General features: G+C 36.7%; 2 protein-coding genes and 1 long non-coding RNA gene across 3 annotated transcripts; 1 reads left to right on the forward strand and 2 right to left on the reverse strand.

Moving 5' to 3' along the window:
* Positions 1-13,408: 13,408 nt before the first annotated feature.
* On the reverse strand, positions 13,409-25,120 carry LOC116560877. Its single transcript, XR_004273182.1, has 2 exons — positions 25,080-25,120; positions 13,409-14,932 (listed from the first exon to the last, which is right to left on the reverse strand). It is a non-coding gene; the product is annotated as an uncharacterized LOC116560877 (long non-coding RNA).
* A 1,548-nt stretch (positions 25,121-26,668) lies between these two features.
* Positions 26,669-29,820, reverse strand: LOC116560876. Its single transcript, XM_032292427.1, has 2 exons — positions 29,240-29,820; positions 26,669-27,988 (listed from the first exon to the last, which is right to left on the reverse strand). The coding sequence occupies exons 1-2, from the start codon at positions 29,679-29,681 to the stop codon at positions 27,891-27,893; spliced, it is 540 nt and encodes a 179-aa protein (XP_032148318.1). The 5' UTR covers positions 29,682-29,820; the 3' UTR covers positions 26,669-27,890.
* A 182-nt stretch (positions 29,821-30,002) lies between these two features.
* MAD2L1 (mitotic arrest deficient 2 like 1) lies at positions 30,003-37,175 on the forward strand. Its single transcript, XM_032292426.1, has 5 exons — positions 30,003-30,189; positions 31,024-31,170; positions 34,459-34,579; positions 35,602-35,705; positions 36,299-37,175. Exons 1-5 carry the CDS (start codon positions 30,117-30,119, stop codon positions 36,469-36,471), a joined length of 618 nt encoding a protein of 205 aa, XP_032148317.1. The 5' UTR covers positions 30,003-30,116; the 3' UTR covers positions 36,472-37,175.
* Positions 37,176-72,089: the final 34,914 nt, after the last annotated feature.

Here is a 72,089-nt window from a genome sequence, read left to right on the forward strand (position 1 = left end):
TACAAAATTGATATATTTTCGAATGTTAAACTAACTTTGCATTACTGGGTTAATCCTGGTCATGATGTGTTATCACTTCTATATATTGTTGTATTATTTGACACTAAAATTTCATTAAGAATTTTTGCATCTATGTTTATTTAGATAATTGTCTGTAGATTTCTTTTTTATATAATGTCTTTGACTAGGTATAAAGTAATGCTGACTTCATAGAACAGGTTGGGAAGCATTTCCTCTTCTTCAAATTTTGGAAGAATTTATACAATATTGATATTACTTCCTCAAATGCTTGGTAGAATTCACAAGAGAAGCCTCTGGAAATAATATTTTATTTGTGGGAAGATTTTTAACTATAGATTCAATTCCTTTAATAAATTTAATAGATATAGTGCTATTCAGGTTATTTATTTATTTTTGAAGGAATTTTGATAATTTGTGTCTTTCAAGGAACTTGCTTATATTATTTATCTTATTAGCACAAAATTATACATAGTATTATCTGTATGATCTGTATTGATACGCCCACTCTCATTCCTGATATTGGCATATGTATCTTCTCTTTTTTATATATGATTAGTCTTATTAGAGTTTTATCTATTCCATTGATAATTCTCAATGAATCAGTTTGGGGTTTTATTACTTTTCTGCTGTTTTTTTATTTTCTTATTCCATGGATTTTTTTCTATTATTTTCTTATTTCCATTATGTTCTTTCTTATACTAACTATAGCTTTAATTTCTACTTTAACAGTTTCTTAAAGTTAAAGCTTAAGTCATTGATGACCTTTCTTTGTTCTTAAAATACGTGGTTAGTGTCTGGGCACAGTGGCTAACACCTGTAATTCTAGCACTTTAGGAGGTAGAGGCAGGCAGATCACTTGACCCAGGTATTCAAGACCAAACTGGACAACATGGAAAAATCCTGCCTCTACAAAACATTACAAAATTTAGCCAGGCATAGTGGCATGCACCTGTAGTCCCACCTACTTGGGAAGCTGAGGCAAGAGGATGGCTTGAGCCTAGGAGGTCAAGGCTGCAGTGAGCCTGCATTCCGTGTGTTTAGTGCTATTAATTTCTCTCTACATACTCTCTGGCTACATCCTATAAGTTTTAACTGCTGTGTTTTAATTTCATTCAGTCCAAAATACTAATTGTCCTTTTGATTTCTGTGATCCATGGTTTAGTTAAAAGTATGTCCTTTAGTTTCCAAAGATTAACAGATTTATCCCAATACCTTTCTATTATTGATTTTTTTTTTTTTTTTTTTTTTTGAGACGGAGTTTCGCTCTTGTTACCCAGGCTGGAGTGCAATGGCACGATCTCGGCTCACTGCAACCTCCGCCTCCTGGGTTCAGGCAATTCTCCTGCCTAAGCCTCCTGAGTAGCTGGGATTACAGGCACGCACTACCATGCCCAGCTAATTTTTTGTATTTTTAGTAGAGACGGGGTTTCACCATGTTGACTAGGATGGTCTCGATCTCTTGACCTCGTGATCCACCCGCCTCGGCCTCCCACAGTGCTGGGATTACAGGCTTGAGCCACCGCGCCCGGCCTTCTATTATTGATTTCTAATGTACTTCCTTTGTGGTCAGAGAGCATACTTCATTTAATTTTAATCTTTATAAATTTTACTGTTCAGCATATAATCTCTCTTAAAGACTCCTTGTGCTCTAAAAAAAAACTATGAATTTCACCATTGTATTTTAGTAATGGATAATTTGTCTGATTTCACAGGTTCACAGCTAGAGAAAAATTCTGCTTCAGAATGAATCATACCTAGAGCCTCACTCATATCTGATTTAAATAATATTTAGATTAAGACTTTGGACATCAGAGTTGATGGTGGAACGAATTAAGCATCAACTTATTGGGGGATGCAATGAATATATTTTGCATGCAAGAAGAACATACATTTTGGGGTGCCAGGATGGAATGTTATGGACTTGTGTTCTCCCCTCAAGTGTATACATTAAGACCCTAATCTCCAATGTGATGGTATTAGGAGGTGACATCTTTAGGAGGTAATTAGGTTTAAATGAGGTCAAAAGTGTGGTGCCCCCAAAGTGGAATGAATATTCTTCTAAGAAGAGGAAGAGACACCAGAGAGTTTTATTTGCCGTGGGAAAACACAGCAAGAAGATGTCCCATCTTCAGGCAGAAAGAGGGCCGTCACCAGGAATTGAATTATATGGCACCTTGATCTTGGACTACCAAACCTCCAGAACTGTAAGAAATATGTTTGTATTGTTTAAGCCTCCCAGTATATAGTATTTTATTGGCAGCATGAGCAGTCTAATTCACCCAGTAAGATGTATAGTATCTTCTGTAACTTAGGAAATACAGAGGTTGGAGCTTATTACAAAAAAAAAAAGAAAATACTCTTCCATAGCACCTTTCAAAGTCCCTGAGCTGACTCTAAATAAACCTGTTATATCAAAAAATGTGGATGAAGAATTCTCACAGGAAGGTAGGGTAAGAAAATGTTAAGTGGATAAGAAGAGGTCTGTGTTAGGAGAAGGTTATTTTGTACTGAAATAAGCAAGGGGGATATAAATAGCTGTCCTGGGTCTTATAGAATTTTGATAAGTAGAAATAATTAAGAAAGGGTAATCCAGGAAAAGGCAATTTTTAAGAAAAATAATGGAAAATGGAAAGCACAAGGTGCATGAGAATAGTGTATAAATAACTTGCTTACAAGAGTAAGTCCATGTAGAGTACTGTAAAAAATAATACAATATAGATCCATTTGATTAATACTGCATAGGGACTTGCATAGCAGGCCACTATATTAGAGCATTATCATAAAAAACACTGGAGAGTTTTCAAGAGGAGACAGACACTATATGAAACATCTGCTATACCCTGCTTCATTTTCCATGCTTCTTTTCCTAAGTTCAATCAACTACTGCAGATTCAGCCCCATAGCAGTTTAAAGCCTCACTGCCACTAACAGATTGGCCACTCCAGGTCTGATGATCCAGCACTGACAGTTGGATTACCCCAAGCCTACAGCCTCTTTCATCACCAACATACCTAGGGTCCAGTGAACTAAGTATTAGCTTGGGGTGATCATATAGCCATACCCTGTTGTCCTAAACCATCAGACTGAGCTTCTGGTTCTAGTCTCTCTCTTTACTTTCTGCCATGTTACCTGACCTAAAATTGCAGCCTCCACATTCAGTTTATTCCACTCTATCCCATACACAAATTTTAGAACAGAAATCCTGCCCTGAACCTCCATAAGTAACTAGGGGTTCCTAGTCCTCTTTCTCTATCATGATAAACCCTTTCCTTTAGCTGATTGTTCTTCACTCAATTTGTACCCTAGTGGCAAGGGGTCTGCTAAATGGGAAAATTTTGTGACATGCACTGTGACCCCACCCTCTGACTTCCATGATTGCTATATATTTTTATTGCTGTTCCCCAGTAGAAAGAATGATTCTTGCTACTATAGTTGCCTACTTGCTACCTGAGCTTATGAGCTTCTCATGGACCATATTATACATATGGGCCAGCATTTCAAGGCTCAGTTTTATCTCTTGAATTTTCCTCCCTTTTCTCACTTGCTATCACTATTGTCCCAGGATGTTATATACCTCTGCCCATCCAAATTTAACAAGGCCATCATCCATGCCATTTTTAAAAGTCCTTCAGTAACTTAAAATACATACTAAGTAAAGTCCAAATGACTTGATCCAAATTTAAGTTCCTCAACAATCTGGTCACAAGCTTCCTTTTCAACTATCTATTACTATCCAACAAAATTAAGCTGTCCCCAGAATATTCCTAATACTCTCTCTATACTTGGGCTTCCACTAACAATTATTTCTTAACTAGAAATAATCAACTAATTCCTCTCCTCATACTAAAATCATATTCCCATTACAAGACACAATTTAAATTCTCTCTTCCCTCCAAAGTGATTGATTTTAGGGTACTCTCTCTGGGCTGAAGTAGGACTGAATGATGGATAATAGAAGCTAAACTTGAAGAAGTTCCACAAAGGAAGGCACTCACAGCAGACTCTAAGGCTTCTCGAGAGCTAAGCAGTAAAGAGCATATCCTTAGCCTTTTTCCACACACCTTTTCCCTTCATTATCAGACCAAAAAAAAATAGCTTCTAGTATAGCCAAAGAGTATTGTTTATATTATCCTAAATTCCCTTTATAATTAGAAATGGCAAGATAAGAAGCAGTGCAATGAAAATGTCATCAAAACACAGCCCATCACTTTTAGAAGTGTAAATGAATGCTCCGTGGATTTTTTTTTTTTTCCAGTTTCATGAGAGGAGACAAGGAAATGTTTCCACAAAACTTTCACTTCTCAGGAAAACATGTTAATGCTAGGTAAATTACAATTTGAAAGTCTACTTAACTGAAATCAGCAACACCAAGAGTTGTGTGTACGGAAAAGCGCAATTCATCAGCCTGAGAATGAATTCATCCAACCTACTGATAGACAGCCATATCTCTAGCCATTTTAGGGAAAGCACTACTCACTTTATGTTACAACGTAAGCAAGGAGTTCTAATTGACTTCAAAGAGATTTTCTCTGGTTGGGAACTGGGAGGGTTGAGAAGGAGGAAACAAACATAATTTCTCTCCCTGAGAAAATTTAATAAAATCTAAAGGATTCTTATGAAATAGAAGTTAACTGCACATGGATGCCCTGAAGAAATGTTTGGTCCAGTGTGATTCATAAATTACTCTGTAAGATAAATATAATTTTTATTTATTTATTTATTTTTAATTTTTGTCTTTTTTATTTATTTATTTATTTTTTCCCATTTATTTATTTTATTGCATTTTAGGTTTTGGGGTACATGTGAAGAACATGCAAAATTGCATAGGAACACACGTGACAGTGTGATTTGCTGCCTTCCTCCCCATCACCTACATCTGGCATTGATAAATATAATTTTTAAAAAGTATGAAATGAACTTTTAAAACGTGGCTATAAATATTAAAATATAAATTAAGTGGCATAGCTATTCTTTTTAATTATGTAAATGTTTTAAAAATTCTATTTCCATTTTTTCCCATCGTTTCTTAACAGCTTCAGGCAAACTCTAACTATGTTACTCTCCAGTAACACCGTTAAAAGAAATCATTAGTCACAGTGTGTATAATCTTTATAAATTTTAGCTTTGTAGTAGCTAAGAAAAGCCTGAGGCATTCTAACTCAGAAAAGAAATATGACTCTGTTAAAAGTTAATAAACAATACATTGACTTGCTAATGAATGTATAACTTGTTTAGATGACCAGCTACAACAACTGAAGAGAATTTAAGAGTGCTTTATATGAAGAAATGCCAAATCAATAATTTAAGCTAAAAAAACTCCACAATTTTTTGTTTACTGGAGTAACATTTGCTGTACAGAGTGATTCGTCATTTTCAGAAATACACAACACAGCTTTATGTATTCATTTATTTATGTGTGTAAGGAGCCGTGCAACTTGCTGGAAAAACAAAGACACAAAACTTGACCTCAAGGAGCACTGTCCTCCAAGAAAGACCAACAATCTAAAAATTAGTAACAGTACAAAATGGCAAAGGCTATAATAAAAGCTATTTACCAAATACAATGAGGGAGGGAGAAAGCAAACATTTGGAATGCTTCAGTGGTGAATGAAATGGGTGTTTGAAAAAATTTCATAGAGAAAATGACCTTTGAGTTAGATAGGTCTTGAAAGATGAGGATGATTTCATTAAGCAGAGAAATGAGGAAAAGACATTCCATACACTGAGATCAGATTAATTAGAAGAGTAAAAGTTACAGGGACACAAAATAACCTTACAGGAACTCTAAGTACTTAGTGCTACACTTCTTCTCTAAGTGTGGTCCAGAGAGCAGAAACATCTATAGAAGCTTGTTAGAAATGCACAACCTCAGCCTTCAGCCAGATCTTTTGAATCAGAGTCTGCATTTTAACAAGATGTCCTGGTGAGCTGCAGGCTCATTAAAGTTTAAGAAACACTACTCCAGTATGTATAGTTTATGGGAGAAGAATGATGTGAGAAGTGAAGATGCAAAGACAGATGGACATCGTTGCTATATGCCATGAAGTTTATACTGATCAGAAGAAATTAAGTGGTTTCTTAAGCAAAGAAGTGATATAATCAGTGACTTATAAAGATAGTTCTGGTGGCAATGCAGCAATATTGTGTGGTTAGAGAGAGAATTGGACCATGCCGAGATCAGTTTGGGGCTACAACAACAAGAATGATAGCTACCATTTACTGAGTGCTTTATACATGCCACACATCATGGAGCAAACCTTATATTTTACATGTGTTATTTTAATCTTTCATAATCCCCATTCTGCAAATGAAAACCAAGGTAGGAAAGGTTTTAAAAAATGTCCAGTCATATAAGTAGTTTGCAGATGAATGCTACCCTAAATATGATTTCAAAATTTGAGTTCTACTTCCAAAATATACTCCAATCTATTTCACTTACGGGTGTGACTGAGATAGAGAGTGGGTGTTTTTAGGCATCGTTGGTTGGAACGTTTGCAGCTTTCATTGTGTCTCTGAGCCAAGACTTCAGGTCTGTACTACGAATTCCAAAGGCAGAATTGTGGTAGGACCTTAAGATGTGGCTACTAGCTGAACATTGTCCACTTTGGGATGTAATGTCACCTGCTCTATCTAGAATACTCAGGTATATAGTTGCTGTTTGGAGGGTAAGCCCTACACAGTTGCAGAATGAGTTGGTGGGGAGGGGACCTTAATAGAGGAGAAAACTGTCTTTTCATAAGGTCCACTCAAGTCAAAGAGATTTTTAGTAGCAGATACCAATGTATCCCAGAAGAGTTCTGTTGTCTACACAGAAAAAAAGTGATAAAGAAGGTGAGTTAAACAGAGGAAGTTATGAAGTGTTTTTGATGATGATTGTGACCACCTAAAGCATCTGAAAGAACCATCTGGGCCTTCAGTGCTTATTTTCCAAAACATATCAGCATACACAGGGAAAGAGATGAAAAAGAAGAAATTTTGTAATTCCAGGCCCTGAAATTAATTTGCCTTAATCAATGTTTATGTCAGAGTTTGATGAAGATATTAGATAGTTAATGGATTATGGATGAGAAAAAAAATGGAAAGCAGAGAACAACGACTGACTTTCAAAGCCTATTTTATAGATGAAGATTATCTGTCTGCCTGGGAAAATCTCACAGAGTCATAGAAAGTCACTTTTTTAAGGAAGAGGGAATGTGTTGTCATTTCATAGAGTATCACTTCCTCAGTCCTAAAAAGAAATGAGCAGCTGACCCTACAAAAATAGAAGTTTGAGAACTTTTGAACAATATGATTATTTTAAGATTGTAGCTCTGGATAATGACAAATCAGAGGGTTTCATTCTTATAGACAGAGTGGACTTGAGTGGACAACAGCAATTGGTTACACAATGACTTGAATGACTGATACAAAGAGAAGGCAGCAAATTGTGTAAAGCTGAATACCCTTTAAGCCTCTGAAGATAAAATTGTCTGCCAGTAAATGAGATTGATGAGCTGGAGGAGGTAGGGATAATTCCTATAGTTCTAAAAGAAGCAAAAGCAAATTGATTAAGAATCCATTTGCTATGCATGCTCACATTCATATAACCATCTTTAGTTTATCCAGCATCAACCAAAGCCCAACAAATCCAAAAATCTGAAACAGGAATATCTCTCAATGGCTTACCAAAGAAAGAGCTCAACACAAATCAAATTGAATACGTGCAGATGATTAATGGCAGTGATCTGCACAGGGTAACAACCCACATTCTAAAAATGAAAGCAAAGAAGAAAGCAAGTTGTAAAAGAGCACAAGAGAATGGGGAAGAAAGCTAACAAATGAACCTTCAAACTAGAGAGAGGCAGGAAAATGAACTGCTGAACCTGAAGAAGAATGTTGAGGGACTAAAGTTATCACAATGGGACATTTCGAAAAAGGCACATTTCCCATTAGGAACTCCTCATTATGTTCAATTATAAATCAGAATATTTTTACTGACATTTTTTACTAATGGGTATTGAAAAAGAAAGTACAGTATTTGACTTAATTATTTACCAAGTTTTTCCTGCTAACCCTCTTGTACTTATTGTCACCCAAATCTCATCTTGTAATTCCCACGTGTTGTGGGAGTGACCCAGTGGGAGGTAATTGAATCACATCTTTTCTATGCTGTTCTTGTGATAGTGAATAAGTCTTATGAGATCTGATGGTTCCATAAGGGAGAGTTTCCCTGCACAAGCTCTCTGTTTGCCTGCTGCCATTCATGTAATAAGACATGACTTGCTCCTCCTTGACTTCTGCCATTATTGTAAGGCCTCCCAGCCACGTGGAACTGTGAGTCCATTAAAACCTCCATTTCTTCCCAGTACGTCTTTATCAGTAGCATGAAAATGGACTAATATAATTGCCAAGAAACTGATTTGAACAAAGAGCCAGAAATGGAACCATTTTGCAGCTGAGTGAGATTGAAAGAGCAGACTTTAATATTAAGACTTGATGCAAATGGCCCCTGAAATGGGCAGTAGAAAAGAGAAGACAAGAAAGGAAAGAAAGGTAACACATATGGTAGATTACTTATCAGTATGTGCAACTGGGATTCAAGTCCACTAGAGACTTCTGGGGAACTCACTCAAGGGAGAAAAAAGCTGAGGAATTGGTCATTGGATGACAGCTATTACCAGTGATATTTACAACACTTACAGATATCCTACAGCCAAGGTACACATGGTAAGAAGTGTATAGGAGCACAGACTACTGGAGAAAGATGGTCATACCAACAGACTCTGCTGGTCTGTCACATCAGCAGAGGATATATGTAGAAGACATTGGCCAATGACATTGAAAACACAGACTAGTTTTGGTTTCTGTCTCTGAATTCCTAAATAAAGAGCCTGGACTCTATTTTATAAGCAATGAAAGAAATTAATGATTGACTTATTTATTTATTATGCAGAATTTCAAATGTAAATTTATGTGATTATAAAGAAAAGTATAGTAAAATTCCATGTACCCATCATCTAGTCCCAATAAACAACAATTCTGGCCCATCTTACCCTATCTGTATTCCCATCCATGTTCTCCTACTACATATTACTTGAATCAAATTCCAGACTTACATCAATTATTCATAAATATTTCAGTATGTATATATAAAAATGAGGACCTCTTTTTAAATACAATACGACTTTTTTTTTTTTTGTCCGAGATGGAGTCTCTTACTCTGTTGCCCAGACTGGAGTGCAGTGGTAAGATCCTGGCTCACTGCAAACTCCAGATTCAAGCAATTCTCCTGCCTCAGCCTCATGAGCAGCTGAGATTACAGGCATGTCCAACCATGCCCAGCTAATTTCGTACATATAGTAGAGATGCAGTTTCACCATGTTAGTCAGGCTCATCTCGAACTCCCGACCTCAGGTGATCCGCCTGCCTTGGCCTCCCATAATGCTGGGATTATAGGTGTGAGCCACTGTGCCTGGCCCAATATGACTTTCACACCTAAAAACATTAGCAATAATTCCTTAATACCATCAAATATCCATGCAATATTCACATTTTCCATTGACAAAGTTTTAAAGATAATTACATGATTTTAAAAATGATTGATAAAGATTATTCTCCCATATGCACACAGGATGGATTAAAGCCAAGAGGGCCAAAACATAGAAGGAGCAGTGTAAAGGCCACTACAACAGGAGAGAAATGAAATGAGATAGCAGTGGTGTGAGCTAATATAACTGGAATGAAGACATAGACCCTGAGTGAGAGACATGATAGGTTTTAGGGGAAGCAAAGATGTAAGAACATAAAAGTAGGAAGAGCAGAAATTCTGCTGGGACATACAGGCAAGCACAAGGGATTATTGGTTTAGTATGAAAAGTGACAAATTTAGTCATGGACCTATTAAGTTTAATAGGATGGACATCTAGTAGAAGTATATAGGTAAAACCTCAAAGATGCAGAACCACAGTTTGAAGGAGAGATTGACAGTGAAGATTTCAACTGGAGAATCACAAAGGTTATGGCTAATTGAAAGACAGTTTGTAAAAAAAAAAAAAAAAAAAAAAAAAAAAAAAATTGTAAAGGGCAAGACAGAACTTTGTGCTTTCCTTAAAGAACCTGAAATGAAAACAAAAAGCATGAAAGAAGGCAAGAATGAAATAGTCAAGGAAGTGAGAAAAAAAACACAAGAACTGAGATGTATCAGAGTAGCCAATTTCAAGAAGAATGAAGAAACTCATTAAAGTGTAAGGGAAATATTCTGGAGACTCTAAAGTCCATTGAATCTTCCCGTACTTTCTCAGTGGTATTAAGTTTATATTCAGATATTCAGCAACTATTACAGAGTTCTCATTATGTATCAAACACTGTCCTAGGTCCTGGACATATAATGGAAGAAGGAAGCAGAATGAGCAGGCTCCTTCCTATTTAGAGTTTGCAGTGTAATGAGGGAGTCTAATGTTAGTCAGGTGTTTGTGCAAATAAATAACTGCTCTGAGTGCAATGAGGGCAAACCCAATGTGGCGGTGATGAGAGTGCACAATAGGAGAACCAGATCTATTCTGGGACAGTAACAGAAGGTAAAGGATGGTTTACTCAACATGCTGAATGTATTAGATAGCCACAGCCTCTAGCACTGCTATTTGACCTGTGAGTAAAGAATGACATCATTGTTTTTGTCATTCAAAAAAGAGGTCTGGTAGAGGAAAGAACCAGACTTCAATTTTGAAAGAAAAGGGATTTTTACAGAGTTCTTATAATCAGTTAATTGGTGTAACACTTTGTACAAATGCTTACTAGAGAAAGAAAACATTGTTAAAAGCACTACATGAGAACATTCTAAATTATTTTTAATAATGTTGACATATTATATGAGTGTCATAAAAGAAAATGTGTATTTTGGCTTTAGTTTCTGGTAATAAACCATTATCATTGAAACATTTTCTTTTAGAAATCAGTATTTCAGTTCTCAAGCTCAAGCAAAGGTTTTGTTTGAAAATTACTTTCTTTTATACTTACAGGGAGGACAGAAATCTAGAAAAGTGGAGCACCATGTGAAAAAAGTCACTGATCAAACCTTTACTTTTTCCTATGCTGTTTACACCTGCTTAATTAACATACAAAAAGTTACCTGCAGAAAGTTAAAAAGCAAAGCTTTAAGAGCTATTCCATCTAATAAATAATAAACTTTAAATTCAATCAATCTAAAAATTAAGAAATCAGGATTGGAGACTTAGGCAGTGCTTGAATATTTTATAAAATAACTTTGATGAAAAGTAAACTGTTAAAATATCCTTCAGAATGTGCTTAAGATTGTCTTATTATGATTGGAATATTACCATTTATTTCTTTAAAGCAAAAGTTAGACACCTTTCAGAAATCTTCCTTAAGAAACAGGTTAGGTTCAAAAGTCTGAAAAGTTGATTTATATGGTTTTAGATTTCACAATGCAACCAATCCGTAAGAGATTATCACTTGTTGAGATTTACTGTAATATTAAAGAATATCCACAATCAACTGAAAATTATTAAAGTATTCCTTCCTTCTCTAATTACATATTTGTGTAAAGCCAGATTTTACTTCAAACAAAACACCATATTGCACCCAACTGAATGCAGAAGCAGGTAAGAGAATCCAGCTGTCTCCTACTAAGGCTTATATTAAAGACATTTACAAAAATGTAAAACAGTGCCGTTCTTCTCACTATATATGTATATATATTTTTGGCTTTTGTTTTGTTTCAGAAAAAACTATATTACATATGTTAACATATAATATGTTTTCATTGTTTTTAAATGATTTAGTAAATAGTTTTTAAATTTATCAGTTTCAATGTCTAGTATGATAAATACTAATATAACCTGCATACACAAAGTTCTTTGCAAGGGTCTTCAATAATTTTTAACAGTGTAGAGGGGTCCTGAGATCCTACAGAGGAACAATTTCTGTTTACCATGTTTGCAGTTTGTCTTGGATCATTCCTGGGATCCTTTAGGCATAACATACCCCTTACAGTTCACACTGTAACTCCGCTGAGTGGTTTATAACAACACCATGAACAAATTAGTAATGCCAAGGAAAGAACAGGATATTTTTTCTTGTAGATTTTTACAGATTCAAGAGGATAGGAAAAAATTATCATCAACCTTTATTATAAAATTTTTGTGAAAACAATATATCACCTATACTGGGATTATAATATCTATGTTTTTGAGAATGAAAATAGCTATACTCTACCGAATTATAAAGTAATGATTAAAAAGTTAAGCCTTCATAATACAATAAAGAAGGTTCTACAGATCACCCAAATCTATTCACCATCCAAAAATGGCAATGTATTGGTATATTTTCTTTCAAGCTTTCTTTTTTCATATTATGCTGTGTGTGTGGGGTGTGTGTGTGTGTGTGTGTGTGTGTGTGTAAAGAAGAAATAATGTAAGTATAAACTTAGCCACAAGAGCATCATGATAAGAAAGAAATTTCAGTTTAGAAATCTTTGCATTCTGAAAACCACTGATATCTGAGTAAGAAAGCTATCATAAAAGGCTGTTAATTTTGTTAAATCAAATGTAAACTGTCTTACATGCTATAATAATTAAATTAAGTTTTAAATCCAAACTGTAGCTGAGTAACAGATCTAGACATCAAACTGTTCTCTAGTTAAAAACTTGAAGGTTGTAAATATGCTGAAGCCATTCTACTGACCATATTAAAATCCTGTTACAAATTAGAATAAGGAAAAGTAGATTGTCACAATGTCTTTTGGTATTTTTGTATGACTAAGAATGTCTGTATTTTTAAAATCTTATACGAACATCTAATTATCTCACGGGATCTCCACTTTATCAATTTAGCTTTAAAATCTCGCTTTAAAAGTAATGTAATCCTATACGTTTACCAACATTTGTGTGAAAAGGTAAGAAGTAATTAGCATCAAATGTTTTTTAAATTAGAGATCATCTGTTTTTAATTTTTCCTCAGATGTCTTATCAGCCTTCACTATGGAAAATATTAACTTTCCATAGATTCAGCAGATTGAAACACTTTGAGAAGGAGACAAAAATTGGAAGAACAAACCATATGCAATAAAGTTGAAATGATAAAATCCAAAATATGCTGGCGAATGCTTTTTTTCTCACCTACCTTGCAAATGTTTCAACTTGATGCTTTTGATTATGTAATCGGCTCTCCTGAAAAAAGGAAATACATATTTATGTAGCCTCCTGAAGTGTTTTACGTATTTGAGTATCACTGACAAGTTCCAGCAATCAGATTTTGAACAATGATTATCTAAAATAATTTATTGAGGCTTAGGGTTTTTAAATTATACCAGAAAATTATTTCATTATATTTCAATTTATCTTATATCAAATAAGTTGTGAGCAAAATAAGTCAACATATTATTTTGACTTAATATATATTGTTTATAAAATTTAATTTAAAATTTTTTTTTCCTGGTTTCAAAGTTATCTCACACACATTGCCCATTAACACAAATTACAAGTATGAACTGAGCAGGCATCAGATAGAAAGAAGGGCACTTAAAAACTAATGTAAAAGTGGTCCAAACAACAAACACGAAAATCATATTAACTTGTCATTATATTTTCAGTTCAAACAATGCTATTCTAATAATTAAGTTATTGTTATTAAGGAGCATACTTAATAAATATAAAAGCACCTACTCAAAATATATATAAATGCATTTTAAATTTTATCAAAAACACAGTTTAATTCAAATGAACATAAACATTTTAGACTGCAAATAATTGCATGTGTATGCATATAGATGTCCTTACAGGCTGTATAAAGTCCCCACCATGTTCATTTGAAGATAAATATATACAGCATTTACTTCAGTTCACAAAATGTGGGCATAAAACAATCTATAGAAGCTTTTTATAGGATTTAAAAGAGTTCTAATCACCCATGCCAACTGCAGTGTTCTCTCAACACAAAACTTCTTTTGAAACCAAGCATTCATTTGCTAAAACAAGGCATCTGCTGTTAAGGAGATTGATTATCCTGGGGCCTGACCTAATTGGCAGATTAGATATGGTTCTCTATGCTGGATCGCAAGGTTTACAGAAAAAAATGAGACTGAAAAAAGAGCAAACTTCTTTCGGCCTCCAAATGCCCTTTATTTAATTCTAATTTTCTTTAAATAGAAACAAACAGAATTACACATGTTAGGTTGATGAAATTAGTGTGTTATGAGTTATAAATTCATCAAGCTCACCAGGTCATTTTCTTTAGTAACAGGTACATATTTGTTCTTATTACATGAGTCAAACATTGCCAAAGAAATGACTTTTTTGTATAACCTGCTGAGTGAAGATGACTGTATAATAGGTATACACACACACGCACACACACACACACAAATCTGGCCTTTTGCTAATGGTATCATTCCAGTGTTTTCCATTGCCATTTAGGTATTGGTTCTTTATCCCCAAACATAGACATAACCTCATTGCTGTGGCTAATTGCATTTTTCTTCCTAGCCTTTGACAACCAGACCTTTGTTAATGCTATTCACCAATATATCAGACTCAGGTCATCCATCCAAAACATGACAAAAGACCCAGATGCTCATGTAAATTGCGCTCCCCAAAAGTACTGCCCTCTTCCTCAGGGCAGATACAGATTCATGACACCGTCCCATTTTTGTTCACTCTCTTTGTTTTCACTTAATCTGTCATGCTTGAAAAAAGTGGTTATTTATAGACCATAAGAAACATTATGCTTTTTACATTATAAATCAAATAATCAAGTTGATTATGAAGATATAATTTTTTATACAAAATTATAAAATAGTCTGTTCCAGCTGAACTTCAAAATGGGTCTCTTTCCAGAATGAAGACTTTCTTCTATTCATTTTTTTCACCCTTTCTTTAACCCTTGAGTTGAAACCAAGTTCGATTGTCCTCTTTCACTGAGGAAAAAAGGAAGAAAATACTTTCTAGTAGAAATGTTCAAGCAGAAGTGCAGGACTGAATCATTAATAAAATATTTCATTTATAATTAAAAAGTCAATTTTACTTGATGCTTTCTTATCGCCTTCAGTGAAATTTGCATTAAGCATTAATTACTCAGAAATTCTAATTTCTAAAGCCTTAGGTAACTTTTTTTTAAGTAACAAAAATAATTTCAGGATACTTTCAAGAAACGACTATAATGATTCTTTTAATTTAAATAGTTTCAGGAACATACTATGTTTGTGTAAATATATCCGTATTCCAGAATCAAGATTTTGTTGTATTCATTCTTCATCTCTTATATATTTTCATGTTACATATTTTAATATTCACAAATTTTGGAAAGTAAGTAACTATAAGAGATGGCAGAAATAGAGAATTAAATAGAAAAACAATTTATCCAGATAGAAACAAACAGTAATACTTTGATATTTTAAGAAAAGCACCAGGATCAAACTAATATATAAATTTCTGACCTTAATTTTAAGGACTTTCAAATTTAATTAAAATTGAGTGAAAATTCAATAAAATGGTAAGAAACTATATATAGAGTTACAAGAGCTACTATCCTTATCTTCCACGCACAAATACAACCACACTGAATTTAATATGCTCACCTGTTAGTCATAATACCAAAAAAAAAAAAACAGAAGTATCTTACCGAGCTTATGTAATAGGATAGCATAAAACATTAATAACCACTAAAGCTTAGCAAATATTATGGAATATATCAGTAACATTAGGAAATGAATGACACACAGCATCATCAGTTTATTGGAATTCTCTACAGTGAAGCTGAAGTGCATGGGTCTACTCTGAATAAATTCTGAACAGAAAGCAGGAAAGTTCATATAAAAAAGAACACAGAAAAACAGCAGAGGTCAAGAAAGAACAGGAACTAAAGAGAAGACTGAAAATTTAGGAGAATTAAAGGACCAAAAATCTTCAGACATGGAAGATACATAAAAAGGGGAAATTAATGAATCTATGACAATGAGGTAAAACCAGGGATTTATCTGGCAATTATAGGACATAATAGAATTTAAGTAGTAAAGATAATTAAAATAGTGAAGTATTAAGTGCCTCCACCTGGACTGTCACTATAGCTTTCCAATCTGCACTTCACCTCTGCTACAGTAATGTTACTAAAACACAACTTTATATTGTCCCTAATATAATTCTATAAAAACTTTCAGTGTCTCTCTAATGTCTCCTGAAAAAAGTCCAAACTTTTAGCTTGCCACACAAAGTTCTCTAGAAAAAGAATCCAGATGTAATCTGATTACATGAAGACTGTCCCGGGGAAAAGTGAGCTAATTTGATGCTTCTACATTTTGTCCCATAGATTTTAAGTTCTGGGCCTGTGATGTCCCCTCTCTACACATCTATACCTATAAAGGTTTTTAAACCCACCTTTTCTTTATGTCCAGACTGGATTTTAACTATCTCCATTAAACCTTCTCTAATTATCACCCATCTTTGCCTGCCTAAGTTCTACATACTCTACGTTTTTAAGAAACATTTTTTTTGCTATCTTTGAATTTGTTTGACAGTTACTTCATACATTCACTTGGTTGTTATCTTGTACTTTCTTACATGCAGCTATTTTTGTGTAATGATTCCCCAACTAGATTTCCCTAGTACAGAAACACTCGTCATGTTTCCTCTTACATCCATACAGCACCACGCTGTAAGATAAACAGTTCTCAATATATATCTATTTAGGAACAATAAATATCTATTTATTCTCCTTCATTGACTTCTCATCCCACTCCTCATACTGGCTGCTTTAAAAATCTTTCCAACTCTTTACACTTATCTGGCATTATCTCACCTCCTCTTCTACTGAGAAGCTAAAGATTATCCTTTACTTGCATTTCAAGAAAAATGAGAATTTATCTGCACCCTCACCTCTCCCTCTTCTTTGTTTTCAATTTCCAAGAGGGACTATCTCCTCTAAAGTTTATTCTATACTTGGGTCCTTGATGCCATTGCTTTCTGTAGCCTGGGGTGTCTGGCTCTATTAGTTATATATCTTTCCAACTTTCAACTTCAGGATTTATATTTATTCTGGCTCTCTTCTAAATATCCTAAAAATAAAAGTCCCAAGATCCATCAACTGCTTATGTTGTTTGTCCACTCTCCATTTCTCTTGCAAACCTTTTGTTCCTGTCTTAGCCTTACTTTCAAACTCCTTGTAAAAGACTTTTATGCCCTACCATGTGAGCCAAATTGTCTCCCCTTAGTGCACCAAAAATCTTTTAAGCACAAAATCTAGTGACTCTTCCTCGGTCATTCTTATTTGTGCTGAATTATTTACCAAACTACTAAAACAGTATTTTTCTACCTAACCCAAATTCACTAATAGGTTCTGACATTCTTCTTACAATTTGCCTCCTACTTTTCCATTTCTTCTGAGTTTCCTTCACTGCTTCTTATTCCTCAGTGTGTCATTTTATTAGTTATTACCTCAAAATCCCTCCCTGAATCTTTTTTTTTTTTTTTTTTGGCCTGGTCTAAAATCACTTGAAAAAAGAAAACTAATCCACTGCCACACACTTATTTATATCATCTCCATGTATAACAGCTCCACCATGATCCCCCAAAACCCACTGTTATTCAGAGTACAAACACATCTGAACACATTTTTAAATGCCTCTCAAACTTGTCGTCTTTTTACATTCCTACTGTATTGAATATTCTCACTTCCTTTTGCCTGAACTATCAATAAAATCGGCAAGACAAGAAGTAGGCTAAATTTCAACTGTCACTCTATCTCTTGGCCAGAGCATTTGTTTAATGCCTCCTCTTAGTTTACTAAAGATCTTTTAAGTACAAAATTGATAAAAGATCTTTTAGACACAAAACACTTTTTAAAAATTCCTGGTTTTGCAGCCCTAGTCAGGGTACATTACCAATAAAGTCAGCCATTGCTACTTGCCAATCAAGATCACAAGCTAAGACAGTATGAAATTGTTCCTTGCCTAACAGTAGAAAAAGGGTAGCAGGGTAATATCCTGACAATTGGACACAACACCAATGTGTCTTTATGAGAAGAGATGCTACTAAATCTGTGTTTTTTTGTATATGTTTAGAAGGGTTATGAGACAGGTAAATAGCACATAAAGTACAGAAATGGCAAAAGATAAACACTAGCTGCTAAAGTAAGGCATGGAAAGGATGGATATTTTAAGTGATTTTTTTTTACCATATTTTGGCCCTTGAAAATCATTAGAATGTGACTGCAAGTAGCCAGGATAATAAATCTGCATTGAGTTAGCTTAAGTGTATATATATATTAAAAACAAACAAACAAAAAAAAACAACTTTTAAGAACGTCCTGAGGTGCTGGCCATTTTCTTGCATTAGCCTTTCACTGGAATGTCTTAGAAGCAAGCTTCAGAAACTAGGGCTGTGGCTGGTTTCTTTTTATTTGTTCTGGGCTCCTTAGGCAGCCTCTCTTTTTAATAGCCTGCCACCTGTTGCTGCCCGTACCCTAAAAGGAAGGAAGGAAGGAAGACTACAAGTGGCAGTAAGAGGCAATAAAAGGCATGCTTACTTCACCAGGGGGTAAAGTGTGTGTGTGTAAGCATGGAGGCAGGAGGCAAGAGGGTAACAGACTGGGAGAAGACCACTCCCCTATCTTCCAGGCCACCTATGCCTGGAGCCAACCCTATTAGGTAGGGTACTGAAAACATACTGGACTTTTTATTATTTTTACTATCCTCAAGCAGAGAGGCTCAGGGGAGGAGCAGACTTGTAGCACAGATCTGCCTTGAAGTTTCCCAGTCACAGTGTTTTTAAACATTTCATTCAAAAATGAAACAAACATTCCTTACTGCTGCATCTATCTTCTGAAGAAGACACCAGCTGGCAGAGCTCATCTACCTCAGCCTAGTTAGCATTTAACATATGGCTATGGGAGGGCCCCTTATTAGAGTGCTCCTCCCCCAGGGCTCTGTACTCTAGGCTGCTCTACACCACCCTGCCACCATAGGGTAGTAAGGTTGGAGTGCACATGGACTGTTTCTCAGCCCTTTACCTAAAGACCCAGGGAAGACAAGGAATTGCTTGTCAACTGAGACATGTGAGAAGTGGCAGTGATGGGCAGAAGTAGGAAAAGCAGCAGCACAGCAAGCAGCAGGCCATTTTCTGGGCACAGTTACTAAGGCACATGACCATGGTGAGGAGGATCCTTAGGACTGGGCTGGAGATACAGCAGCCACTTGGGGACTTGGTCTGTGCCTCTTGGCCTCCCCTCCGTCACTGCAAACCCAGAAAGGCACAACTTGCCAAGACTGCTGGTGAATAAATGAGCACTCCATGGCATCTTAGCAACTCTCCTGCCCCAGGCCTCTATGTGCAGCAACAAAGCCAGAGCTATCTGGGATAAAACCCAGGAAGCAGCACGCAACTTTCCCTTATGCTCCAGGAAAACAGAAAAGACAAGGCCAGGAAGTCCGATGCTGGAAGCAGAAAGTAAGAACTTGCATACTAGGAAGACAATCATAATCGGCCACTTTCCTTGCCTCCTAGAGGCACCCCTCTAGCAGGGAAGTTTGTCAAAGGGCCATCATTGGGGACTTTCCTTGCCTCCTGGAAGCACCCATCCAGCAGAAAAGTTTGTCACGGGGCCATCATTGAGGACATGTTCACCCAATCATATAGATGTTCGCTGACCAGGGGTCTTATCCAAGAACTGTCCCTTGGGTGGCCTCTAATCTCATTAAGGTGGATGGGAGGCAATGTTGTCTGAACGGGGCCAACAGATGCATGTCTCTTTAAGGATGGAGGAAAAGAGGGAAATAGCTTTTCTATTAGGGGAGAAAAAGGCTCCAATCGGTCCTCATCCTCACTAGAAAAAAAATCTTCCTTATTCCCCAGAGAAGGAAATGAAGCAGGAAGAGAGGTCTCTCCCTGTTCTTCTGGTTCCTGTTTTTCCTTCTCCCTTAAATCTCCTAAATTCCCTTCAGGTGAAGATGGGTGGTCTGACTCACCACAATTTGGCAGATAAAGAGGCTACAACACAGAGCGTAACAGTGCCCAGGTGGTCAAAATAGTAACATTAGTAAAATGACCTTGCTCATATCCTCTTTTCAGGCAGCCAACCCACCTGTTTCCATAACTCTAAGGTTCGTTGATCAGGAAACCAAGGGCATTCCTGCCAAATTAAGAGCATAAGCTTGTGTAGAGCTCCAGGCTCTACAGTGCACTGGGTACCCTTAAGTAGCTGTTGCACTGTTTTAAAAAATGCTTTCTGCTCTTTGGTCACTTCTTGACCCATCATAACCCTACCCCTGATATTTTACATGTGGGTTCCATCCTCCTGATGGGAGTCAGGACTGTCCCTTACTGGATTTCCCAAAAATTGATGAACTCTTCTCCTTCACCCGTAACTTCAAGGCAATCACATCGGGGTCACCACTTGGAAACCTTACAGCTTGCAGTGAACACCGGGAATGAAGTACTCAGACAATTCCAGCTGAGCAGGGTTGGGGGTAGCTCATCTGAGAGAGTCCAACCCAGCATCTCTCCGCCAAGTTGAAAGAGCTTGTTAAACCACAAACATCCACTAGATGGCTGTATAAAGTCAGTTACTGAGACATCTGTGACCTTGTACAACACTCAAATCGCTTTCTTAGGAGGCTGTTTTCAGCGTTCCTTATCACACCACACACTCCACTCCCTGTCCTGTTTTCAGGATCAAGGAGTTTCATTCTCATGCACAAATAACATACATAAATGCCTCAGTATTTTTCCATGCCCCAACCTCAAATGCCATGTACATAAGCTTGAATATGTTACCATGCAACCCCCACAGTGGCTCACACTTGTAATCCCAGCACTTTGGGAGGCCAAGGTGAGTGAATCACTTGAGGCTAGGAGTGCAAGATCAGTGAAACTTTTTCTCTACTAAGAAATACAAAAATTAGCTGAGTGTGGTGGTGCATGCCTGTAATCCCAGCTACTTAGAAAGCTGAAGCAGGAAGATCACTTGAACCCGAGAGTCAGTGGTTGCAGTGAGCCAAGATGGTGTCGTTGCACTTCACCCTAGGCAACAGAGTAAGACTCTGTCTTAAAAAAAGAAAGAAAAAAAGAAAGAGAGAGAGAGAAAGGGAGAGGAGAGGGGAGGGGAGGGGAGCGGAGGGGAGGGGAGGGGAGGAGAGAAGAGGAGAAAGAAGAGAAGAGAAAAAGAAGGATAGCTCAAATTTCTACACAGGCTTGCAGGTCAGCCATTCTAATGAGGTCTATTCCATATTTATCTAGAAGAGAAGACAAGCATGGAACACTACCATTCCCAACTCAGGTGCCTCATCCCTCAATCGATAGGGTTTCTGCAAACATTCTCAAAATCAGTGGCTTCCAAAGTGGAATATATGCACAAAACAATCCTTTTGGGGGGTACAGGAAGGAACGTTACAACTTCTACTTATCTTTTAACCTAGGAAGATAAACTAAGCTTTACTAAAAAAAAAGTGGATTAAAAAAATGAACTGACATTGCACACTCACACAGTCTGCACGTCAGAAAGTCGTGTTCTTACTTATACGTGGAAGTTAAAACAGTTGATACCACAGAAGTAAAAAGTAAAGCAGAGAATACTAGAGGCTGGAAAGGGTAGGGGAGAGGACAGAGAGATTTGTTAAAGGATACAAAATTACAGCTAGATAGGAGTAAGTTCTAGTGTTCTATAGCACTTATAGGATGACTATAGTTAATAATAGTTTAAAATAGCTAGAATGGGGATATGAATGTTTGAAACAGAAAGAAAAGATAAATGTTTAAGATGATAGATATGTTGATTACTCTGATCCGATCGATATATATGGTATAGATCACATCACTATGCACCCTAAACTATGTACAATTATTATTTGTCAATTTTAAAAATGTAGAAAAAAAGAAAGTCATAGGCCATGATTGGTACCCTGAGGAAATGAAAATCAACTGTTCCAAACTTCTAACAACTGGTTTTATTTAAACACATATACTATACCTAACACTGTGGAAAATGTTTATAATTTAGAGATAAATAACCTACATTTATATAGGTATATTCGTTACTTTTCCTGTTACTGAAAATATACATTATTTTGGACAAAAGACATTTGAGAAAGAGAAGAGAACCATGCGTTCACATTTCCAGAGTGCTTTAACTAACCTCCCTGCAAGTTCCAGTCTCCCAGGGGGTACAGACAAGTGTACTTGGGACTTAAGTAGAAATATGACCTGCCTTTCCCACACTCCTGATCTGTTTCCTAAGGCAGGCAGGCAACCACTGTAAGTGCAGCAATGCATAATGTCATAAGTCCTTAAGATGTTCATCTTCTATGTTATGAGTACTTTTGGTTGCTCTTGGGAGGTAAGTATTATAGTTTATTTCAATGGAGACTAACTCAATAAGAATCTTACTGTTCTTAAAATAATAGTTCAAAATTAATGAATCTTAATGTAAAATTCCAAAAACAAAAAGAACCTATCTTACCATCTAACTCTACAAATTGATAATCACACCTTATATTTAAATCTCAACATTCTGTGAATACATTTTAAAATAACTAAATGTGATGATCTATTGTTCCTCATACTACTGTCTGCAAGAATATTCTTGGAAATAGTCTTTTAATTAAAACTTTTCAAATTTTCCTTTATTTTGATGATGTTGTAACACAGGTTAAAAAAGATATATTATGGATCATCAGAAAGACTACCTTAAAACAGAGAATTGCCATCTACTTGAGTGCAAAAAGTTAGAATCTGTATTTACAACCATATTAGGATTAAGCAATCATGAAAAGACACCATTTATTTTTAATCCATTTGATCTCCAACTTTAAACCAAAACCTCTGGAGTTCAGTAAGCCTTTTTTGTTGTTGGCTGATGTTAAAAGGGTACATTATTCAAGAATAGAAAAACATTGTCATATTCAATTTATAAATTGAAAAGTCCAGCACAAATAATGGAATTAATGTGCATGACTGATCTGAAACCTGATAAATATGGCTTGACTACTTTATTGTTTGAATAAGCTATAAACACAAGGCAAGTTATAAGAAAACCGTTTCAGTCAAAAAAGCTGAGTTTATCTAAATAGAAAAATATAAACAAATATAAAATGATTTTCCATGTTTTCAGAAAGGGTTTTCAACCTATAAATGTCTTATAAAGTGGTATTGACAAATATTTAGGAAAGATCCATATTTGTAGTCTATTTTATGTATGAAACTCTTTAAGAAATATTTTCCTACTTACTCAACACCTTAGTTTTATTACGAGTTAGTAGATTTAGCAGAACTAATTCACCAATATTTACATATTAAACAATAATTAAAAATAATCTTCCATACAATGTATTAGAAGCAGCCAGCTAAAATTTACTATAGGCATAAAATGTCTGACCAAATTTCATAATTATAAAAATCATTTAACTCATGAAATTTATTTGTATTCATTTTAATAGGACTATGGTTTATTATTGCTTCACAAAGCCTTTGTGTTGGCAGTTTCCATATCTGAAACTATTCTGAGCTGTTTTGAATTTCAATTATATTTTAAAATATATTGTGCTGTCAAATCCAGTGGCTTGCACCAAGGCTTCATATATATTTATTCAAATACACATACATATATATAGCCTATTAATATATATTTCATACATATTCAACATATATATGGCCCACATACATATTCGGTCCCTGAAGATCAAATATTAATAAATTATCATCTACCCTTCATATTCTATCTTTCTGTACCTAATTGTGATTGAACTATGAAAAGACTACTAAGTGACTACATATCACTGACATATCAAAATAAAATCATAATAAAACATGGTACTGCTTTCTGAAAAAAAAAACTACCTGTAATTTTCATAAAAGCTTATGAAATTATTTTTTAAACAATATTTAGTATTTTACTACAGGTAAAATCTTAATAGCCTACATATGCAACTGGATCATTAAAAATTATGAATTCTGCCAGTATGGAGATACCTTTGTTGACTTTATTAAGCCATGGCTTATTGATAAAATGTTATTAATCAAATTTGTTGTGCTATTTTTTGAGCATGCAAACCCAAATCAAAGAGACCTTAGGAGAAAAGTATAGGGAGAGTTGGGTATTTTGGGAGATATTGCCATTTAATTCTTAGGCCCATGAAAAAAATCTACAAAATAAACTCTAAGTAATCAAAGTAGAAAATTACTGACTTAATTATTGCCTTCACATAAAATGAAAAATTATCTCTACGATACAACAAACAGAATAGCCGGAAGTCTTATGACAGATTTAAAGAAATTATTCAAGATAATATAATCAAATGCATATGTGCAGAAATATTTTTTTCAAAATTTATTTATTTATTTATTTTTTTTTTTGAGACAGAGTCTCACTCTGGTGCCCAGGCTGGAATGCAGTGGCTGGATCTCGGCTCACTGCAAAATTTGTTCTTACTAAAATCTAAGTATCCCCTACTGTTTTATAAAATTTAAAATAAACTGCTCTGTTTCAAGATGTTGGCCTCAAGAATAAAATAACTTCTGTCTATTTGATTAAAAAAAACCTCTAAGTTTATGAGAATAATGATATACTTTAAAAAATGTTTTCTAAGAATAAGCAAATTAAATGGTGTGGGTGTATACACACACATATATATACATTAATAAAACCTCACTCAGGGTAAGTACCCCTTATCTGAAATGTGTGGAACCAGAGGTATTTCAGATTTTGGATTTTGGAATATTTGCATTATATACTTACTAATTTAGTATCCAAAGTTTGAAATGCTCCAATGTACATTTCCTATGAGCATTATGTCAGTGCCCAAAACATTTCAGATTTTTAGATTAGGGATGCTCAACCTGTATATGTATGCTTTCAGTATGTGTGTGTGTGCTTATATACCAAATGTTTAAGAGGGTATTAAATGTTTAAAAGAATACCTTTTTGGGCCGGGCTCGCTGGCTCACACCTGTAATCCCAGCACTTTAGGAGGCCAAGGCAGGCAGATCACAAGGTCAGGAATTTGAGACAGCCTGGCCAGCATAGTAAAACCCCGTCTCTACTAAAAATACAAAAAATTGGCCAGACATGATGGTGCGCACCTGTAATGCCAGCTACTCAGGAGGCTGAGGCAGGAGAATCACTTGAACCAGGAAGGTGGAGGTTGCAGTGAGCCAAGATCATGCCACTGCACTCCAGCCTGGGCAACAATGTGAGACTCTGTCACAAACAAACAAACAAACAAACAAAAAAGGATACTAGTTTTGTAATATATTATGATTCCACATGTCATTCTGAAGTATTACACATTTATTAATACCTTAGAAAATATTAAATTCATTTTTCCTTGAACTGAAGTACGGTCACGTTTTAAAAGGCAGTATTTCACATGCATTCAGTGCCACTTTGTGACAGTTGTATTTGTGTATCTACATATATTAATACCTTAGAAAATACTAAATTCATTTTTCCTTGAACTGAGACACATTGACAGTTTAAAATATTTCACGTGCATATAGTGCCCCCTTGTGGCAGTTGGAAGTATCTGTGTTATCTACGTAAAATTATGGTTTGTATTAAATAACTGCCATTTTTTGGACAAGTTATATGTATAGATTATTGAGTAAAAATTCTTAACCTAACATCTGTTATTTTGTTTCAAACTAAACTTTGAAAAAAAGCATTTTTCAGAATGTCTTCAAATGGATATAATTTAAAAGGAGACTACATCGGGATCCCTAGATCGTCTACTAAATATACCACTATCAAGATACTGAATCTTAGACTGACTGTATAGCCATTATGGACCTCAGTTTCCTTATCTTTAAAGTTGTTCAACTAATCATTAATTAAGTCACTTTCATCCTAAAATTCTATTTGATTTAGCCTTAGAAAATTATGTTTGTTTTTAACATCCTAATATGAAATATAGGTCAGTTTATGGCACACTTTATCTTTTTATTAATATGAGTTTTTGGTTATGCATTCTGCTTGAAATTTCTTCAGAAAATTCTCAATTTATTATTCTCCCTGTCCAAACAGCCTTCCCCTAAACAATACACATTTAAAAGATTTCATTGAATTATAAAGAAAAGTGAGCTAAAGTAACCGAAAACAAGTTTTGAAACATTCCGTAAAGATAAGTGTGCATGTATTTGATAAGATGAGGTCAATGGCAAATCAAGTTCCCAAAAGTTAATGTGGCAGAAGTCCCTCCAAAGCTTTTAGAATCTTGGGTGTTACTCTGATAAATAAGAACTAGAACAAGCTGAGTTTGGGCAGCTCTTCCTATCATAATCTGGATCAAATATTACCCTGTACTGCAGACTTGGCACCTCAGATTTATCTGAACTACCACTTCATTCCTCCATTTTCAGTCATCAACTCAGTCCTTGTTTCAAAATGTCTTTCCCTAAAGTATCTCTTCTTGTTCAACCTCTGTGCCATCCATTTAGTCCAGACACTCCACTTCCTAGCCCTGCATGCTAAAATATCAATCACAGAATCTTGCTTTTCAAAGATTGGTCTAAGAACTTGCATCAGAATCACTTGGACGGTTATTAAAACATGTCATTCCCTACACCCCATACTGTAGACAAATACTGTCCACTGAAAACATACGAGTCACATACATAATTTTAAATGTCATGGTAATCACACTGAAAATAAACCAAAAAGAAACCAGTGAAACCATTTTAATAATATATTTTATTTACTCCAATGCATGTAAAATATTGTTTCAAGATGTAATCAATTAGAAACCATATTAACGTGATACTTTATATCCATTTGTTTGTACTGCCTTTGAAATCTGGTATTTTACACTTGCAGCATATATCAGTTTGGATCAGCATGCTTCAAGTGCTTAAGTATGGCCTGAACCAGCCCTGGAGAAGGGAGAAAAAGCCCGAGATTTACACAACACACAGGTAATTCTACACACTCAAGTTTGAGGCTACCACCTTAGACTGTCCTGTGCACTGTTCATTCTACAATCATTACTGAATTAACACTTGAAAAAAATGTCCCTTTAATTATGTCAGTCCTAAGAACCTAGAAAACCCTGGTGCCACCAATTCAATCAATGCAGGTAGGTATTCACGGTTCTCTAAAAGTGACCTCATTCATCCATGCAACCTACTTTTCAATTAGAAAATGTTTTGGATTCTTCCATGAGCTTTCCTAAGCAAATATTCATTCATTCAACAAATATTTGTTGAGAACCCACTAAATGCCATCATGGATCCTACAAGTGTTAAAAAATACAATAAAAATGGAAGTCACAGTTTAGATATACACCAAGGCCAAATGCCCATAACCATATCAGCTAAAACTTACATCATCCTGATTTCTCTGAAATGCTCTTTCTAATCATAAACATAAAACATAAGCTTTACATTTTTGTCAGTATGATTCCATGAAATTAAGCCAATCAACTAGACAAATCAACTTAAACAGCTGTATGCCCCCCTAAAAAATCTTAATGTATAAGAGCAAATAACAGAAAAGCTCAAAATGCTTCCTCCTTTGTCCTTATAAACTGTGCCATAACTGCTGAGTGCAAGCTTCTTCCCACTCCTCCCACTTGTCTGTACTTTTTCTATGACAATAAACTTTATTTATCCTGATTTTATTTTTGACATGGGAAACAGATCAGGTATGAGGCAAATCATATATAATTTTTTACAATTAAATGCTCTGAAGTAGCACTATGAGATGCTATGAAAATACTTCAGAGAGGTCCTTATACACTCAAAGAAAATGTCTTTAAGCAAAGTTAAGACATTCACACCCTTTAAGTTAAGAAAGGGTGTGAATATAATTAGGAATCTGAACAGATAAAATGAAATTTCTAGGTAGAGAAATGTACATTATGGAAAGCAGTGAGGTAGAAAAGAACATGGAGGGCCACGTTACTGAAAGGAGCAGACAGATGAGGAAAGTAATGTGATAGGAGTCTTCCCAGGCAGGCAGAAACCAGGTAGGGTCAAACTCATGAACATCCAATTTTCTTTTTTTTTTTTTTTTTTTAAAAAAAAGTATAAATATTTGAACCGAAGTAGACTACAAATTCCTCACAAGACACAGACCATTCCTTCTACACCTAATTTCTTATGTCTCCTCATAGAGTACAGATATTTAATACTTCCTTTGTACATAGCAAAAATCACAATTTTGATAGCCTTTTAATTTCTAGAATCTCCAAGTTATACTAACAATTATTTGCAGCTTCAGCTAACTTAAAAACTACATTACTATGAAACTCAATAAAATCATTCCTGAAGTGCTCAGTTTTAACATTAAGTTCCCTAGAGAGGCAGTTTTTATGTGGAAAAACATGGGCAACATGTCCTACCAGTGTGATGCCAAAATCCTAGCTCTACCCAAGCTCTCCGTGGAAGGGGTAAAAGACATCCAACTCTCTTACTCTTTACTCTTTACTTTCCCTGACCTTATTCTTCATATCAAAGATTGTGATTTATACACACACAGAGATTAAAGGATGTAAGAAAAAATTTTACTGGGTCAAGTCAGCCTGTAACGTATCACACCCATGTTTTACTCTTCAAACTGATCAAAATATGATATACAACACTGTACTGGGAGAATTCTAAGATGGTTCCCCACATTCCTGGCCCCTGGAGAGCACATCTACATAATCCTCTCCCCTGGACTTTGGGTAGAACCTACAAATATGAGGAGATATCATTTCTCGGATTAGGTTCATCAAAAGGGAGATCTGACTAGGTCTGACTTAATCAGGTGAGCATTTAAAAGGGGCTGGAATTTCCCTGAAGTCAGGGGAATGGGAGGTGTGAGGCGGCCTGTGGAAGGGCCAACTGGCAAACAAACGGCTGGCCTCTGGCCAACAGCTAGCGAGACAAAAGGGATCCTAGTCCAACAACCACTTTCTGTCAGAGGGCTGCGAAGGACCCCAAACCTCAGGTGAGACCCCCACTTGCAGACCCTTTGATTTCAACCTTGTGCGACTGAGCAAAGCAGTCAACTATGCCACGTCCAGACTTCTGACCTACAGGACTGAGAAAACAAATAGGTGGTGCTCTGAAGCCACTGATTTGTGGTAGTTACGCAGCAATAGAAAACTAACAACATTCAAGTATTTCTCATATAATAACAGCATGTCTGGCAGATATAAAAGTTTTTCAGGCGTCATTCTACAAATATCTTCCCACCTGCTCTAAGAATTCTTTCAAAATTGGCATGAACATTAATTGTGCAGTATCTCCTTAATAATTCTCACCCTTTTCAACGAAAAGCCATTGAGTTTGGTGAATCAAGACACACTGAGTATTCTTCAATGCTGATGAGCCCCTTTGGTGAGGTGACCTTATTCCTGTCCTGCCGCCTAAGGGTGGGCAGGGTGGACAGAACGCAACCTGGACTTCCGGACGCAGCCACCTACCGCCCCAGACTCGCCTACGCCTCTGGCCTCTGAGGGGTGCCTTAAGCCCAGGACAGACGTGGAAAATGGACAGAAAAGAGGAAGCAGTTCCCCTCTTTAATCCGTAACCCAATTTCTCGGGAAAAGCTGCGTTCCCACACAGAAAGCAGACCCTCCAAAGCTGCAGCGTGGCTACCGCGCACGCGGTAGCTTCACAAATTCCCAAAGCATCTAGCGGAAGTTTAGACTGTTCACTAGGGGTCACGTGGGCCACTTCGGGCGCAGCTGGCAAACGGTTCATTTCAGTTTGAAAGTAACTTTGAAACTCGGATATTGTACTCCATGGTCTTTCAGTTCATAAGCGTAGACACCGGCTACTGAAATTGGAATCTTTATCTTCTTGCCTCGGCCCCAACTAGTAGACTAGGACCAGAAGACATCTAACCACAACCTACCGGAGCTTCACACCGGCACAGCAGACCAAGTCCACCAACTGCGCCTGCGAGAACTGGCCGCGCCTGCGAGAACCGCCTGTTCCCGCGAGATCGCAGGAACGCGGAGAGAAAGGGCAGGATCCCGCCGCGTAGGGCGGAGTTAAAGGCTCGTCGCGCCTGCGTAAAGGCCAGAGGACGCGCTGCGTCGTTACTTTTGAAACGCTTGGCGGGGAATTGTTAAGGAGCCGCTGCGGTCGCTGTCCGCGGAGTGGAAGCGCGTGCGTTTGCTTGTGTCCGTGGCCATGGCGCTGCAGCTCTCCCGGGAACAGGGAATCACTCTGCGCGGGAGCGCCGAAATCGTGGCCGAGTTCTTCTGTAAGTCCTCGCGCAGGCCATGGTGGGGGTGAACTGAGTCCTGGCGGCTCATTAGGCCCGCGGCTCGGCCTCCAAGACCCGGGAAGGAATCTGGGGTGAGGCGGCTGCAGTCGCTTCCTCCCAACGCGTTGCTAAGGTGGAGCGGCGGGCCTGCGTGCTGCTGGGGCCTACCTCACATCGTAGCCTCTTCCAGAGCGTTTGTGCAGAACCACTCCACCTCCCACCGCTTGCTTCCCGAAACAGGACAGAGTGACTGGGGTGGGCCCTGGTGTTGTGTGTAGGGGGAAGGGAGGATTGTTTTGTTAACTGCGGCCGCACCCTGACCCTCCCACTCTAAGTGATTATGAGGCGTGAGGCTGGCGGTAGACAAGATTTTGGGAACGCTTGTTCTCGACCAGGCCCGCTGCACGTTCTAAAGGAACCTGGCAGGATTTGAGAGGGAAAGGGGAAGATGCAGGCTTGCCTGGAGCACAGTGACTATTAAGTCAGTTGCTAACTCGGATGCAACAGCCTATTTTGATATCCTCTAGCCTCATAATATTAAGTTGGACTTGGTTTACAATGAGGTGAAATTTGGCAGTGGTAGGTTGATACACTTTGGATTTTTTTTTTTTTTATTGCCACACGAAAGCAAATACCTTTCTTACTTAGAAGCAAGACTTTTAAGGATTTTTAATGCCACTTTGTACCTACTCTGCTTTGAGCGAGATACAAACACGTGTGTTCATTTACAGCTTTATTGCGTAATGAAAATATAACCACATCTGAATATATTTTATTTTCCAAAGTTATGTAGTGATAAAGAATTTTCTGTAACAATTCTTTTGTTTGCAGCATTTGGCATCAACAGTATTTTATATCAACGTGGCATATATCCATCTGAAACCTTTACTCGAGTGCAGAAATATGGACTCACCTTGCTTGTAACTACTGATCTTGAGCTCATAAAATACCTAAATAATGTGGTGGAACAACTAAAAGGTATTTAATCATTGGAAACAATTTGAGTCTTGTAGACTAGGATCCACATTTTCAGGCATCTCAAGTAGTAATTTTTTCCACTCTGCACATAGAAGTGTAGAATATACTAGCATCGCAAATAGTAATTTTCAGTTGGGAGGAGGCAAATAATATGTAAAATGGAAGAAATCCACTCTTCCCCTCACTACATTGTGAGTGGGCTGAATATTTTGATGTTAGAAATCTGATAGAGCTAAAAAAGATAGTCTTCATCAACTCCTTTAGAAGTGGCTTTTGCAGTTAATGTTGCTAAATGGAGCAAGTTGGAATTTTACATAATTATATGGTGTTCACTAGCTGAGAAAATATACATAGTCTCAATATGATATATTAATTTTCTGTAGTTTCATGTTATCATTAGATTAAGATCAAGAAACATAAAATTGGATTCAACCAGAGAACTAAATTTCAAAAAAAGAGAAAGATTACCTACTAAATAACAGAACACCAACAGGTTTTTTTGTTTGTTTTGTTTTCACCTATTTCTCTTTGTCGTTTACAAAAATTCTGCCTGTGATACAGTAAGCCTTTTCTGTCTGAACACTCATTATTTTTTTTTAGCTGTATTACCTCTTGGATGAATACTTGTTCATCTGTTTTTTTTTCCTTTCTAGAATTCCTGTTTCTCTTGTGTTTCCCTCCACTTAGGATGCTCATTTCTAATTTTTCAAATGTTTCTCTCATTTTATCTTCTAAAATATTAGTTTCAAAGAGTATTACAGTGGCCATCATCTTTTTTAATTTAGAAATCATTTCTTTTGTTGTTGACCAGAATTTTTTGTTCCAAATGTAGCTTCTTTATCGTTTTCATGGCATTTTTACTAACCCATTTTTAATATACTCTTCTGATGATGGCCATCTGAACTTTTTTAGCTTGATAACTCTCTTTGAAGCTGCACTATCCTCTAGGTAAACTGTTAACATTGACTTGCCATTTATATGTACAGGAGTGGAATCCCTCAACAACCTGTGCATGTCAGGTCTCAAATTGACAGGCAAGGGAAGATAGCCCTATTGACATTTTGGCCTGGATATTTCTTTGGTGTGGGTGCTTTTATGTGTGTTGTAGAATGTTTACCAATATCCGTGACCTCTACTCATCAAATACAGTAACAAACCCCCTTGCTCTGACAACCAGAAATGTCTCCATGTTATATTGCCAGATATACCCTAGAAACAAAACTGCCCTTGGTTGAGAACTTCTGCTGTAGTGGATTGGTATTGTCTAAACAGCAAGATGAGACATCTTTTGGTGTGAGAATAGGCCTCTGTTCTCAGTGTACACAGGAAAGACATTGATAGGAGCAGTCCTCCTCTCCCAGAGTTGCATCCAAAATTGGGAGTCAGGAATAAATTATCTATAGTGAGTCATAGGGCTGCACATCATTTTTTTTTTTTTTTTTTTTTTTTGAGAGAACAAAAGGCTGTATTTTTCTCTCACATCATTCAGCCTAGAACCTCTAGGCAACTGTGGATCTGTGCCTTCATCTTAATTTGCTAGAGAAGCAGATATTGCCTAAGCCAATGGTTTTTACGTTGTCTCCTTTGAGACTGAATTGATGACATTTCACCTTATGTGTGTCTAGACCTTCCTGTTTAACTTTTCCCTTTTATTTTGGTTAAAGTGGAAGAATTGCTCTTGCCTGGAGGCAGGTTGTTCTGTTTTGAATGTCATTTCCTCTAGCCTTTTTAGGGTCTTTATCCTGTTCTCTCTTGTATTTTCCGCTTCTGTGTTTTGATTGTAATTATTCCCATTGGTTTCATCTCTCCAGTTTTAAAGAAAGAACAAATTACCACCCAGTCTCCTCCTTTTCAGAGTGAAACTAATACAAAGTTGTTGATAAATGCCAATGAATCACAAGGCCCACAGGCATCCAACAGATGGTCTATTTTTGTACTGCCCATAAGCTAAGAATGTTTTTACACTTACAGGTTTGTTTAAAAATAAGCAACAGAGATCTTGGTGGCCTATAAGCCTAAAATATTTACTAATTCCTCTTTCTTTACAAAAACTTGGCCGACTCCTGATAATGCTGTTTCAATTTCCGAGATTAATTCAAGCCTCAATCTGAGCCCCTGTTCTCTTTTTAATTTCTCTTTAGGTGATCTTTGACCTTGTATAGCTTCACTTAAAACCTTTGTGTAGTCAACTCACAAACTTATATCTATCCCAAGCCTCTTTCTCCAGACTCATATATCCAGCAGCTATATCTTTATGTAGCTATCTCAGAGATAATGTACACTAAAGCATGCTAAAAACTAGATTTAGGATCATCTCCAAAACTGATACTCTTTAATTCTCTCTTTTTTTCTCTCAATAAATGGCTAAACTGTCCAACCAGAAAGAAACTTGGAAGCTATCCCTGAATCATACTTCTTCCAAACTACTGTGACTAAACCTAAGAAATTTTAACCATGAAATCTCTTAAATCTACCTACTGCTCCATCTCTACCAGTTTATCCCCCTAAGCTTTCATTAACTCTTGCTTAAATTACTGATTAACTAGTGTCTCTAGATCCCCTCTTTACCATCTCCACTCCACTTTCCATATCACAGCTAGAATGATAGTTTTGAAATACAAGTCTAATGGCTTTGCATCCTGCTTCACATAAGTAATGACTTCCCTGGTCTTGAAGTGTATATTTCTTTAATTTGATCCATCAGGCTTTTCATGGTCTGACTCCTACTTATCTTGCCAGGATTACCTTGTTTTACTTTGTTTGTTTCTTGATTGCAGTTGTAGTGGACTGCTTCCAATCCTCTAATTATATGCTCTTCCCTTGCGAGTATATCTTCTTTCCTCTCCTTTTGCATGTTTTTAATGCTGTTTATTCCTAGAGCTAAACTCAAACCTTTTCTGACCTCCTGAGTGGCTCAAATTGTCCTTTTTTTTATGCTCTCATTGCACTTATCTCTCTCTTTCATAGCAGCCATTACAGTGATAATCTCTCATTTATTGGCGTGATGATTAGATTAATGCCCATCTCCTATGCTTTTATCTTGGATTAGGATGAAAGTACCACATGTTCAGTATTCTGTCCTTAGCACCAGTTACTATACCTGGCACAGATACTGAGAATTTGACGACAGAAGTTAGGTTATTGATGGGGCAAACTTTGTTGCATGTAGAAGGAGGTACAAGATACCAGTGGTAGGAATTTGCTGAGAATAGGGAGTAGGACCAGAGAAGAGAGCTACTGTATAATGCAGTGGACCAAGAAAGATGTCTTCCTTTTTATATATTGCAGATTGGTTATACAAGTGTTCAGTTCAGAAACTGGTTGTAGTTATCTCAAACATTGAAAGTGGTGAGGTCCTAGAAAGATGGCAATTTGATATTGAGTGTGACAAGACTGCAAAAGATGACAGGTAAGTAGGAATTGCATTATTTCTACTTTGATTTTTTTTTCAAAACTTATTTTTTATTACTAATTGAGTTCTATTTTGAACTAGTTTTATATAAAATATAGTTTGTTTCTGAGTTATATTTTCTAAGATATCTTCAGTCACCTATGGAAAAGAATTGTCTTCAGTTTAGCTTATCATTGATTTGTATATATAATATACTTTTAACATAATTGTCTTTAGTCTAAATCAGTAGTTTTCAAACAGTATTTATGGTGACATATACAAAACTACACATGATATACTAGATGGACCATTTAATGAATTGTTCAAAGATATTTCTGATATTTCTGACTATAAGGAATAATCTTAGACTCACACAATTTAAGATGCAGCTCTGCTGTACTTCCTTTAATGCCATCTGTTTCCTAAGACACTTCATAAAGTTCTCAAGGTTTCAGACTCCCTGGAAGAGAAATCTCCATCTTTATACTCTAATGTTTAGTATTGTTCTAGGCATGCTTTTCTGTAAATGCAGAATCATTTCTCATAGTGAAATACAGTTTGCTTCTGAAGCCTTTGGTTTATTTTAGGAAATTTTTAGCTTATAAAAATAATTAGATATATAATTTAATGTTTTATTTGAGACTATAGGAAATTAAACATTCAGGCATTACTAAAAATACTGAAATGATTATACCAATTAAACATTTTAGATACACTTGTTATTTTTATTTCAAGAGATGCTGAAGTTTCCCTGTCTTAAGGTGGTTGGCAGATTTTCTAGTCATCTGATACTAAATGACCTGACATTAAGACCAGCTCTAAAAGATGACTGGCAGGATAAATGAAGTAATATGGTTGTACATTGTGCCTGCTAGATTATAGGTCTTAAGGATATTTTGACTTGTATTTTTTACAAACCGCCTTTTTAATGCATTGCTTGTTTGATATTGGGAGCATTTAATCAGATAAATAATCTTACCACTATGTTTAAGACCTAAAATGAATGAATTCATTTGTTTTGTTTTGTTTTGTTTTGATAGTGCACCCAGAGAAAAGTCTCAAAAAGCTATCCAGGATGAAATCCGTTCAGTGATCAGACAGATCACGGCTACAGTGACATTTCTGCCACTGTTGGAAGTTTCTTGTAAGTATTATACTACTTCTTGTTGAATTAAATTAATTGGCAAAAAGACTAAGCTACTACTTTAATCACCCCTTTATTAAATTTTGTCTTATTTATTAGTATTATGTATTATAAATTGAAGGAAAAACATTATAAAGCAAAAGTAATATATGGTAGTCTCCCTTTTCACAGGGAAACCCACAGCAAATACATGAAACCATGGATAATATGAACCCTGTATATATTATGTTGTTATGTTATGCATACATACCTATGATAAAATTTAACATATAAATTAAGCACAGTAATAGTTAACAACAGTAATACTAAAATGGAACAATTATAACAATATGCTGGCCTCACTATTCTTGCGCTTTGGGACCACTATTAAGGAAGATAAGGGTTACTTGAACACAGTCATTAAATTGCCACAGAAGTTAGAAAGATTCAATATTTTCTTTACTAAAATAAATGTTCATCAAGCAAAATAAATTAGTGATTAGAGACCAAGCCATATGACCTTTTTTAGTAGTGAGTGGTTCAAAATAGAAGAGAGGCAGCAAGATTAGTTTTGTTTTTGGAAAAACAATTTAATGATCTTATCCCCAATTTAGGTTCGTTTGATCTGCTGATTTATACAGACAAGGATTTGGTTGTACCTGAAAAATGGGAAGAGTCAGGACCACAGTTTATTACCAATTCTGAGGAAGTCCGCCTTCGTTCATTTACTACTACAATCCACAAAGTAAATAGCATGGTGGCCTACAAAATTCCTGTCAATGACTGAGAATGAAATGAGGAAAATAATGTAATTGTTATTTTGAAATGTGGTTTTCCTGAGATCAAGTCATCTATAGTTGATACATTTTATTTCATTGGTTAATTTTGGCATGGAGAAAACCGAAATTATACTTACTGAACTGTGTGTAATTGTTTTTCTTTTATTTTTTGGTACCTATTTGAGTTACCATGGAGTTAGCATCATGAGCATGTTGCACATTGTTCAAAAAGAACCAGGATTTTTTTGGTCAACACTGTAATGTAAATTCCTTTGAAGATAGTAACTGTAGATGGAAAAACTTGGGCTATAAAGCTAAATGCTTTCCTACATCAGATGTTTTGGTCAAGTAGCTTGACTCGGTATAGGTAAGGAGATATTTAAATATAAGATACAGCAAAGGAAGTCTATTTAGAAGTTTTGTTAAGATCCTGAAAGTAATAATCTATAAACAATGAAATATTGCTCTGTTAGGTTCTTTTGACATTTTTTTCATGTATAGTTTTCCCTGTTTTTGAATCAATTTCCAATTATTTGACCTTAATTTATATAACTTGAACCTATGAAGCAATGGATATTTGTACTGTTTAATGTTCTGTTATGCAGAACTCCTAAAAATGTTTTTTTGTGTGTGCGTGTGTGTGTGTTTTATAAAATCAAGGTTTAAGTGAAAGCAAGGAAATAAAGTTGTTTGTTTTAAATTTGTCTTAAAATATTTTGATACTGGTTTGGTGTTGATATAGTTAAATGGTAATTAGAATAGATTCAACATAGCTAATTCTTGTTCTACAAAGTTATAAAGCTTAAGGATATAAAGTTGAGTGAGTTGAGGTATCTTCAATCTCATGAATAAACCAATCACAACTTATTCATCTCATAGCAATAGACTTAAAACTATTACTTCATCATTGTGAAAGGATAAATGTCCTTTGGAGTTAGTTCAACAATTTCAGTTCAACAAATGTTGGTTTTAGTATTTACTCTTAGCCTTGTTGTCAGCTTACTTTTCCTCATATATGTAAAGACTATGCTTATCTCTGTTCTTTCATTAATACCTTCATCTGGTACATGTTTTCTGTCCAGTTCTCATGTACATGTTTTTCCAAGGTCCGTTTAAGGCAGATTTGTAAAGTCTTCTCTAAATCTTATCTCATTTTGTAATAATTTATTAATGCTTAATATTAGACACTCTAAATTCTTTATGTGTATTAACTTATTTAATCTTCACGTATTTTTAAGTAACTGCATATAGTCTGAATCTGTTCATTCAGAAATTGCATATTGAACAAATACTCTGGATCAAGGGCAGTTGCTGGGCTCTCAGTGACAAATTTGTAGATTCTTCGTATCTTTATGGAATAAGTGGACCACTGGTGTTAGCTAGATGATTTCAAGAAAAGTGGCAATTAAATGCTTCATTTGTATTTGAACTATTTGAGATGTGAGACTAAATTCTGTGAAATCACTTTTATTTTTTTTCCAAGACGGAGTCTTATCCTGTCACCCAGGCTGGAGTGCAGTGGCGCAATCTCAGCTCACTACAACCTCCGCCTCTCAGGTTCCAGCATTTCTCCTGCCTTAGCCTCCCAAGTAGCTGGGATTACAGGTGCGTACCACCATGCCCAGCTAATTTTTGTATTTTTAGTAGAGAGTGGGTTTCACCATGTTGGCCAGGCTGGTCTTAAACTCCTGACCTCATAGTCTGCCTGCCTCAGCCTCCCAAAGTGCTGGGATTACAGGTGTGAGCCCCACACCCAGCCGAAACCACATTTTTAAAGGTTGTGTATATAATCTGGTCATTCAGCTCAGCTACTATTATTAAGAGGATTAAATTCTTAGATTTTTATATCATTTGCCTGTTACTGTTTACTCTGAGGTTTCTGGGGAGCTAGTCATGACAAGTCATTTTACCCCTTACAGATTATGTATCAATTAAGAAATACACATTTTGGAGCTGAGTGGGAGCCAAACTATTAGCTTTATTGAGGTCAAGCTAGACTGGAAATGCTTTGCCCTGTAGCTCCAGGTGGACCATCGCACCCTTTTTCTAGACCTTGAGGCTTACCTCAGGAGGAAGACATTTAAACCAACAACCGAAAAAGAAAATAATCACGGTAATGTAAGACCAAAAAAAACAAAAACCAACAACCGAAAGACTTGTGACTGATTTCTACACCATGTTAAACAAAGAAAAGCTAAGGTTCTAAGACAGCATGATGGGCCTCTGAGCCTGGCCTGGACTCTGGCTCAGTGTTGCTTACCATAGGTAGAGGTATGAAGGCAGGTTAAGCCCATCAAGGTCTTAAGTAGAGCCCAGGAGAAACTGTACTATATCTGGCCTTCAGGATCTTTTTCCTAGTGTCATCAAGCAAAGAAGTCAAACCTCTGTGGAAATGCTTATGCAGAGGTGTTAACAGTCGCATGTATTAGTTGGCTTTTGCTGCACCTATCTCATTCTGCTGGAGGGACGTTGGTTAGTTAAGGCTGAAGGCCAGCTTCAAAATATTCACACTGACCAAAGCAAGTGAAGGCCAAGCCTAACTTTAATGGGGCCAGGAAGTATACTCCTCCCATGGAGGTGGTGGGAAGGGTACCAAGAAGTTTGATAACAGTTACCTAATGGACTAGAGGTTGTCAAACTTTCTGTAAATGGCCAGGTAGTAAATAGTTGTGCTTTTGAAGGCATATAGTCTCTTGCACCTACTGAAGAGGCTGAAAGCAGCCATAGACAATACATAAATGAATGAGCATCACTGTGTTCCAGTAAGAAAAAAACCATGGCTGTCTGCTTTGGCCCCAAGGTTATAGCTTGCCAATCCCATAATAGATCACAGTTTGTTCTTTTGGTCACAAATTTTTGAACCCCTCCCTAGTTCAAAGCATTTGATATTGTAATATTTAAAGCTCACTTGTAAAACATCATTTGTTGGCTTCATCCACAGTATCTCAAATAGAATGTCTCTCCCAAATATACCAAAATTCCATATTATCTGAAGCACAACTAGCTCCATTTTCTTGACATGCTTCATCCCACAGTTCACAATTCTTACCTGAAAACTTGGGAAAGGATGTTCTTTGGCACATGATGCCATAGAAAGAGAGATATGGACTCTATCCTTTCATGAGTCTCATAAAAGGAGACCCTTTTTATGAGACTCAATAGGATAAAGAGCCCATGCCACTATTTTTATTTGTTTATTATTTTCTTTTTTTGAGATGAAGTCTAGCTGTGTCGCCAGGCTGGAATGCAGTGGCGCAATCTCACCAGACTGCAACCTCCACCTTCCTGGGTTCAAGTGATTCTCCTGCCTCAGACTCCCAAGTAGCTGTGATTACAGGCACGTGCCACCACGCCTGGCTAATTTTTGTAATTTTTAGTAGAGACAGAGTTTCACCATGTTGGCCAAGATGATCTTTTATCTCGACCTTGTGATCTGCCAGTCTTGGCCTTCCAAAGTGCTGGGATTATAGGTGTGAGCCACCATGCCTGGCCTCATTCCTCTATTTTTAATCATATTTTCACTATATAGACATGCGTATTGAAAAAAATGCTTTTATTAGTATAATGTACTAACATTTCTTATGTTCATTAACCTATATATTTTAGAATATAGACTCAAAGATTATTAGCACAAAAAAGTAGGTAACTTCATAGAACATTTGTTTTCATTTAGTATGTAAAATTTACATGAAAGATCAGAATAGCTATGTAATACTACATTGTAACTCCTGTATTTTCCACCAGATGTCACTGATGCTGTAATATTCAAATTAAGATAACTTGGTTCTAAAGACTATAAGCTTATTGGAAAAGCAATGTTACTTATAGGGATTTCTAGCTACAAATATATAAATACATGAGGGGAATAAACATTTAGCATTTATTATTTGCTAGTCACTTTACATGAATTTTTACTTAGTTCTCATGCTTTTGTGCATAAGTAAAGTGGAACAATGGGCATGCAAATTGTGTTGTGGTTTTTGAAGTTTAAATGGTCTCTTCTGTCCCTGGCTAAGGAAACACGCAAATTATGTTGTGGTTTTTGGAGTTTAGACGATCTCTTCCTTCTGTCCCTGCCCAAGGAAGTTCATTGTGACTCCCCAACAAGCACATCAAACGGAGTATTTCGTCACCTTTTTCCTCTTACCCTTTACATCCTTTTAGCAATAAAGTGTTCAGAACAAACTGGGTTTCCTTCACTGTGCTTTGCAAAACTTGTTCGTGTTTTATTGGATAACTTTGTATTTACACTTTCCTCAGATAGTCTGTTGTCAGATGATTTTGACCAATGATCGGGAGGAACCAAATACAGAGGACTTTATCCTATACCTAATCTATATTGTCTACAGAATAAATCAGGTATGAATTTGTGAACACTAGTGAAACAATTTTCCAACAAATCAGAATTGTTTGTTTAGTAACCTTAATTACTCAATCTTTGGTGAATTATTTTTGGTTTAACTTGTAAATAATTTATTCTTTTTTTTAAATGTGTGAAATATTTCTAGTTATTTTGTTCAATGTGACTTTGAGGAGTTTATGTTGGAATAGCTGTGAAATGGAAAATTTCTACTAAATTTCAAATTTTATTATATATTTTTAAAAATAGATCTTTTAGAGATCTTTCCTTTCTTCATAATTATGACTTTCAAAGCCAGCAGTATTCACTGAGGCTTATTAAAAAAAAAAAAAAAAAAAAAACCTAGTTGGGCAAGCTACTTAATCTTCATTAGAGTTAACAATTCTGTTCCAATCTGGCAAAACATTGTCGCCCTAGCAACAAGACTGTTAGGAAAGGCCTAGAGAGAAAAATGTCAGAGTTGACCCTCTGATTACACAAGTCGGTTTATGTTACCATTTCACCTATTTTTGTCCTCTACCATGTGATCTATTTTTAAAACAGAGAAACATAATATAGTTACATTTATCTGTAAAAAGCCCATTTTATCTACATTCATCTGCACCATTTTGCTATGCAAGCTTGTTTGCACAAAGGAACTTACATGAAATCAAAATCTTATTGTCTTGGAATTTTATCTGTGCTGAAAAAGTCATCCCAAACGTAAGCTGGACCACCCATAGTCCATTTCCTTGCAAGAGAAAGATTCCAAACACTTAAAAAAAACTCTCTAGATATGGACATATCCAGTGGATGCCTAGGCATGGATATGAATTTCTTTCTGAAATGGCAGTCTCACTGACCATGTACATATGCCGATGGTTTTAAAGATTGAGTATGTGATGTGCAAAATATTTCATATCTAACATACAGTTATTGGATCATTGTGTTTACACTCATAATAGCCAGGACAGCTCTGTAAAGAACAAGCTGTAAAAGGAAATTCATGATTGATCATCTTACTGTGTACCAGGCACCCCTGAAGTGCTTTGCATCTGTTCAGCTGACTCCTAAATGAATGGAGATTGGGGTTAGTGGAGAAATAGAAGACTTGGGCCACAAGCTGTGGTCTTAGATACTGATGATGGGACATGGGGAGGGCCATGAGATAAAGGCAGTGAAGTCTGAGTCCCAAATGAGGAGTCCTCTGGAGCAAGGAACAGCCCCCAAACCTCAGTTCAGGGCTGTGAGGGAAGGAGAGGGTGGGGAGAGAAGGACTAGATCCAAAATAGAAATTCTATAACTCTACTGATGCCTCCATGACTCCAGAGGAGACCCATAAAACAAAACCGTGAAGAAACACTAGGGAGTCTGAATCCTTTACAGAGCATCTTTAGCTCAGTTTTTCGGCAGGGAGGGGATCAGGCTTCAAATTCATTCATTACGTGCATTATCTCAATCCTCACAACAAACGTGTGAGAATTGCCATCCCTATTTTATAGATTTAAGAACTAAAATTCAGGAAAGTTTAAGTAATTTGCCCAACTGCAAACATCCAGAATCCATCTGCTGGCCCAATTCCCAAACCAATAAGAACCAAATCTTTTTGTTATATCTTGTTTCCTCTCAAGAGTCTAGGGAACAGGAGTGGGTTCTCCTCCACCCTTAGCCACAAGACACTAGAATACCATATGAATCGCACTCCAAGTTGAGGAATTAAGAACTTGCAGTTAGAATATTTGAGTATTGCATTAACTTTTCATAATACTGCCATTAAATGTTCACACAGGGCATTTTGCTTTAAAACGGGAGTATTCGTTTTCTTTCTAGCAACATTTCTTCTCTAATTCTTTCACTTGTTTTTGTAACCAAATATGTTGGAATTTGTGCTTAACATGTAATCTTGATCCTTCTACATTGTGAGTTTTAGCCAACTTGAGACATAGATGCAGGAAACAGGAGATTGAAATTTATTGTATATATTATTACCGAAATTACAGGACTGTATAGTAAAGCTGGGTAGGAGAATGAGGCTTACACTTAAGGCAGAAATAGGGTTTGCTACTCCTTTTTAAGTGAACTAAGCAGCCTGTGTAGTCACAGGTGGAAGGGCCAAACAACTTCATTCTTCATTTTCCAGCCCAGCTCCAACCTGAGAGGAAGGCTTGCATGCTGAACTGCCAAGGGCAAAATTAGAAAGCTCTGTACTTGAGCTCCTACAAGCCATAGAAAAATTTCTTTGCTGCTTGGGATGCAATGAGAGAGAAGGTGGAGAGAGGGCCCCAGAATATTGCTCCAGTGCTGTTTTCTGTCATCAGGTGTGGAATGGAAACCCTAAGAATGAAGTAACAAGCATCCCTCCTGCTATTTGCCAGCTTTTTCTTCTCTTAGTATATCACAGTGTGTGTTCCACTGGCATTATGTAAGGTGATTTTAGGTAGCATGAGGACTTTATATATATGTTGTAATCAGAAAAATACGTAAGATTTTAACACATTGTTTATCATGAGTAAAAAATTGAGCAAATGATTTTAAAAGTATATACAATATTTAAAGAAAAATATTATATCAGTATTAGCGTGGGTGATATGCAGACATGAAGGCCGCATACATATAAAGGAAGGTTGGGAAACAATGTCATAACCCAATGGACTTAAGCAACTTGGAAGTAAGCCATGGTGGGCTGTTCCTCTCAGCAGGGAAGTTGCTTGCTCACAGGGCCTTTGTGTTCTCACTTTCCTAAACTTGCCTTCTTTCCACACTAATTCCCTCCAGAATTGCCAATGGGCATTTTGCTTTTTGCCAACAAAAGTCTCTAGCAACATGAGCCAGACAGAGCTGCATGCAGAACCCTAAGCAGAAAATGTATTCCCTATTCTATTTCCTATTACTAATTACACCCAGTCATGTTGTCCAGAATGAATGAATGTATTCATTTTATATTCATGTATACATTCACGAATGTTCATGAAATGAATGCAAAGACCAGATCAACAGCAACATAAAAATGTTCTAAATTTGAACAGTATTAAACTCTTCTCATTTTTTAACTTACTCCAAACTAAATTCCCGTACAAATGAAAAGCCCATAGAAATTAAAGTCTAAATTCCTTCACTCCCAATTCTATACAGTTGGCTCATTCTCAGCCACAGGGTCTTATGCTGATCCCTGGGTTCCTGTAAGTTCAGGTGTAACCTGGACCATCTTTCATAGGAATGGATATGGCTTCTTCAGCCTCTTCAAAATTAATTCAAATTTCTAATTAGTTCAGTTCTCCAAGGGGCAACTAATCACAAAAGAAACTTTAGCTCCACTGCATAGCTATTACAAGCGAAATTATGGTCCCCAAATTAAATGAATGATGTAATCTTTTTTGACAAGGCTGTTGCCAGCCAAGGAGCATAGCAGATAACTTAATGGTATCTGTGTTGTAGACAGAAGAACCTGAGAACAGCTGGGTTTCAGTTCCAGGGAAGGCCAGTCAGCTGCGCCAGTGTCAAGAGTTCACAGGCTGTAAATCTATCTATATACACTGAGCGGAAACTGCCCATCAGCAATTGTTTCCCCATGTTTTGTGTGTGTGTGTCTGTGTCTGTGTGTGTGTGTGTGTGTGTGTGTGTGTGTGTTTGGTAGTGGTGGTGGGTATGGTGGCAGTGCTTCTGGCAAACTCCCCATGTCTATTACATACTTTCTCAGTGAATGGCATATGAGACATTATTCCTTCTTAGAAAATTTAGATATTCTGGCTTCTACATGTCTAACGTTTCATGCTTTTAGCACTTCAGTGCAAGATTGTGATTAGTCTAGATTAAACCTCTACTCCCAAATTCTTCAGGTACGTTCTCTCCAGCAGCGTGAAGTCTCTCCTTTATTCCCATAAAGGAATGAAGCAGTGACCATCACTCTACTCCCTCAGCACTACTTTACCTTAATAATATATCACATTTTATGTATTCCGATTATAGTAATTGTCACCACTATTTCACAGGCTTTTCATTCCTACCTAGGCAGGTCAAATTGGTCCTAGATGATCAATTATTAATCACAGTCAGGATTTTTTAAAAAAATATTAAACCACAAGGATCACAGAAAGAACCAGTGAGTCAAGCTTACTTTTCTCAAGAAATTAGAGAAGGATGTCAAAGTTTAGCAAAGCCTTAAGGAGATTCTAGATATGATGGATTGAAATTGTCAAAAGTTAGTATTCCTAAGAATTAGGCCATTATAAAGACAGAACACATCAAAATGGAAGAGGACCCTGGAACCCCCAAACTTCCGGGCAGGTACATTTTCTGTTGCCCTTTTATTTCTTCCTGTCTCAGTTGGACTTGACGATGAGTATGAGCAGAGTGACTGCAGCTGGGGAAAGAAACAGTGCCAAGAGCTGCAGCTGCAGGAAGTTTTATTTTCACTTTTTTAACTTTTATGGTGTAAAATTAATATATTCATAAGTTAATAAAATAAAAAAGTATAGAATGGTACCAAATGAAGAGTAAATTTTCCACCTGTCTTCATTCCCCCCCCACTCTCCACTTTTAATCTAGCTCCTTATTTTAAAACATGTTTTGTTCTGTTAGTGGTTAGGACCATATTTTTAAGCATATGTTAATATTCCTATTTTTTTGTTTTTCAATTTTAGGTCACAGCTACTGAAAGATGAGAAACTTAGTTCATGTTTCTTTATCCATCTGCTCCTAAGTTTTTCTAGTCATAATATTTTTGTTTTTCTGGTGGTTATCTTTATAATTTTAAAGAATATATTCATACTCTGTATTTTCTTACATCAGTTTTTGCATCTTGATTCCTTGCTGTAGAAGGTACGAGAATTTGTGTCTGACATTGCTGGCCACATCTCTCTGCTACCTTAACATTCAGACTTATTTTTTTACATTATCAATTTTAATATTAGTTAGATTCTCTTTTATAGTTATTTTCTTCCAGCTTTTTTGATATGTTGACTCTACAAATTGAAATAGCATTTTCATTATTCTGATTATTAAATTATGCCTTATTGATGGACCAAATAGCATGAGTCTACCTATTGAGGGGAAAAAAAATGTAATCTAGTTTGTTAAAACTGAATGATGAATGTTCCAAGTGTCAAGATCAAAAAAGGGGTTTATAAACTCAGTCTTTAAGCCTTCTTATTATTCATTTGGGCAATAATATCTTTAATTTCTAAGAAATTAAACATAAAACATAAACATCTTTAATAGTGCTTGATTCTAGCCACCCAGCCATTTGCTTCTTGACTATGAAGCTGTTAATATTTGTTAAAGATGAATTTTTCTTCTGTCCTCTCAATTACCTACTTTCTTCAGGAGTCACCTAGTATATCTGTTCTGCTTGGACCTTCACATTTTTGCCGTTTCTTTCTCCTAAATTTTGTGTTTTAAAAATCTATATGAATAATGGAAAAAAAGTTGATCAATACTAGTAGCATGGTTTTCTATTAAGGTACTAGGATTCTCCCTTTAATAAAAAGACAGATGCCATGACTTGTGTAGATATAAGCTAGGAGTACAATTTAGGGTACATTTAGATATTTTGTTCATCATGTATTTTGCACAATTATTGTGGCTTTAAAAAATATTGCATTAAAATGTTATTTATCTGATTTAGTTACTCTAGGGGTACACCCTCAAATTTTTATGTTCCAGGCTTCGTTCTCACTGTAGTACCTGCCTTGAGACCAGGCCTGAAAGAGTGAACATCATTTCCAGTTATGGTCAGCAGAGGGCAGCAAAGGGCAGTGGAGTACTTGCTTGCTCGCAGGGCCTGGGTATCCTTAATTTTGCAAAGACAAAAATCAGGGACTTGGAAGTGGAGGTCCAGATGGTCAGAATCAGAAGGGAAATTACTCACAGTGACACTGACCCAGGATGGAGACCAGGCTGAGCAGGGAGTAAAAAGGCTTACTCAAAAGGAAGCCTCAGATCGCAGCCCGGTATCTGTCACAGAGATGTGAGCAAGTAGACCTCAGGAGGTGAATCATCCCTTGAGTCCCTTCGCAGTCCTGACCGACTCCCAGCCTCACTCAAGCCCACAATGTGGCTCCTGAGGGAATCTACCATCAACAGTGGGTGAGAATGCAAACTTTCTGTCTGAGAGTTGGTATCATGCTGCCAAGCGCTTAGGGGTTCCAGAACCAGCCATTTTGGTGAGGAGAAATTGAGTGGAATATGGGCACCAAATACAGACCCTGAAGGCTGATGACGATATTCGCATGTACATGCCAGCTAAATAATTTGGGAGCCTGCCTAAATGCGATATGCTTTAAAATATATTCCTGCCTCAGACCCAACACACATCTGGGCAGAAACATTGTTTTGTTGTGCAAACACTATTGTGACTTTGGAATCAAGCATACTGGACTCTGAATTGTTAGGTATGTGGCTCTTGGTTACGTAACTGACCGAGGCTCAGTTTCTCCATCTGTAAAAATGAAAATACTGATTCTTATCTCATAAGGCTACTTCGAGGAAATGCAAATTATTTCCATAAACTACCTGGCAAAGAGCTTGTCCACCTATGGTTGCTTGCTGGACCTTAGTACCTTTTCTCTCTCCCTTCCCTTTGGTTATGGAAGAATATCCATAATATTGCTTGCTATTTTGAAATGTAAGGTCTTCATATCCCCTATAAGCATAAGTGACATTAACTGAGAGATTACTATGTTGGGTACCACACTAAGTTTTCTATGGCATTATTTAATACTCATAACAACCCTATGAGGTAACTTACCATCATCTCTGTTTTGCAGATGAGGACATTGACGCTTTAATAGTATAACTGGTTTTCCCAGTGTCACATAGGCAGTAAGTAATGATCAGGGATTCAAAACCAGGTAGTTTGATTCCAGAGCGCATGCCTTTAATAGTATACAACCTCCTTTTCTATGTAGACATTTCATCATCGATTAAAAAATTTAAGATGAAAAATGGAATTAAGAAAATAGCTGTTTGTCAGGCATGGTGCCTCACACCTGTAATCCCTGCACTTTGGGAGGCCGAGGTGAGAGGATGCTTGAGCTCAGGAGTTTGAAAGCAGCCTGGGCAACATAGTGAGACCCTGTCTCAAGAAAGAAAGCAAAAGAGAGAGAGGAAGGAAAGAAAAAAGGAATGAGGCCGGGCGCGGTGGCTCAAGCCTGTAATCCCAGCACTTTGGGAGGCCGAGGCGGGCGGATCACGAGGTCAAGAGATCGAGGCCATCCTGGTCAACACGGTGAAACCCCGTCTCTACTAAAACTACAAAAAGAAATTAGCTGGGCATGGTGGCGCGTGCCTGTAATCCCAGCTACTCAGGATGCTGAGGCAGGAGAATTGCCTGAACCCAGGAGACGGAGGTTGTGGTGAGCCGAGATCACGCCATTGCACTCCAGCCTGGGTAACGAGCGAAACTCCGTCTCAAAAAAAAAAAAAAGAAAAGAAAAAAGGAATGAAGGAAAGGGAGGAAGGGAAGGAAGGAAATAGTGTAGTTTTCTTTGTGATGTGCTTAAATGTTGGTATTACTGGCATAGCATCACCTTGTACTATCTCTTCTGTTTGATTTTTAGGGTGAAAATTTAGTGTTTAAAGAAATAAATGAAAGACTGCTATGGACTGAACTGTGTCCCCTAAATTCATATATTGAAGCCCTCACCTCCCTCTCTCCCTGCCACGTAAAAATACAGTGAAAAAGTGGCTGTCTACAAGCCAGAAAAAGAGCCCTTACCAGAAACCAAATATGCCAGCACCTTGATCTTGGACTTCTAACCTTCTGTGAGAAATAAATTTTTCTGTGAGAAATTTATTTTCGCCGTGAGAAATAAACTTTTGTTTATTTCTGTGAGAAATAACTTCATTGTTTAAGTAACTCAGTCTATGGTATTTGGTTTCAGTGGCTTGAGCTGACTGAGACACAGACTCTGTCACTGTTATTCTATTAAGGGTTCTTCTATCAAATTAAAAGAAATAACAAGAATACTTTTTATTGGCTTTTTTCTCATTTTTTTTTTCTAGTTTTTTTAAATTTTTATAACGTGAAATTTACCATCATATTATTTTAAGTGTACAATCAGTGGTGTTAAATACATTCATAATGTTGGGCAACCATTACCACCATCCATCTCCATAACCTTTTTCATCTTGTGAAATGGAAATGCTGTGTCCATTAAAAAACAACCCCTCATTCTCCCCTCCCTCCAGTCCCTGGTAGCTACCACGCTTCCTTTTGTAACCATAATTTGTCTGATCGATCTAACTGATTTGTGTGTTGATTAAGTTCATTGTTTCCCACCTATTTTTTGTCTGGTTGTCCAATTCATTATTGACAGTGGGTACTAAAATTATTGTAGAAGTGATGATTTATCCATTCAATTTTCAGTTTTTGCTTTATATATTTTAATGGACTGTTTTTAGATGCATGCACGTTATTGTTATAACTTCTTACTGAGTTGAGCCTTCTGATTGTGCAGTGTCCTTTGTCTCCTCCTTTGTCTCTTGTTCTTGTCTTTTTTGATTTAAAGCTTTTAAAAAAAAAAATTTATAGCCACCTCTTCTCTCTTCTGGTTACTGTTTGCAGGGAACATCTTTTTTCATTTTTTCACATTCCATCTATTTGTGCCTTTGGATCTAAAGTGAATCCCAATACCAGGCGCAGTGATGCATGTCTGTAGTCATAGCAACTCAGGAGACTGAGACAGGAGGACCATTTGAGTCCAGGAGTTCGAGTCCAGCCTGGGCAACACAGTGAGATCTCATATCTTATAAAAAATTTAAATTTTTTAATGCCCATGGATGATAGACTGGACAGGGAAAATGCGGCACATATACACCATGGAATACTATGCAGCCATAAAAAATGATGAATTCGTGTCCTTTGTAGGGACATGGATGATCCTGGAAACCATCATTCTCAGCAAGCTGATGCAAGAACAGAAAATCAAACACTGCATGTTCTCATTCATAAGCGGATGTTGAACAATGAGAACACATGGACACAGGGAGGGGAGCATCATACACTGAGGTCTGTAGGGGGGAAATAGGGGAGGGACAGCTGGGGGTAGGTTGTTGGGGAGGAATAACATGAGGAGAAATGCCAGACATAGGTGATAGAGATGGAGGCAGCAAACCACATTGCTATGTATGTACCTATGCAACAATCCTGCATGTTCCTCACATGTACCCCAGAACCTAAAGTACAATTTTATATATATATAATTTTTTTAAAAAAGTGAACCTCCTGCACAGAACATATATTTGGATTATGGTTTTTAATCCATTTGACCAGTCTTTTGATTGGAGTGTTTAATTCATTACATTTAAATTAATTAATAATAACAAAGGACTTCTAACAGTTTGCTACTTGTTTGCTATATGCTTTGTAGTTTTTTTGTGAATAATTTTCTGCATTACTGTGTTCTTTTGTGTTCAGTTGATATTTTATATTAAAAGTTCGCATTTCTTTCTCATTTCTGTTTTTATATATTTTATATATATAGCTGTTTGTCTTTGTGGCTACCATGGGGATTACATTTGACATTGCAAAGTATGTCAATCTAATTGGGTTTTTTACCAGCTTCACCTCAATAACATCCACATCTGTGCTCCCTTACAGGTTCATCCCTACTCCTTTTGGTTGTATACATTATGTGCCCCAAAACATAAACTAATACAGGTATACCTTGTTTTGTTGTGCATTTTATCACACACACAGATACTGCATTTTTTACAAATTGTAGGTTTCTGGCAACCCTGCATAGAGCACATCTATCACTGTTTGACTTTTCAAAAATTGATTACAGCTGAGTTCATCTCACTCAGTTTGCTGAGCTTCTTGCATATTCTTAGTCATGACTTTCATCAAATTGGGATGTTTTCAGCCATTATTTCATTTCTTCAAATATTCTGTCTTTTTCTTTCCTTTTCTACTTCTGTTTCCCACAATGTGTGCATTGGTTCACTTGATGGTATTCCATGTGTCTCTTAGGCTCTGTTCACCTTTATTTAATCTCTTTTCTTTCTGTTTCTTAGATTTCATGTTTTTCACTGTCTTATATTTACATTTGCTGAAATCTGCCTTTGAACCCATCTAATTAATCTTTTTTTTTCAGTTAGTGTACTTTTCAGCTCCAGAATTGTTAGTTTCTTTTTAGGTTTTCTATCTCTTTATTAATATTTCCATATTGTTTATACACTGTATTATTGGCTTTTTCCACATCCTCCTTTAGTTCTTTGAGCATCTTTTGGACAATTGTTTAGAAGTCTTCGTCTAGCAGATTTGCCATTAGGCCTACTTCAGGGACAGATTCTATTGGTTATTTTTTTTTCCTTTGAATGACAGTGCTTTCTTCTTTTTTGTACATGTCTTTTTGTGAAAATTTGGACATTTTAATATAATATGGAAACCCTGGAAATCAGATTCTCTCCCTTCTTCAGGTTTTGCAGTTTTCTGTTATTGTTTTTATATATTTAAAAAATTGTTTTAGGTTGTTTCTACAACAAGAATCAGCTTAAAGTATAAATTTAAAGTCTTCTGAGGTCTTTTCTGAGCCTCTATCTTTCCCTGGATATAAGTGTTCACTCTCTCATTTTCCCCATTTTGCAGTTGCTTTTGAATGTCCTAATCTGTATTGTCTGGCTCCGAAAGGGGGGAAAACAAAAAAAATGAAGGGGCATGGAGAAGATCAGTGGTCCTATTTATCTCTTGGAATTAACTTCAGCCTGAGGGGCAGGGGCTTGCAACAATTGGGAGGAGGTACAGATTTCTTGTGGGAGACAAATTTCTGGTGCTTCCTAGTCTTCCCAGAATTCTCGGAACAATGCCATTTTGGAAGAAATTAAACTTTAGCTATTACATGTAAAAGTAATTATTACATGACTAAGGAAAGCTCCTTTCTTTTTTTTTTTTTTTTGAGACCGAATCTAACTTGCTCTGTCACCCAGGCTGGAGTGCAGTGGTGCAATCTTGGCTCCAGGTTCAAGCGATTCTCCTGCCTCAAACTCCTGAGTAGCTAGGATTACAGGTGTGAAACACCACGTTCGGCTAATTTTTGTATATTTTGTTGTGGAGATGGGGTTACACCATGTAGGCCAGGCTGGTCTCGAATTCTTGACCTCAAGTGATCCACCTGCCTCGGCCTCCCAAAGTGCCGGTATTACATGTGTGAGTCACTGCACCTGGCAATCTCCCTTCATCTGTCTAAGGAAATGGTTTCTGTCTTTTTCTTCACTATGAGAAGATTGTATCAGAACACAACCTTTTTTTCAATATATACCTAATAAATCATTCACAATACTGGTTACATGTAAGAATCACCTGAAAAGCTTGGAAAAAAAATACAGGGTTTTTTTTTTTTTTGTATTTGATAAATTAGTACCTCTGGAGTGGAGTTAGAGGTGGGTGCATAAAAACTCCCACAAGTAATTCTAATGTATGTAAGATTTCGTTGCCATTGACTAGATTCTAGAAGGAGAGAGGTCTCTAACGCTGTGTAAGGGAGGAGCAGGGAGTGGAAGAATCACCCTGCGATAATCTGGCAATTAGGAAAGGTACAGAGGTAAGTCAGCCTACATTTTTTACCTTGAATGTGTTCTGACACATGCTTCCTTCATGGGAGGACATAAAGTGTTACCAGTGAAACTTCAAGATTCTAAAAACGTCAGGCTGGTCCCAAACGAGTATTGTCCCTTTAAAAGCTGTTAGAAGTCTGTGGAAGCCAGTATTTAGAAGCCATTTCTATGCCAGCTTGTTTTTTAGGATAAAAGGCCTTAACAAAATTTAAAGGAAATAATGGAATTTGCATTTTTGGCCCCTACCTACCTCTCTTGAATTACTTCACTTTCCTGTACCTTCAGTTGGTGCCTCCAATCCAGCAAACTATTTTATACCTCTGAAACTTGATATAATCAAATCATATCCCTTCTTCATTAAATAATGAAACTTCTCCCAACACATTCTCTCCTCCCACCTGTCTCCTCTCTCTTTCTGTCTTTTTCCTCTCTACCACCCCAGCCCAGTTAATTCCAAATTATTTTTTAAAGCTTATTTCAAATGAGCTCTTCAAGGAGGCCTTCTTTGCCTGCCTCTCCATAATGTAAATAAGGTCTCACTCCCTCTTTATATCTTGCACCTTACTCTTTCATTTTTCTTTGCAGTTTTTACCAAAGTCTGATGTTATGCAGTTATTGATGTGAGTATTTGGTAAATATATACTTTTCCCATTTAAATCTAGGTTTTGTGAAAGTTGGGCCTGGCTCCTTTTTGTTCCCTGCCCCCCAGACGTAACCACTTGCCTGTTTCCCGCTACAGGTTCAAACATTACTTGTTGAATGAATGAAGTAAACAAAAGAGAGACTTTCTTGTCCCCATCCATGGAAGAAAACAATTTATTCATTCAACAAAGTTTTTCAGATGTCCCCAAAGTGCCAACGTCTATGAGAATTAAAAAATAAATCAAATATAGCCTCTTTCCTTCAGGTTTTCAGAGTCTATAGGGGAATAAAAAATACATATCCAAATAAGTATTTAAGAAACTGTAAGGGAAACCATAAACTTTATTAGTAAGATCAAATTTCAGTACAAGGATGCCAAAGGAAGGAGACTTTCCACATGAGAAGGCTGAGGGGGCCTCACTGCCCTGGGCTTGCATGACCTCCTATGTCAGCTGGATTTGAGTCCCCGCATTACCTCATGGCTGCTTGGCTTCGAGGCATATCACCTATTTGTGCACCCACCTCCTCATTTGTGAAAAAGGCAGTCTTCTAGTGGAAAGGGAATGCTGTTTTTACATAAAATGTTTTTAGCAGAATACTGTAAGTTCTCTAATACTAAAGAAGATATACAGATGACAAATCAACATGTGAAAAGAAGTTCAGCATAATTAACCATCAGGGAAATTCGAGTTAAGTCCACACAATGAGATATCACTACACACCTGTCAGCACAGCTAGTATGAACAATGGCACCAAATACTGGCATGGACATGGGGAAAGTAGATTACTCATGCAGTGCTGGTAGGAATATGATATGGTACAGACACCTGGAAAACAATTTGACCATTTCTTTAAAAATTAAACATGAAGCTAATATACAACCCGGAAATCACATTCCTGGGCATTTATTCCAGAGAAATGAAGACTTACTGATTTAAAAACCTGCCCCCAAATGTTTATAGAGGCTTTATTTGTTATAGTCCCAACCTGGAAACAAACCAGAAGCCCTTCAACAGGTGAGTGGTTAAACAAACTGAAGTACAACCATACCATAGAATACTACTAAGTGAGACAAATAGAGGAGCTTTAAATGTCTGCAACAGTCTGCATGAATCTTCAATTATGCTAAATGTAAAAAATCCACAGATGTACCATATGATTGTTGATGTAACATTCTTGAAAAGACAAAATTATAGAAATGGAGAACAGATTAGTGGTTGCCAGGGATTAAACGTGGTGGAGATGGGAAGGAAGTTGGTGTGGCTGTAACAGGGATATATAGAAGATCCTGTGGTAGTGGAAATGTTCAGTATCTTGATTGCATCAATGTTAATATCCTGGCTATGTTACTGTACTATAGATTTGGGAGATGTTATCATTGAAGAAAATGGATGAAAGGTTGATGGTATCTTTCTGTATTATTTGTTTCAACCACATGTGAATCTATTATACAATGATCTAACAATAAAAAGGTTAGATTTAAAAAGTAAAAGATGGGAGCAATCTGGGAAAAGAGTATGTCAGTTTGTCAGTTATGGGATGAGCCTTAGAACCTTGACATCATAATGGACTCGGACTTCAAAGATTTGCCTGTGCTGCTCTGCCAGGTGCTGCAGACATGACAGATTTTCAGTACCATGAATAGAATGAAGGATGCACATCAATCAAAATGTGGCCATTTAAGGCTTCACTGAACAGGGTATTCTTTTAATATATAATTTTTGATAATCAAAAAAGCCTGGTGGTCTCCAGAAGTTATCTATCTTGTTTCCTCTAAAACATATGAACTAATTCTTAACTTTAGAACTGGTTTTGTGGAGTTAGTTATGTTCACAAGATTTAGTGCTACTGAGCGCAAGAGAGGTGTCTTTGTATTCTCAGGGAAGATACTTTCTTGGTCCATAGGAGACAATTTTCTGTAGGTCTTCAAAAATGTCTGCCCTGTTTTTTTGAGACGGAGTTTCGCTCTTGTTACCCAGGCTGGAGTGCAATGGCGCCGTCTTGGCTCACCGCAACCTCCGCCTCCTGGGTTCAGGCAATTCTCCTGCCTCAGCCTCCTGAGTCGCTGGGATTACAGGCATGAACCACCATGCCAAGCTGATTTTTTGTGTTTTTAGTAGAGACGGGGTTTCACCATGTTGACCAGGATGGTCTCGATCTTTTGACCTCGTGATCCACCCGCCTTGGCCTCCCACAGTGCTGGGATTACAAGCTTGAGCCACCGCGCCCGGCCCCTGCCCTGTTTTTAAAAGTTTTTATGCTCTATTCAATCTGGCTGGTATTACCTATTATGACCACAGAGTACTATTAGAGCTTCATTATAGCTCAACCAAATCACATTTAAGCACTTTGTACAGCTTAGCAACTTTCTGATGTTTCCAGTATTATTTAATGTTCTTTAGCAATTTTTAACCAAAATTTAAATATTTATTTTGATAAGATGGGAGTCAATTTTCCAGGATCCTCAATTACCTAAATTTTTATGCTAATGAGGAACCTAATTGTAATTACTTGTTTGCAAGTCTCTATATAATATTGTTTTGTATATGTTGAGGCATCTTATGTCTGTATGTTTGTTGTTTTATGAGAATTTAAATGCATGGTATGCAAAAAGTATAAGTTCCATCTGAGTCTTCTTTGCACAGTGCAGCATAGTGGCTTAGGTAGAGTAAATGTTAGGTGATTCAGTGGAAATACACTTCTGAAAATTATAAATTAGTTTAAACCATTAGGGAAATGTTATTATATTTTAAAAAGTACAGTGAATCCCTATCTCTAAAGATGACATATCTGTGATTTTTATTCAAAATTAACTAGTAATAAATATTTATGGAGTGCTTTACAGTTTTAGAATGCTTTTCATAGCTTACTTCATTTTAAGTCTCATTATAACCCTATGAAGATACTATTTTTCCAGATTATATGTTCTATTTTATTACCATCATTGACATTTCGCAGATTAGAGACCCGGTAATTTAAACTTTTAATGGTCTTTTGACATATATTACATATGCAAGGCATAGTGTATATTATATTATTAACTTTAAAAGTCTCTCCAAGGACACTTAAAATGTAATCCTCTGTGGCTCTTGGTTCCACCTTCTGCGCCCTTGGTTCTCCCTCTGGGCTTTGGGCACTGCTTTCTGTGTCATGTTTACATTTTAATGAAAAGTAGCACATGTTTGAAGATGAGTAGTTTCATCTGTCTGTTTTCTGCCAATAGAATTTGCTGGTCTGACAGCCTTCTGTTATTCTGTACTCTCTGTATTTTTCAGGCCAACCTGATGGTGTTTCTGCTGATATAAAATTCTCAAGAACTTTATGGGTCTCCATGCTTACCATTCCTACTCATCACTTCATTAGCTAGAAGTTAGGTCCACCAAGTTTTCTAAAATAATCCCTTTTCATTTTTGTCTACTGCCATCTGGCTGCAAGACAGTGCCCCTAAGCTTTTTGAGTCCTTCTGGTTGTATTGAGGGGATCTACGACCCACATCCTTAATCTCATCAAAGAGCCTTTTCTGTGCCTGAGTACTCTCATCATTTGACCTTTATGAAGGTTTAGTAACAGACTGTACAATCACACTCAGTTTGTATTTTCCTATGCCACATTTTCTGAAGCATCTTCTTAATTTTGCATTTTTGGCATCTGGATAGGGTGAGAATCTCCCAACTCATCAAATGTGGGCTCTCTTTCATTAAACAAGTTTGGGTTCTCTTTTGTTTAACAGTTCCTCTCTCAACTTATCTTTCTCTTCTCACATGTTAGTATAAGTAGCAAGAAAAAAACAAAAAGCCACTTATTTCAACTGCCTGCTTGAAAAATCTCTTCACCTAAATATCCAAGTTCATCATTTAAAATGTCTGCTTTTCACAAAACTAGAAGGCACTATTTTACTAAGCTTTTTGCCTGCTTATAACAAGGATCTACCCCGTCCATTTTTCAAATAACATGTTTCTTCTGAGCCCTCATCAGCAGTGCCTTTAAAATCCATATTTCTACCAACAGTTGTATGTTGGAGGTGATGTAAGTATTCTGTAAGGCAAGTTAGATTTTTCCCTATAACACTGCTCAGTATCTTCTGAACCCTCACTGGTAGAGTCTTTAATGGCCATATTTTTACTAGCAGTCTGTTCAAGACACTAGTTTTTTCCATCATGCTCCTCAGAATTCTTCCAATGTCCACTTACTCGTGATTCCAACGTTGCTTTTATATTTTAAGTGTTTATTATAGTAGCAGCTCATTTTCAAGTATCACAATCTATATTTGTTTTTCAGGCATTTGTAAACAATAACCATACATTTAGTGGCTTAAAGCAACAAGAATGTATTATGTTGCTGTTGTGTACATCAGAAGATTAGGTGGGCTTGACAGGGTCCCCTGCTTGGGGTCCCATAAGACTAATCAAGGTGTTGTCAGGACTGCATTTCTTACTGGATGCTCTTCAGAAGAATTTGCTTCTGATGAGCTCATTCAAATTTTGGGGTAAAGTCAGTTACTTGAGGCTGTGTACTGAAGTCTCCTTTCCTTGCGAGCTGTCACCTAGGATTGGGGTTTGTTCCTAGGGCCTGGCTGTATTACTTCTCATGCTTTCCATGTGGCTTCTGCCAGCAGTGATAGATTGACCATAATTTTTAGCATTGTACCACCCTGGAAATTTGGCATAAAACTCTGTCATATGTTTGACACCGACTCTTTGTTTGTCATGTTCAAGATGTTGCAGGAAAAGCTCTTTCTCTGAGATGGACACCCACAGTGAGAATGGTGCCAATCATACCATGTTAATCCATGGCTCTGTAGGACTCAAAAGAGACTGGAGGAGGCAGAAGTAGCACCTCTTTCTGTTCAGCGATTTGTTGCTTGTGTCTAATAGCAAGTATGTATACTCGACATACAGTCCTGATTATCATAAAATGCATTTTTACTAACAAATTGTATGTTCACTAACCCTTAATATTTAAAAATGTAATTTTTTCTTCTGCTTTTGCAAATGACTTTATCCTTCATTTACTCAACACGTATTCCTGGAGGTCCTGTTGTATGCAGTGCTCCTCTGGAGAATATAATCAAGAATGTGACAGGCAGGGTCCCTCTTGCCTGGGGCTTAATGAGAGATGATAAAACTAAGAGAAGGGAAATTGCACATTGTGAATAGTTATTCTGAGAAGAAAATAGATAGGGTACCATATGGAGACGATGTCACAGGGTTAGAGTTGTGTCATCCAAGAGAGGCCCTTTTAACCCTGAGCTCTGGGATGAGAAGAAGCAGCATTCCTAGACCAGGTGGCTGAACCTTCTAGGCTGAGGGGACAACAAGGCTTATGGTGAGAGCAGTTTGGTCCTTTGGAGGGAAGGGCTCAGGGAAGGCTTCCAGATGTGACTGGAGACAAATGCCTGAAGACATGATGTCAGGTATGAGAGTGGTCACACAGGTCTTCATAGGGCATAGAAAGGGGTTGGAATATTATTCTGAAGGTTCAGTAGGGGAATGACCAAATCTGGTGAATATTTTTAGTATATGGTTCTGGCTGTTGGTAGATAATGGATTGGAGGACAAGAAACAGTGGAAGCAGGGAGACCAGTTAGGAAGGCAATAGTTCTGAAAAAATGATGATAATGGCTTTATGTTGGGAGCAACATTAAAAACAAATGATGCAGAAGACTGATTTGGAATCTATGTTGGAGGTAGAAACAACTGCATGCACTTTCCTGTCCACACTGAACATAAACGCAATACCCAACCTAGAAAAATGGTGATTTCTTAATAAATATCTGACATCAGGGAGATGGAAAGAACTGAATGGTGGTCATCGGTTTATCTGCTACATATCTGTTTTCAATATTTATAAAATATCATGAAAAACAAAGAATATTTCAACACATAAAATCTCATCATAAAGCTTTGTAGTCACCAGGGTGGAAAAACAACAATAACAACAACAACAATAACAAAACCTCTTCTCTGTTGCCCTCATCCTGGATTCCAATTAATCTGTGTCATAGGTAAGATATGCAAGATTAAGTAATAATCTTTTAAAATGCCATATTTAATGATAGGCATGATTTTTCAGGGGCAGATTATGTGTCAGGTCTTATGGTAAGGACTTTATGTACCCAATCTTGTCTAACCCTTACAGCTGCTCTTGTAAGATTGAGGTGGGGCTATTTTCCATGTTTTCCAAGGGCCTTGAGGCTCAGAGATCTAATGCCTTTCCCCAGGTCACCACACTAGTAGTTAGTAGAGTTCACATTTGAAATTTGATCTGTTTATTTCAAAGCACAGACTTTTACCCAGCATGTACTCCTCCTGCCTCTATTCTTTATTTCTTTTCTTTTGGATTTTATAGAAAGTTCTACAACTATTTGGTTTTTCTCTTACCTGGAAAATCAACCTTTCCCTTGTGGTGTGTAAAAGACCAACTCACATCTGCTTGGTATCTAGTAAAAAACGGAGCAGACTGCACAGTGAGTGGAGAAATGAATAAGTCCAGCTATGAAAAAAAGTCAGAGATAAAAATGAAGACCATAAAATATATTTTGGATGAGCACAATTGCCTAAACATGTAGCTGTCAATTGGTGAGATCATAACGAGAACAGAAAGATTATCTAGGTCTGGCCATGAGGTCCAAGTGAAGTGCCCTGAAGGAGACACTGACAGAAGATAAGTTGCTATTGAGAAATATTTTTAGATTAGCTACCATTCTCTGTATTTAACTGAGGTAAGTATATATAGGAAACTAAAATTAACTGGAGAGGTTCGCAGGACCATACTAGAAATATTTTTACTGAGGGCTCATCTAGTTTTCCAAAGTGTCTTCCGAGGCAGGTATTATTATCATCTCCAGGTTTTAGGTATGAAAATGGAGACTAAGAAAGGAACAGTAAGTGGCCCAAGGTCATACAGTGGGAAATTGCAGGAGATCCTGGAGTTCCTTGGACTGGAGCCCAAGGCTGTGCTCTTCCTGCCACCCCGCATTGTAACCAACGGTGCTCAGCCTGAGAGATAAACAAGCAATGGCAGATTTCATTCTCTGCTTCTTAGGACCTTGGCAACCACTCATGTTTGATTTTTAAGGGACACATGTTTTACTTTACTTCCTTTTTCTTAACCTTTGTAATTATTATAGTATTTAGGGAGAGTAGACCTTTATTTTCTTAACAGAAACCATTTATTGTCCTAGGCACTGATAACCCCTTAAAGGGTTTTATAGAATCTGTAGTATTCTTCTAAAAACATTTCCTATAAAGACAATGTTCCCTTTCTGCTAGAAAATTGCATATATTTAAGAGCTGAATTTCTATTTTACTTTACTTATGATGCACATATGTGCAACATTTTTCATTTTTTGAATACTGCCTTGAGATACTTCTTTGTATCCACTCAAATGTTTTCATGATGTGATGAAGTATATATAAATTTAATAATATTCTTGTTTAAGATATGCTGTTCCTGAAATATCATTTTTATATATATTATACATCCACTGGGATTACTAGAAAGTGTAAGTCATCTAAGACATCTAAATTTGGTTTGTAAGCACAAGGCTCTTGAGATAGAGATAACAGATTTTTTGAGAAAGTGACTAACAGCACTGAATGCAACCACCTTGTATAAGTTTTTACCATAATTTTTAGGAAATAAGCTACTTGCATTTCTATAGTAAACATTTGGGTACATTCATGATTGTGATATGACAATTTTTTTGAGAAAGAAACAACTACGAAAAAGAAATAGCCGCTTGCAATTACAAACTTATTTCTTCCCTTTCACATCTCATTCTTAGACGAAACATTATGTTATGCCTTGAATAAATCTGTTCAAATTAATAATCTGAATTTGGTGCCTAATTTTTCAATTTATCCATAAAAAGGGAGTGGAATGATATAGGTTGCACTGGACCTCAGCTCACCTCCAGGCTCTGACTGGAAGCTTTCTCACCTTTTAGGTTTATGCTATGGGGCTACAGTAATAAACTCAAGTGGAAAAAATAGTTGACCAATTACCACATTAGTATTTTGTCAAAATAAGTGAACTTTAGTTTGTGTGTAATAATATTGGGATTTAAATATTTGTTTCTTCACAGTGGGTTTTAGTTGGGCTTGATGTTAAAAGAAAAAATTAATTTGAGATTATTGTTATTTATTTTATACTACATTAGAAACTTCTGTTCTCAAAAATTAAAGTCAGATGAGGCCTTCATGAATACTCTTTATATTCATTAGAATGATAAATAGAAAGTTTTTTCCAATAAAAATATGTCTTTTATTTTTTAAGACACAATTTGCTTTATAAATATAAAGGTATTAATACTAGTGGAGGCCCAGAAAGAATTTACAAAAAGAAAGAGACTGTACTTAGCTCACACCCTCTTTAGCCACCAGTGCCATCTTTTCCCCCCCCCTTTATTTATTTTATTGCATTTTAGGTTTTGGGGTACATGTGAAGAACATGCAAAATTGTTGCATAGGTACACACGTGGCAGTGTGATTTGCTGACTTCCTCCCCATCACCTATATCTGGCATTTCTCCCCTTGCTATCTCTCCCCAGCATCCCACCCCCCACCGTCCCTCCCCTATTTCCCCCCAATTGACCCCAGTGTGTAGTGCTCCCCTCCCTGTGTCCATGTGTTCTCATTGTTCAACATCCGCCTATGAGTGAGAACATGCGGTGTTCTTCTGCTCTTCTGTCAGTTTGCTGAGAATGATGGTTTCCAGGTTCATCCATGTCCCTACAAAGGACCCAAATTCATCATTTTTGATGGCTGCATAATATTCCATGGTGTATATGTGCCACATTTTCCCTATCCAGTCTATCGTCGATGGGCATTTGGGTTGGTTCCAGGTCTTTGCTATTGTAAACAGTGCTGCAATGAACATTTGTGTGCACGTGTCCTTATAGTAGAACAATTTGTAATCCTTTGGATATATACCCAGTAATGGGATTGCTGGGTCAAATGGAATTTCTATTTCTAGATCCTTGAGGAATCACCACACTGTCTTCCACAATGGTTGAACTAATTTATACTCCCACCAACAGTGCAAAAGTGTTCCTATTTCTCCATATCCTCTCCAGCATCTGTTGTCTCCAGATTTTTTAATGATCGCCATTCTAACTGGCGTGACATGGTATCTCAATGTTGTTTTGATTTGCATTTCTCTGAAGACCAGTGATGATGAGCATTTTTTCATATGTTTGTTGGCCTCATGTATATCTTCTTTTGTAAAATGTCTGTTCATATCCTTTGCCAACTTTTGAATGGGCTTGTTAGTTTTTTTCTTGTAAATCTGCTTTAGTTCTTTGTAAATTCTGGATATCAGCCCTTTGTCAGATGGGTAAACTGCAAAAATTTTTTCCCATTCTGTTGGTTGCTGATTCACTCTAATGACTGTTTCTTTTGCTGTGCAGAAGCTGTGGAGTTTGATTAGGTCCCATTTGTCTATTTTGGCTTTTGTTGTCAATGCTTTTGGCGTTTTGGACATGAAGTCCTTGCCTACACCTATGTCCTGAATGGTTTTGCCTAGATTTTCTTCTAGGGTTTTTATGGTGTTAGGTCTTATGTTTAAGTCTTTAATCCATCTGGAGTTAATTTTAGTGTAAGGTGTCAGGAAGGGGTCCAGTTTCTGCTTTCTGCACATGGCTAGCCAGCTTTCCCAACACCATTTATTGAACAGGGAATCCTTTCCCCATTGCTTGTTTTTGTCTGGTTTGTCAAAGATCAGATGGTTGTAGATATGTTGTGTTGCCTCTGAGACCTCTGTTCTGTTCCATTGGTCTATATCTCTGTTTTGGTACCAGTACCATGCTGTTTTGATTACTGTAGCCTTGTAGTATAGTTTGAAAGCCTCCTGCTTTGTTCTTTTTGCTTAGAATTGACTTGGCTTTGTGGGCTCTCTTTTGGTTCCATGTGAAGTTTAAGGTGATTTTTTTCCAGTTCTGCGAAGAAGGTCCTTGGTAGCTTGATGGCGATAGCGTTGAATCTGTAAATTACTTTGGGCTGTATGGCCATTTTAACGATATTGATTATTCCTAACCATGAACATGGAATGTTTCTCCATCTGTTTGTGTCCTCTCTTATTTTGTTGAGCAGTGGCTTGTAGTTCTCCTTGAAGAGGTCCTTTACGTTCCTTGTTAGTTGTATTCCTAGGTATTTTATTCTCTTTGTGGCAATTGTGAATGGAAATTTGTTCTTGATTTGGCTCTCTTTAAGTCTGTTATTGGTGTATAGGAATGCATATGATATTTGCACATTGATTTTGTATCCTGAGACTTTGCTGAACTTGCTTATCAGTTTCAGGAGATTTGGGGCTGAGACGATGGGGTCTTCTAGATATACAATCATGTCGTCTGCAAATAGAGACAATTTGACTTCCTCCCTTCCTATTTGAATGCCCTTTATTTCTTTTTCTTGCCTGATTGCTCTGGCTAGAACTTCTAATACTATATTGAATAGCAGTGGTGAGAGAGGGCATGCCATCTTATTTAGCTATTAAAGAAGAGAGAATGAAAAACGAATTTTATTTAGGTCAAAAATGAAGATGACTACTGACTTCTTATCAATGAAATTATAGATACTATGGATTATACCACAACCATTACTTAGAAGCATCTAAGAGAACATATCTATCTTGGAGCTGGGGAAATAGCCTTAGAATCCTGTAAATTTTCATGGTTCACTGGGGCTTTTACTCCATATAAAGACAGGTAGATCTCCTCCTCCTCCTTCTCCTTTTCCTTCTTTCTCCTCTTTCATCCTTGTACTTCTCCTTCTCTTCCTCCTCCTCCTTTTTCTCCCTCTTCTCTTCCTTCTTCTTCCTCTTTCCTTTCTTCTGCTACTACTCTTACTCTTCCTCATCTTCCTCCTCCTCCTATGAGCCAGTTTATGTTAGATTCATACTTTCTCATTTCTACTGAAATAGTATAATAATGTCAGTGATTGAAGAAACACAGAGGGACCCTACAAGAATCCATTTGAACACAAAGCTATGTTGTAATACATTTTAAACATTTCCAAGCTATCTAGTTTTGTTGATATAATGTCATGAAATGTATCCCCTCACTCTCAAAGAGCAATTCCATCAGCAAGCCTGATAACTCTGGAGAAAAGAAGGGTGAGGGTAGGAAAGATAAGGGGAGTATTTCCTGAGCTATTCTTCCATGCAAGGGCTTTAGAAAGTGGGTCAGGACCCATAGATGCCAATTATGAGGATAGGCTTGCAAGTTAGATCATCTGTGTTATAAGTGGGCAATTTGCTTAACCTCTCCATGAGTTTCCTTATCTATAAAATGGGGCTAATAGCGACTATTTGATGTAACTATTTGAGGAGTAAATAATGTGCAAAAATATTTAGAAGAGTGATTGGCATATGGTAGATACTTAAATATTATAGGAAAATGGAAACTATGTTCTGGACTTTGATAACTCCTTGGTTTGGTTTCAAGGAAGTGGATAATCTTAGCACTTTATTGAACTAAATGGACTAAAGGTAGAAGTACTCAAATAACTTATTCAGGTCATCTTAGGTGTTTGTACACATAGATACTTACACTAGAAAATTTAAAAATCTGTAAAAACAAGCAGGTGTATGTCTGAATAGAACAAACATTTTTAGTTTGATTAATACCTTTAGAGCTGCTACTTAGAAAAACAATTTTATCTGATAATTATTGTGTTTCATAAAAATCTTCAGGTACACAAACATCAGGTAAAAAATATTGAAAAAAATGTAGAAAGATGCCACCTCTTATCCTGTATTAGTATAGTTAATGCGCCCTAAGCTTTGCATCTAGATTATTCTTCATGTATGCTTCTAGAAAAATTGTTTCCATTTCATAAATTCCATTGAAGAGTTTTAATTTTAAGTGTCCCATGAATCAGTGAAGTCACAGGGAGATTTCCACATGAGGTGTCTTTGGTCTTGTTGTAGCTTTAATGTTTCCACAAGTACTTCTGACTAGCGGGAAGTGACCCCGTGCTGTGCCCATGATGCCTGGGAATCCTTCATCAGGCTTATACCTTTTTAAAACGCAGGTCCATCTGAGCAATAAAGTTGTAAATTAACCCAGGTTATATGGTGGTTTCTATATTAGAGGTCTAAGGTGGATTAGGCAGAAACTATCAAAAAGCAATTTCAAGGCTGACAAAGTCGATCACCTTCTTACTCTCCAGAGATAAATGGGAAGTGTGTCCATCACTTACATAGAAGGCCTACTGTCCCCTGGTTGGGGTTCATTTGGTTTGTTTTTTCAGTTAGATTCAGTCTGTAGGCTATAGTTTTTCAGTTTTAACCAGAATCTATAACAAAACGGTGTGAACAAAATCTTAAGAAAGGGAATTTAAAATAACCTATGCTTTAAAGGCTAGAAAGTACTACAGAAATTAAAGTGAAAATATATTTTACATCCCTCTAAACCAAGGTTATAATTTTTAGTCTGTCTTTTAAGCAAAGCTTTTATAAATACTTTTGTAAATCATGTACTTTTAAATTTTTGTTCAGACCCTAAATTTTTTGAAGTAAGCAAGACATAAATAATAAATGAATTAATGGCTCTGTAATAAAGCAGTATCTTTCTAAGATAAAGTATGGTTTATTGTTGTTTGCTACCCTCCGTAAAGTGTGTGGCCAGGCTTCTCTCAGCACATACTTTGTAAATGCCCATCTAGCTATTCTGTGTCAAATGTCCATTAATAGAGATAAATGAGAGGCCTCCTTTTCCCAGGAGCAGGGAGAACTGGTGTCTTCCCATGAGCAGAGCTGCTCCTACAACATTTAAGAAACAAACAGAGATCTTGCTTGTCTTTCTAGGTATAGAAAATGCTTTCTGATAAAAAATAAAATACCTTTGAACAAGCTGTGGACAGCTGACTGTGTGGACAAAGTCAGGAAAAACCACACCTGTGCTGAGAAGTGTCTTCTTTTGGGCCAGCCCATGGTGAATTTCATGGACACCTTCCATTAAGACCCCAGCTTCCAGTAAGACCCCAGCTGGGCCCTGTGTTTACATGGGTTAGCTATGAAAGAACACAGTCACCTTCATGTTGTCTAGACAGGTAGAAAAATGTAATTAAAAATTTTCCTGAACTTTCTTAAAATGAAAAACATTGTAATATGATGCCTATTAAACCAGTAACTCAATTGACCTCCTCTATGACACTTGTATGCTTTGTACTTTCCCCAAAGAGGTTTTTATGTGCAGATATGTGTAAATAGTCGTTGAATTATGAGAGCTATTGGAGCAATTTTCTTTGGCTTTGATCAGTCGTTTTTCGACAGGGCTCTCTGAGTTCTTGGGGAGTGAGTGTTCAGGAGCTGCGGAAGGAGAGTTGAGGGAACAAGGCTCTAGGCCTCCCTGCCCAACATCTTCCTTCCATTATGCCCAGTCTTATCTGTGTTTTTCAACCTCTGGAATAGATCATTCTTCACCAAGTATTCTTCAGTAGTCCATTTAAGTTTGAAAAATTGCTTTTATACTCCTAAGCTGATTTCCTAAATAAATAGTATTTAATGATACAAATAGACCTGGTCCAGTGTCTTATACCTGTAATCCTAGCATTTTGAGAGGTGAGGTGGGAGGATCACTTGAGTTTAGGAGTTTGAGACCAGTCAGGGCAACATAAAAAAAAACCCCATCTTTAAAAAAATACAAATACAATTAATCATATCGCCAAATACTGGGTTGCCTGAATTCTTGTGTAGCAGATTATCATATTTGGTATTCATAGAGAGGTAACAATCTGAAAGAATATTTTGATTAATGGAGTGTAGGCTAGTTTTCCAATACGCATTCTTAGTCTGTATGAGGATGGGTAATGTGGCTTCCTACCTTGGTATCCTGCATTGACATCGGGTTCACAGGTATCATGCAACATGCATCTTCTGCTCTGAACAACCACACACCAAGTGTCATACTTGTTTTACACAGCAAGGGTTCAATGCACGCACTCAACACTCTTCTTTCCTCCTCGCTCCACTCCACCAAAATCTCATGCATCATCATAAAGTTGAAACAACTAAAATGTTTCCAAGTTCTTAATTTACTAAATCTACAATTCATTTATTTACTTAAGGAAAACATTTCCAAAGCTTTTTGGGAACAAATACATGTTTGTATCATTCCCTGCATGACAGATTTAAGGTGATCAGTTTCTATTGCTTAATGTCTTCTCTATCTTACAGGTAAAACAAGCAGTTTAAATGCTTTTTAATAAGAGAGAAGTCTTTGGTTGGAAGATTTCCAAAAAACTTTTTTTTTTATTTTTTTTTTGTGAGATGGAGTCTTGCTCTGTTGCCAGGCTGGAGTGCAATGGCATGATCTCGGCTCATTGCAATATACACCTCCTGGGTTCAAGCAATTCTCCTGCCTCAGTCTCCTGAGTAGCTGGGATTACAGGCATGCACCACCAGACTTAGCTTTTTTTTTTGTATTTTTAGCAGAGATGGGGGTTCTCCATGTTGGTCAGGCTGGTCTCCAACTTCCAATCTCAGGTGATCTGCCCACCTCAGACTCCTAAAGTGCTGGGATTACAGGTGTGAGCAACTGCACGCAGCCCAAGAAACTTTTTAATGACAGAGAAAATGTGGAAACCAGGTTTACAAGTGTTATACTGCCTATAAGGTCACAAGTATGTGTAAAGGCATTTACCACAATGCCTGGCAACTAGTTCTTTTGCTTTTTGCTGTTATTACTCTTCTACAGTTTGGCATGAGTAATAAGACACTGTATTCATGTAGGTATGTAGGTTGGGGGCAGTGGGCAGTGGCAATCAGGAGTGAAAGAGCCATTGCTGGTAGATATTTAAAATTTGGCAGACCCTGCAGAAAAGTGTAATGGTTCTATAATAAGTTAAACATAGAATTACCATTTGACTTGGCACCTTATTCCTAAGCATATACCTAAGAAAAATAAAAAACATACATCTACACAAAACTTTGTGCACTAATGCTTATAGCAGTATTGTATTAATATATAATTGCCCAAGGTGGAAACAAACAAATGTTCATCAACTGATGAATAGATAAACAAAATGTGGTACAAATGCTGAGGGCAGCAGGGAATGGGGGGTGAGTCACTGCTTAACAGGCATAAGGTTTTTGCATCAGTGGTAATGAATATGTTCTGAAACTAGAATGTGTAGATGGTGGCAAAATATTGTGAATGTACTAAACGTTGCTAATGGACAATTGTATGCTATATGCAATTTGCTAATAAAAAAAAATTAGAGGATTATGAATCCCTACATGAATGAGCCTTAAAACATTTTCAGTTTGGATATTGAACACTGCAGTGAAATAGTAGAGAAAATATTAACCATTAGTAAGCAATAGGTGAATGGATCTCAATCAGAGAATAGCAGCAATGAAGATTAAGTTTTCTGGGAACCAGTTAACATATTGCAGATTATTTATCTTGTAAAGAAATAAAATACTGTGGGTTTTTTCTCTTAAAAAATGTATTGTTTCTTGGCTAAGTTCCATCCCCATGCCAAATTTCTTAAGTCTGATTTAAGAAATCTGAAAAATAATATTCTTTATATTTGAATAGCACTTCAAGCTATAAGAACATTTGGATGTTTAATTAACCCGCTTTTCAGTCATGGAAACTGGAGCTCAGAGCAGTTAAGTGACTTGCCTGTGATAACATAGCTTGCGTCACATAGTTAAAATTAAGTGTTTAACTTCCAAACCAACCTGTCCTCCACTTCCCATCACTGTAATACCACCTGTGAAAGAATAGGGCCCATCAGCAGCCCAGTTATGAGGATGATACAATTTACATGTGTACCCACATCAGTATCAACAAGCTGCTGACATTTTTATCTAGAATGACAGTCTTAATATGTTGTTATAAATATTTTATGTAGTTTAACCTTTCCTCCCATTTAAAAAAATTGTAGTTCTTCAGAACTAAAGGAATACTGGTGCTCTTTCCTAGAATGGTAATTTATTCTGTCATTATATGTATTTTAAATATTTAATTTGTGATAAAAATGCAAATCTCTACTTGCATTCCCCTTTTTCTTAATAGAAATTGTTAGGCTATTCTCAAACAATTTACCCTGGTTGCCTTGTAAATAATGTTCTCTCATTTACGTGCATGTTTTTCTTAATTTTTATTTTAGAGGAAGTTCTGATTACCACTCTCATCTTTCCCTTCTCCCCCTACACTATGTATTGGAGATAACATTATTCTCTTATTTACTTTTAAGACAGAGTCTCACTCTGTTGCCCAAGCTGGAAGGCAGTGGCGCAATCATGGCTCACTGCTGCCTCAAACTCCCTGGGTTCAGGTGATCCTCTCACCTTAGCCTCTGGATTACAGGTGTATACCATTATGCCTAGCTAATTTTTTGTATCTTTTTGTAGAGGGAGGGTTTCATCATGTTGCCAAAGTTGGTCTCAAACTCCTGGGCTCAAGCAACCCACCCTCCTGGGCCTCCCAAAGTTCTGAGATTACAGGCGTGAGCCACCATGCCTGGCCTATTCTTAAGACAGACATTAAATTTCCAAACCAGGAATGGTGGCTTATGTCTGTAATCCCAGCTACTCCAGAAGCTGAGACAGGATGATTGCTTTAGGCCAGAATTCAAGACTAGCCTGGCCAATATTGAGACCCCCATCTCTACATTAAAATAAAAATTTAAAAATTAATGAAAGAAAAAATTTTCATAAATGCAGATTACTCTGCTGAGCGATTTCAAAGCAACTGCTGCTTTCTACTCTTGAACCCAGAAAGATGGTAGGCCTTTGAATCCAGGCAGGAGTGCATGAGAATGAGATTGGTTCTGCTGCCCAAATCTTTTATTACAGAGCAACCTGTTGTTTTCTGGGACATGTCTTATTTTCCTGAAATATTCTGTATATTTTCCCAACCCACAGTTTGATCTTGCTTAGTGTAACCATATGTTTTAAAAAATAACATAAGGTATATAAAAATATTAGCAACATAGATTTATTCAATAATAAGCTATTAGCTAATTTATCCTATTCTGTTTGATAGTGTTATTAAATTTGATCAGGTACATCAATCTAGCCAAAGAAAAGGACCACTCGTCGAACATTCCCCTTCAAATCGTCACTGAGGACATCAATAAATGTTCCTCTGTAAGTGTTTTTAAGACCAAAAATTAAATTCCAAATTCCTGACTTAGGCAGAGCGAAAGGGAGACAGAGACAGTTGGTAGAGTTAGAACAGGGAGGACAGGAAGGAGAGACAAAGGGAGGAGAGAAAGTGTGTTTTAAAAGTGCCATATGGAAAACTGTATTTTTATATATTCATGTATGCTTTTCTATGTATAAAAAGGGAGTGTTAGGCAATATGAAGCAAGAGGAATCCATGTTAACTACATTGCTTAAGCTTGAAAGGAATATTGCATGTTAAATATCTGTAAACTCTAGTGGTTTGTTGTAATAAAGTGATTTTCACAAGCAGGCATTTCTTATTGGAATTATACTTTTTTTTCCAATTGTCACTACTTACATCAGAGTAGTTTTGGTTGTTTCCACATTTTCAAAAATGTTTATTTTATTTTTAGAAGTTATTCACTTGGAAATAATTGTAAACATACAGAAAAATACAAAATAATACAAAGAACACCCATATGTTATTTACCCAGATTCGCCTATGTGGTAGCAATTTACCACATTGCTTTTTCATTTATTTTCATTCTCTGTCTGTCTCTGCCTTTCTCTTTTTTCTCCACATATGTGTACGTGTACACCTGTTTTTGAAGGACAGTTATATACACTATGGCCCTTGATTCTTAAATACTTATGCATTTGCTAAGAATGAAGTTATTCTCTTCATGACCATCATTCAGCTGTCAACTTCAGTAAGTTTAACATTGGTAGCATGTTTTAATCACCCATTCATGTTCCAATTTTGTCTGTTGACCCAAATAATGTTCTCTTTCTAACACAGGTAATGCAGTTAACTATTATGTCAAATACACAGGAATTTGGAGTCTCCATTCTGAAGAATGTCAGGATTGAACTGAGCTGAGAGGGACATCATTTTTAAGTCATCAGCATGTGTCTACATCATTTCTTTTATGCTGTTGGTTAAAAAAAAATCAAACTTTTAGCTTCAATTATTGTGTAAGTTTTGATATCTGAAGTTGTAGTGCAGGTATACTTCATATATTTTCATGGCACCTTACTCTTTACAGCAGCTCTGATCATCCAAAATAGTATTTGTAGGAGGAAAAATGATAGTTCATAAAAGCTATTTCCTGGCCAATAGCAAAATCCATGCAAATGTTCTGACCTATTTTCAAATACCAGATGCATTGCTTGAGGGAGCTGAGACTAGAGAGGCCTCCTGTGGGGAAGCACACTCTTATCTGCCTGCTTTAATTTCATTGTGACAAATGGTAGCATTCAGCATTTTTCATGGAAAATTGCCCTGAAATTTAAAAATGTAAACTTTATTTAGTTATAACTTACATGAAATAAACATTTCTAATATTCATCATTCATTTCTGAAGCTCCAAGTTACACTTTTATACTGTTTCATTTCATTTTATAGAAATTTTCTTAACCATTTCTTATAGTGTAGTTCCAGTGCCAACAAATTTTTAGTTTTTTTTTTTTTTATTTGAAAAATGTCTTTATCTCACCATCACTCTTAAAAGATATCCTCATTAGATATAGAATTTTCTTTGCCAGTATTTTCCTTTCAACACTTTAAAGCTATTTCACTGTTTTTTGGTCTCTTTGCTTTCTGATGAGTAGCCTATCATCATTTAACATTGATCCTCTTTCTTTGATTTTTCATCTTATTTTTACTGCTTCCAAGATTTTCTGTTGATTTTTGACTTTGAGTAGTTTGACTATGATGTGTCAAAGCCCAGTTTTCTTTGAACTTACTCTATTTGGCATTTTCTGAAGTTATTGTATTTGTGATTTTTTTTTTTTTTTAGACGAAGTCTCTCTCTGTTGCCAGGCTGGAGTGCATGGCACAATCTTGGCTCACTGCAACCTCAGACTCCTTGGTTCAAGCAATTCTCCTGCCTCAGCCTCCCGAGTAGTTGGGATTACAGGCACACGCCAGTGCACCCAGCTAATTATTTTGTATTTTTAGTAAGATGAAGT

Source organism: Sapajus apella, unplaced genomic scaffold (genome assembly GCF_009761245.1).
Source record: "Sapajus apella isolate SASKATOON/1434 unplaced genomic scaffold, GSC_monkey_1.0 scaffold27, whole genome shotgun sequence".
Lineage (NCBI taxonomy): Eukaryota > Metazoa > Chordata > Mammalia > Primates > Cebidae > Sapajus > Sapajus apella.

Bases quoted from the DNA above. Each gene is read 5' to 3' on its own strand.
- LOC116560876 (XM_032292427.1), bottom strand. From the start codon at position 29,681: ATGAACCGTTTGCCAGCTGCGCCCGAAGTGGCCCACGTGACCCCTAGT. The intron at 27,989-29,239 runs GTGAGAATTATT...AAAAAAAAAAAG, and splicing joins ATGGCTTTTCGTTGAAAAGG to AAAATTGGATGTTCATGAGT.
- MAD2L1 (XM_032292426.1), top strand. From the start codon at position 30,117: ATGGCGCTGCAGCTCTCCCGGGAACAGGGAATCACTCTGCGCGGGAGC. The intron at 30,190-31,023 runs GTAAGTCCTCGC...TTTTGTTTGCAG, and splicing joins AATCGTGGCCGAGTTCTTCT to CATTTGGCATCAACAGTATT. The intron at 34,580-35,601 runs GTAAGTAGGAAT...TTGTTTTGATAG, and splicing joins AAGACTGCAAAAGATGACAG to TGCACCCAGAGAAAAGTCTC.